The sequence below is a fragment of the Oncorhynchus mykiss genome, chromosome 15 (genome assembly GCF_013265735.2).
Source record: "Oncorhynchus mykiss isolate Arlee chromosome 15, USDA_OmykA_1.1, whole genome shotgun sequence".
Taxonomy (NCBI): domain Eukaryota; kingdom Metazoa; phylum Chordata; class Actinopteri; order Salmoniformes; family Salmonidae; genus Oncorhynchus; species Oncorhynchus mykiss.
The window spans coordinates 59,851,997-59,922,477 of record NC_048579.1 but is presented as its reverse complement, the minus strand read 5'-3'; the positions used below and the strand labels follow the sequence as shown (position 1 = coordinate 59,922,477).

The 70,481-nt window shown below is 44.3% G+C and overlaps 4 protein-coding genes across 6 annotated transcripts; 2 read left to right on the top strand and 2 right to left on the bottom strand.

The window, feature by feature from the left end:
• Nucleotides 1–199: 199 nt before the first annotated feature.
• Nucleotides 200–5,156, bottom strand: LOC110490476 (guanylyl cyclase-activating protein 1). The gene is made up of 4 exons (XM_021563881.2): nucleotides 4,750–5,156; nucleotides 1,590–1,739; nucleotides 1,403–1,496; nucleotides 200–1,293 (listed from the first exon to the last, which is right to left on the bottom strand). Exons 1-4 carry the CDS (start codon nucleotides 4,945–4,947, stop codon nucleotides 1,166–1,168), a joined length of 570 nt encoding a protein of 189 aa, XP_021419556.1. The 5' UTR covers nucleotides 4,948–5,156; the 3' UTR covers nucleotides 200–1,165.
• Nucleotides 5,157–10,801: 5,645 nt separating this feature from the next.
• golgb1 (golgin B1) lies at nucleotides 10,802–38,867 on the top strand. Of its 3 annotated transcripts, none has more exons than XM_021563876.2 (21): nucleotides 10,802–10,942; nucleotides 17,657–17,747; nucleotides 18,336–18,515; nucleotides 18,813–18,926; nucleotides 19,101–19,268; nucleotides 19,368–19,490; nucleotides 19,603–19,716; nucleotides 20,264–20,837; nucleotides 20,928–21,004; nucleotides 24,911–24,980; nucleotides 26,152–31,369; nucleotides 31,488–31,911; nucleotides 32,012–32,245; nucleotides 32,450–33,277; nucleotides 34,855–35,027; nucleotides 35,141–35,300; nucleotides 35,756–35,890; nucleotides 36,097–36,197; nucleotides 37,009–37,080; nucleotides 37,390–37,486; nucleotides 37,873–38,867. In XM_021563876.2, the coding sequence occupies exons 2-21, from the start codon at nucleotides 17,667–17,669 to the stop codon at nucleotides 38,011–38,013; spliced, it is 9,084 nt and encodes a 3,027-aa protein (XP_021419551.2). In that variant the 5' UTR covers nucleotides 10,802–10,942; nucleotides 17,657–17,666; the 3' UTR covers nucleotides 38,014–38,867. The 3 variants fall into 3 exon arrangements, with proteins under 3 accessions (XP_021419551.2, XP_021419550.2, XP_036800746.1); XM_021563875.2 differs by having other exon boundaries at nucleotides 19,368–19,499; XM_036944851.1 differs by lacking the exons at nucleotides 10,802–10,942; nucleotides 17,657–17,747; nucleotides 18,336–18,515; nucleotides 18,813–18,926; nucleotides 19,101–19,268 and having other exon boundaries at nucleotides 19,371–19,504; nucleotides 19,598–19,716.
• A 907-nt stretch (nucleotides 38,868–39,774) lies between these two features.
• LOC110490471 (hematopoietic lineage cell-specific protein) lies at nucleotides 39,775–45,751 on the top strand. The gene is made up of 15 exons (XM_021563877.2): nucleotides 39,775–39,917; nucleotides 40,845–40,925; nucleotides 41,128–41,201; nucleotides 41,537–41,666; nucleotides 42,823–42,933; nucleotides 43,033–43,087; nucleotides 43,204–43,314; nucleotides 43,433–43,543; nucleotides 43,633–43,688; nucleotides 43,827–43,896; nucleotides 43,987–44,135; nucleotides 44,287–44,490; nucleotides 44,615–44,780; nucleotides 44,873–44,941; nucleotides 45,137–45,751. The coding sequence occupies exons 2-15, from the start codon at nucleotides 40,845–40,847 to the stop codon at nucleotides 45,268–45,270; spliced, it is 1,521 nt and encodes a 506-aa protein (XP_021419552.1). The 5' UTR covers nucleotides 39,775–39,917; the 3' UTR covers nucleotides 45,271–45,751.
• Nucleotides 45,736–47,638, bottom strand: LOC110490472 (protein LLP homolog). The gene is made up of 3 exons (XM_021563879.2): nucleotides 47,486–47,638; nucleotides 46,460–46,688; nucleotides 45,736–46,377 (listed from the first exon to the last, which is right to left on the bottom strand). The coding sequence occupies exons 2-3, from the start codon at nucleotides 46,677–46,679 to the stop codon at nucleotides 46,208–46,210; spliced, it is 390 nt and encodes a 129-aa protein (XP_021419554.1). The 5' UTR covers nucleotides 46,680–46,688; nucleotides 47,486–47,638; the 3' UTR covers nucleotides 45,736–46,207.
• Nucleotides 47,639–70,481: the final 22,843 nt, after the last annotated feature.

Below are 70,481 nucleotides of genomic sequence, written 5' to 3'. Positions count from 1 at the left end.
GGCATTTTGATTTCTAAAACAATAGTGAGCAATTAAAGCTGTGGAGTGTGATGAAAATACAAGAGATTTCAATCTTTATTTGACTATTATAAACTAGAGCAATTTTTGGGTAAAACAAGGTTAGTGGGCTATGGATCTATATAAAGGTAATTCTAATGCCATCTAGGTGAGCGCATTGGTCATTCATGTATGTCTCACAGAAACACAAACAAATGTGCACAATTTATTTTTTACACTTTACTGTCTGGTAGGGAAAACATTAGAATGTAGTTGTGTTAAGATATTCCTTCAAATTAATGTCCTGAAAATGCTGACTTTAATTTCTTAACAACTGGGGCCAGTGCAATGTAAAAACATGCTGGTCTTATTTATTTTTTTACAAAGTGCATTTTGTGACAAGTATCTAAGTTATTTAGATCCCTAACTTGTGGAAGAACCTGTTTACTGAGGAACTGGAACGTTTAGTCATGGCACAGAATGAACTTGGGTTCTAGTCATATTTGAGCTGACAACTGACTGTACTGGGAGGAAAGTGAGTGAATTATAACTTCCTCCAATAGAACCCGGACGCACAGTCAGCGAGAGGAACCACTCAACTGAATAACTGAGTTTGGTCCAAAAGATCATTAGAGACATCATTATCAATGTGGTTTGGAAATGATAATTTCCCTACAGGAATCTGCCTCTGAGGTGGGTGAGGGATTTAAAAATATATATTTATTTTTTGTCAGGAATGCATGGGTTATAATGGGTAATCACCACCTTGGGTAGTCACCACTCCACTCCCTCCACCCTCTTTATCCTCCACCCTCCTTATGTTTTATGACCTAGTTGGGTCTCCGGTTCAGCTGACGGTGTGAGAAATCTCTCATCATGTAGACCTCTCTCAGATTTAGATCATGCACAAGGGCACTAACCAGCCAGCGATGGTTGACTGAGTTATTTGTATGCAGGCAAAGGGAATTTTTCATCGTCATTCAACCTCTTGTGAATTCCGACAACAAAGAATGCATTCAAAGCATGGCTCTTCAGCATTGCTAAGATAAAGATTGTCTTTATACAAATCTGGGCTAGATCTTTTGAGGGCTCATGGCTCAGTTCCTATGTGGCCCTTCGGCAGTCTATTACAATGGAGAGTGGAGATGGAGGCGTCTGAGGGCAGACTCTAAACACTGTGCCTCCGATTGTGGATCATGGCGACTATGTGGGTGAGATCCAAGGTCTTCATCATTACTTCCATGAAGTCTTCGTCAGTGTGAGCCCCTGCCACAAACTCCTCCAAAGACAGCTCCCCTGATGGGTAGAAGGTAGAAGACAAGGTCAAGAGATTGTTAGCCTGAAATGGAAAGGGACAGAACTCACAACCCTACAAGTCTGACAAAAAAAGGAAGTGGACACTCGCCATCTCCGTTGACATCTATCTTATCAAACACCCGGTTGGTGAACTCCTCCGCATCAACTTCCTGGTTTTCGTTCCCATTGATTGCACGGATAGCCTGAAGAAGAGAAAAGGAGCGAGTTAGCCTGCATGCCTTTGTGTGATACAGATTCCATTGCACAGCACTGCCTATCTGGACTGGTCTCTATACCTTTATGATGTTTAGCAGCTCACTTCGATCAATGCACCCGTTGCCGTCCACATCATACAGCTTAAAGTACCAGCGGAGCTTATGTTCCATTTTACCCCGCATCACCAGGCTCAGAGCAGCCACATACTCCAAGAAGTCTATGTAGCCATCCTGTAAAAAGGAAAGTGTGTTAGTTGAAACGTCTCTTTTTACCATCTCAGATTATCTCAGTCATCTCCTCAAGATGTAGGTGATCATGTTCTGCTTAGATGATGCAGGGATGATAACCATGTATAATCGCTGGGGGATTATCTCCACACTGATCTGTGCCAAGGCCGTGGCAAGACATACAGATGTAGGATCTTAATTTGATCACCATGTTGCAGGTTAACTTTCCTGCAATGTAAGACATTTTAAAACCTGTAGTGTATTTGAGGTTTAAACATTTCTGACTTGATTTTCTCTTTTGTAAAAAATGTATCAACCCCTTCAAAAAATGTCCATTAATTATAATCCACATAATAATTCACTTTTCCTGTTGCTATAGGATTATTTTCCTGCTGTAGAAAACTGGATCACATTAAGATCCTACAAAATTACTTGGCAGCATTAGTGCCCTCTGGGTCAACCCAAATTAGTCGCACTTCGCTCAGCTTTACACTGACACCATCACTTCACTATGCCTGCGTTTACACAGGCAGCCCAATTCTGATCCTTTTTTCACTAATTGGTCTCTGACCAATCAGATCAGTTCTGAAAAAGAGCTGATGTGATTGGTCTCCGACCAAATCAACAAAAAAAAATGGTCACATACACATGGTTAGAAGATGTTAATGCGAGTGTAGTGAAATGCTTGTGCTTCTAGCTCCGACCATGCAGTAATATCTAACAAGTAATCTAACCTAACAATTTCACAACAACTACGTTATACACACAAGTGTAAAGGAATGATTAAGAATATGTACAGATAAATATATGGATGAGCGATGGCCGAACTGCATAGGTAAGATGAAGTAGATGGTATAGAGTACAGTATATACATATGAGATGAGTAATGTAGGTATGTAAACATTATATATTATATAAAGTGGCATTGTTTAAAGTGACTAGTGATACATTTTTTACATCCCATTTTGAATTATTAAAGTGGCTAGAGATTTGAGTCAGTATATTGGCAGCAGCCACTCAATGTTAGTGATGGCTGTTTAACAGTCTGATGGCCTTGAGATAGAAGCTGTTTTTCAGTCTCTCGGTCCCTGCTTTGATGCACCTGTACTGACCTCGCCTTCTGGATGATAGTGGGGTGAACAGGCAGTGGCTCGGGTGGTTGTTGTCCTTGATGATCTTTTTGGCCTTCCTGTGACATCGGGTGGTGTAGGTGTCCTGGAGGGCAGGTACTTTGCCCCCGGTGATGTGTGTGCAGACCTCACTATCCTCTGGAGAGCTTTACGGATGTGGGCGGAGCAGTTGCCATTCCAGGCGGTGATACAGCCCGACAGGATGCTCTCGATTGTAAAAGTTTGAGTGTTTTCTTCACGCTGTCTGTGTGGGTGGACCATTTCAGTTTGTCCGTGATGTGTACGCCGAGGAACTTAAAACTTACTACCCTCTCCACTACTGTTCCATTGATGTGGATAGGGGGGTGTTCCCTCTGCTTTTTCCTGAAGTCCACGATCATCTCCTTTGTTTTGTTGACGTTGAGTGTGAGGTTATTTTCCTGACACCACACTCCTAGGACCCTCGTCTCGTTGTTGTTGGTAATCAGGCCTATCACTGTAGTGTCGTTTGCAAACTTGATGATTGAGTTGGTGTGCATGGTTACGCAGTCATGGGGGAACAGGGAGTACAGGAGAGGGCTGAGAACGCACCCTTGTGGGGCCCCAGTGTTGAGGATCAGCGGGGTGGAGATGTTTCTTACCCTCACCACCTGGGGGCGTCCCGTTAAAGTCCAGGACCTAGTTGTACAGGGCGGGGTCGAGACCCAGGGTCTTGAGCTTAATGACGAGTTTGGAGGGTACTATGGTGTTAAATGCTGAGCTGTAGTCGATGAACAGCATTCTCACATAGGTATTCCTGTTGTCCAGATGGGTATGGGCAGTGTGATTGCGATTGCGTCGTCTGTGGACCTATTGTGGTGGTAAGCAAATTGGAGTGGGTCTAGGGTGTCAGGTAGGGTGGAGGTGATATGATCCTTGACTAGTCTCTCGAAGCACTTCATGATGACGGAAATGAGTGCTACGGGGTGATGGTCATTTAGCTCAGTTACCTTCGCTTTCTTGGGAACAGAAACAATGGTGGCCCTCTTGAAGCATGTGGGAACAGCAGACTGATAAGGATTGCTACACCCATAAAACTACTAGCTACTGACAGAAATGGGAAACTCAAAACACATAAAGGTCTAATCTGGCACACAGCTCTTGAGATCTGGACATTCCTTAGGGTTCAATGTGATAAAATGGAGATTCAAGTCATTTCTTTGAAGTGAACATTCAATATTCTGATCAGTGTAACCAACTGTTCACATGCATCATGTTCTGTCATTAAACTTTCACATAAGCTATCACTAATTCAAATCAGCTGTCTCTGATGCTGAAATAATTTAAAAGAGAAAAATAGTAGATAAACTCAGACCGCACTCCTACCGCAGAGATATTGACAACTTGTCTCTCAAAATAATCCTCGTACTAAATCGCATATGAATCCAATCCCAGCCTATTATAATATTATAATCAAAGGTGACAGGGTTACTAAATATAGTTGTGTAAATTGAGCCTTAGTACTTGTGAGATGATTAGCTTCTTCAAACTCATCTGGAAGACTAGTCTAAACAAAACCCTTGGATTCAAGAGATTCCCTATGTTTAACTGTGGATTTTTGCTGGTTTAAGATGCACACTTTTTAAAATGTTCTTTAGCTTTTGGAAAATGGAGAACTAGGGGTCTTATTTGAGTAGAGGCATTATGGCATTACTATATATTTAGGTGCACTTGTAATTAGTGCATAGATTTTACAATGCAGCCAATCATATCCTTATACATACCTCTGTTGGTAAGGTGTCCCCTTCACCATTTTGAGTGTGCCTGAGGCGTTCCTACTTTGACATATAAATGTAAAGCCCATTTTAGCCTATAGCATCCCCTTTGCAAGCAGCTTCGGTTCAATGAATGCCACATCGTCTTACCTTGTTCATATCGAACGTGCGGAACATCTGCTCGATGTAGGCGTTGGCTTCAGCATCCAGTCCCCGGAGCCCAAAGAACTGCTTGAACTCATGCAGGGTGAGCTGACCCGAAGGACACTCTGTCATGAACTTCTTATACCAGAGGTGCTTCTCCACAGCCTGGAGATCTTCCACGGTGGATCCTGTAGCGTTACCCATGTCTGTACAGTCGCTGACTTTTGTGATGGCTGGAGCCTATAGAAGTGTCGAAAGACGGGGTTAGCGGTCGCCTTAAGAGCCCTATTGGTCTACTGTGAAGCGGAGGGTATCGCTCTTCACAGTCACACAACGATGGGACCTGGGGAGGAGGTGGGCACCGGCCAGGGCTTTTGAATCAGGTCGGACTGGCCACACCCTATTGTGTTTTCCCTGTCTCTAGTTGGCTGTAACCCAGGAGCAGCAGCTGATAAAGGGCTTAAGGCCCCATTGGAGGAAAGGAGGACTGTACACTGTCCACCAACCATGGGGACAGGGACGCTGACTTACACCTTGGTATTCTCTTTCTCAAACTGATAAGTACCATTTAAAGGCCCTGTGCAGTCAAAATGTGATATATACATATATATTTCCACACTGAAGTTGGAATAACACTGTGAAAATGATAATGCCTTTTTAGTGTAAGAGCTGTTTGAAAAGGCTGCCTGAAATTTCAGCCTGTTTTGGCGGGATGGAGTTTTGGCCTGCCTGGTGACATCACCAAGCTGTAAATGATTTAATAGACCAATAAGAAAAAGTTCCAAATCTTATTTTCAGTTTTCCCCTCCCCACTCAGGCCACTCCCAGACAGTCCTAACAAAATTATTGCTTGAGAAATTGCTCTTTGCTAAAAAGCGATTTTTGTTTATTTTTGACCATTTTAATTGAAAACAGTCACAAAGGTACTTAATTGTTACTTTAGAAATTATTTGATATTGAGATACAAATTGCGGATTGGACCTTCCATTTTTTGGGGGATGTCTGTACTAAACTACTTATATTTCGAATGCTAAGGCAGGACAGCAATATGGTCCAATTTACGTACCTGTCACTATAAAGCGTTGTCATCCCTGCTGCCTCTGATCAGGCAGACTCACTAAGCAAATACTGTTTCTAAATGATGTCTGAGTGTTGGCATGTGCCATCCGCTTTTCTTAACCGATGGAATTTGATGTATAGCCTTTACTTTCACTCAAGTATGACACTTTAGTACTTTTTCCACCACTGTAAATGCACTGCAGCATCATTAGTCATACATATGAACATATGCATTGCTTCTCTGGATCAGCAATTGTAAAGTAAATGCTACTGCTTCTGGAAACTGTTTTCATTGAAGACTGAGCTCTTCTTAGGGCTGCAATCCCGTTACCGGGATCGATATAACAACAGCCAGTGAAAGTGCCGAGCGCCAAATTCAAACAACAGAAATCTCATAATTAAAATTCATCAAAAGTTATCTTGTTGTTAATCCCACCAAAGTGTCCGATTTTGAAATAGGCTTTACAGCGAAAGCACCACAAACGATTATGTTAGGTCACCACCAAGTCACAAAGAAATTCAGCCATTTTTCCAGCCAAAGAGAGGAGTCACAAAAAGCACAAATAGAGATAAAATGAATCACTAACCTTTTGATGATCTTCATCAGATGACACTCATAGGACTTTATGTTACACAATACATATGTTTTGTTCGATAAAGTGCATATTTATATAAAAAAAATCTCAGTATACATTCACATACGTTCACTAGTTCCAAAAACATCCAGTGATATTGCAGAGAGCCACATCATTTTACAGAAATACTCATTATAAATGTCGATGAAAAACAATTGTTAGACATGGAAATATAGATACACTTCTCCTTAATGCCACCGCGGTGTCAGAGTTCTAAAATACTTTGCGGAAAGCAAACCATGCAATAATCTGAGTATAGCTTTCAGACAACAAAGCAGCCAAAAAGATATCTGCCATATTGGGTAGTCAACATTATTCATAAATAGCATTATAAATATTCCTTTACCTTTGATCTTCATCAGAATGCACTCCCAGGAATCCCAGTTCCACATTAAATGTTTGATTTAGTTCTATAATGTCCATTTATTTCCAAAGAGCTACTTTTGTTAGCATGTTTGGTAAACAAATCCAAAGTCATGAAGCGCGTTCCCTAGTTGCAGACGAAATGTCAAAAAGTTCCGTTCCTGTCTGTAGAAACATGTCAAACAATGTATGGAATCAATCTTTAGGATGTTTTTAACATAAAACGTTAATAATGTTCCAACCGGAGAATTCCATTGTCTTCAGAAGTGCGATGGAACAGAACTCCCTCTCATGTGAACGTACATGGTCAGAGCATGGTCAGCTCATGGCAGACCCGACTCATTCCTCTCTCATTCAGTCCCCCTTCACAGTAGAATCCTCAAAAAGTTTCTAAAGACGGTTGACATCTAGTGGAAGCCTTAGGAAGTGCAACAACCAATATCCCACTGTATTCAATAGGGGCTGGGTTATAAATCGACCAGCCTCAGATTTCCCACTTCCTGTTAGGATTTCTTCTCAGGTTTTTGCCTGCCATATGAGTTCTGTTTATACTCACAGACATCATTCAAACAGTTTTAGAATCTTCAGAGTGTTTTCTATCCAATACTACTAATAATATGCATATATTAGCAACTGGGACTGAGGAGCAGGCCGTTTACTCTGGGCACCTTTCATTCAAGCTACTCAATACTGCCCCTGCAGCCATAAGAAGATTTATTAAAACAGCAACGACAGACTGTAGCTCTTACGGGGACAAAGTTCTCTAACAATCTGGAATCATTTCATGTTATCTCACCTATTTGCAAGCCTACATCAATCATGATCATGTGTCTGTGTGGCATTTGACTGGAAAGGGAAGAAAATAGTGAAGAATGTCACAGTTCTGTTTTAAGTTTGGTTTATTGAGATTCCTTCACATTCATAGACCAAGTAGGACCAGGTCATTAATCAGTTCATTGTGACCACAAGACGACGCTTTCTGCAAGCATAAACTATCTGTATTACAGTGCCAGACTTTGATTCTCCATACAGTGCAACAGTAACATTGATGCCAGACAAGCAGTGGATTTAGCATAATGCACAATAAAGTACTTCAACTGTGGCGCTTAGGCCCACATAGAACATTGTGGCACATCCTACAGTCAGAAGTGTCTTACTTAGACTACAGTACAGAGTACTGGCAGTACATCCAACAAGCCTCGTAACCACGCCAGCCCAGGACTTCCACATCCGGCTTCAACTGTGAGATCGTCTGAGACCGGACAGCTGATGAAACTGAGGAGTAATTCTGTCTGTAATAAAGCCTTTTTGTGAGGAAAAACTCATTCTGATTGGCTGGGCCTGGCTCCGCCCCTGCCCACTCATAGATTAATTTATTTAAATTGCCTGATTTCCTTATATGAACTGTAACTCATTAAAATTGTTAATTTTTGTTCAGTATACAACAAAAGTTACTGCAAATACTTGTTTTCCCCTCACACATCATTGCACAGAACAGCAGAATGTGTACTGCAATTGTTTTTTTTATCACGCTGCTCACCTCTGTAACACAGGAACTGTGGTGCCGTTTCCCCTAATGCGGATTCCATCTTTAAAGGCTGTATCTAGACCAGGGGTGTCAAACTCATTCCATGGATGGCCGAGTGTCTGCAGGTTTCTTCCTTTCTTTTTTTTTTGAATTTTTACCCCTTTTTCTCCCCAATTTCGTGGTATCCAATTGTTGTATCTTGTCTCATCGCTACAACTCCCGTACGGGCTCGGGAGAGACGAAGGTTGAAAGTCATGCGTCCTCCGATACACAACCCAACCAACCGCACTGCTTCTTAACACAGTGCGCATCCAACCCGCACCAATGTGTCTGAGGCTACACCGTGCACCTGGCAACCTTGGTTAGCGCGCACTGCGCCCGGCCCGCCACAGGAGTCGCTGGTGCGCGATGAGACAAGGACATCCCTACCGACCAAGCCCTCCCTAAGGCCAATTGTGCGTCGCCCCACAGACCTCCCGGTCGCGGCCGGTTACAACAGAGCCTGGGCGCGAACCCAGGGACTCTGACGGCACAGCTGGCGCTGCAGTACAGCGCCCTTAACCACTGCGCCACCCGGGAGGCCCTGTTTTTTCCTTTCAATAGAGCCTTAACCAGGTGAGGGGAGTTTGTTACTCGCTGGTGACCTTAATTCCTCTATTGAGTACAAGGGAGGAGCAAAAACCTGCAGACACTCATTCATCCATGGAATGAGTTTGACACCTGTGGTATACACTGAGTATACAAAACATTAAGGACACCTGCTCTTTCCATGACATAGACTGACAAGGTGAATCCTGGTGAAAGCTATGATCCCTAATTGATGTCACTTGTTAAATCCCCTTCAATCAATGTAGATGAAGGGGAGGAGACCAGTTAAATAAGTATTTTTAAACCTTGAGACGGATTGAGTATGTGTGCCATTCAGAGGGCGAATGGGCAAGAAAATATTTGTAGGTGCCAGGCACACCAGTTTGTGTCAAGAACTGCAATGCTGCTGGGTTTTTCACACTACAGTTTCCTGTGTGTAACTCAATATTGGGAAGGTGTTCCTAATGTTTGGTATACTCGGTGTATATGAGTGATTAAAATAGTGATTTAAGTACAGACAACCAACACATTTCCAACTGTAGGGATTATTGTTGGCATGATTTTGAACACAATGCTGCCATTCATATAGTATTTTCACAGTTTTTACAATTAAAATAAGTTTAAAAAAAGAATACAATAATAAAAGGAAACACAAGCATAGATAAAGACAATTCTGTATTTGTTCAACTCAATAGTGGTTAGAATTACTGATAGACAGTATAATGCAGGAATGGGAATAGTCTTGAAACCGACTGAACATAAATGTAATCGATTAGATTTGGTTCTGGGTGCCGAGATTAGAATGTGAAAGACCCATTCCCTGTCCGGTGGCCCTGGAAGCATACTTCTCAGTTATGTACAGTCACATGAATAGCTGGCTGTGGGACAAAATAGCTGCTTAGTTAGACCCCTATACTGTACATCCTATACATGTTACAAATGACAGTTCATAGGTGGGTAGTGTAGTTGAATTGATCCCCTTTAGAAAAGTGTTATAATACCAGAGATGTCTTTAATGAGTGAGTGTGTTTAATGCACGATTCTTCCCCTCCTGTTAGTGGTTTTGGAGAAGCTTTCCTTGAACATTATTCTAGCAGTTTATGATATGAAAATTCAAACATGTAACTTTCATATTGGCATTACAGCACAAGGAATACACATGCAACAGATACATGCATATACTGTAAAACACTAGACTGTTAGTAAGGAATTAAACAATGAAATGAATGACTTCAGTAAGGTGCTATTTCCATTCTATTTCAACTCTCTCACCACTGTTGCACTTCATTTTCCCAAAAGAGCAGTGAGATCTTCCGATTTGTCTTGAGCAGGCTGTCCGGTTAGTGCTAAGGTTAAAACTCTCAATTAAATCATTAAGACTTCTTCAAGTTTAAAGAGACTTGACATGTTTACTCTGGTCACCCTGATTTTGTGTCAGGGCTGGGGCAGATCTGCTTGGCAACCCCTCCACCGCCCCTTCTACGCCACCAATGCAGGTGTCTGTAGATGGAGTCAAAGACGGACACGGTGTACCGTGCAAACAGTGTGGTCCACTTTAGCATCTGCACGAACCAGTTCACAGAGCGACTCACAAAGGTCACAAACACTGTGGTGTAGTGTGCAAGTAGGAGAAGGCTTCGTCCAAGTTGTCTTCCATTGTTGATAATCAGATTGACTCGTGGGTCATGACCCGGCCCCATCCTATTAAATTCAGTTGTGTGGTTACAAATGAAAATGGTTAAGAAGGTTAATCATGGTATAAAAAGACCAAAACATTATCTTGTAAAAAAAACAGAGCGTTTTGGCGCATGTTGCACATTTTTCCTTAATAAGACAGTCTCTTGAAAAATGGTAAACGGTCGGAATTTACAGACATCCCCTTACTGTTGTGCAATCCTCCACTGGCCAATCGATGCTCTGCAAGTTGTTTCCGGGATGTTTGGTGATGTGGCTATGCACAGAAATACAGCAGAGGATATTCTTCAAATAAAAAGCAGAAACCGGTATCTGAGAAGCACTCATACAGGTTAGTCCCTCGTTCTTTCAACTATCAGCACACCATTCCCAGAGTTGCAGTTTAGAACAGCTGCCACACGCTCCAAAAAAACAAGGCACAGCGATATATTTAGCCAATTACTGTTATCCTTGTTAGCCAGCTAGCTAGCTGCTTGTCTACGTGCACTGAAAAGCTAACTCGTTCGCTGTTTTTATACAAGCGCAACCAATACAGCATCATAATTCCGAATTATGTATACACATCAAATACTCTTACTATGGTTGGAGACAGCACTGTCAAACTGTTCAGAAAGTAAGCCATCCATTTCTCCCTATAATATTTGCTGTTCAGGAGTAGTGGGCAAAACGAAATGACGCAGCCGCAGTCGAATGGCCCTATTGTTCGGCAGTGTTCGGCTCTTCCGGTGACACTCGAACCTCGAGGCCCTCTGCACGAACTATCTGGGTCACAAAACAATAACAATAATGTCCGTTAATGTATGTTGCCACAGGTATATTATTGGCACAAAGGACGATTGAATGCAGTGGCGGTCGGTGCCGTTTAAGATGAGGGAGGATTTTTTTTATGAGCATGGCCTTATTTCTATTATAGCATATTGGATGACTGTCATTCACATTCCGTTCACCCAGCTCAAATCAAATTTTATTTGTCACATACACATGGTTAGCAGATGTTAATGCGAGTGTAACGTAATGCTTGTGCTTTTAGTTCCGACCATGCAGTAATATCTAATAAGTAATCTAACCTAACAATTTCACAACAACTACGTTATACACACAAGTGTAAAGGAATGAATAAGAATATGTACATATACATTTATGAATGAGTGATGGCCGAACGGCATAGGCAAGATGCAGTAGATGGTATAGAGTACAGTATATACATATGAGATGAGTAATGTAGGGTATGTAAACATATAAAGTGGCTAGTGATACATTTATTACATACATTTTTCCATTATTAAAGTGGCTAGAGTTGAGTCAGTAAGTTGGCAGCAGCCACTCACTGTTAGTGATGGCTGTTTAACAGTCAGATGGCCTTGAGATAAAAGCTGTTTTTCAGTCTCTCTGTCCCCGCTTTGATGCACCTGTACTGAGGTTGCCTTCTGGATGATAGCGGGGTGAACAGGCAGTGGCTCGGGTGGTTGTTGACCTTGATGATCTTTTTGGCCTTCCTGTGACATCGGGTGGTGTAGGTGTCCTGGAGGGCAGGTAGTTTTCCCCCGGTGATGCGTTGTGCAGACCTCACTACCCTCTGGAGCCTTACGGTTATGGGCGGAGCAGTTGCCATACCAGGCGGTGATACAGCCCGACAGGATGCTCTCGATTGTGCATCTGTAAAAGTTTGTGAGGGCTTTTGGTGACAAGCCAAATTTCTTCAGCCTCCTGAGGTTGAAGAGACGCTGCTGCGCCTTCTTCGCCACGCTGTCTGTGTGGGTGGACCAATTCAGTTTGTCCGTGATGTGTACTCCGGGGAACTTAACTTACTACCCTCTCCACTACTGTCCCGTCGATGTGGATAGGGGGGTGCTCCCCCTGCTGTTTCCTGAAGTCCACGATCATCTCCTTTGTTTTGTTGACATCGAGTGTGAGGTTATTGTCAACAAAACAAAGGAGGCTGAAGAAATTCGGCTTGTCACCAAAAACACTCACAAACTTTTACAGATGCACCATCTACAGCATCCTTTCGGGCTGTATTTTTTTTATTTATTTTTTTTTATTTCACCTTTATTTAACCAGGTAGGCTAGTTGAGAACAAGTTCTCATTTGCAACTGCGACCTGGCCAAGATAAGGCATAGCAGTGTGAACAGACAACACAGAGTTACACATGGAGTAAACAATTAACAAGTCAATAACACAGTAGAAAAAAAGGGGAGTCTATATATACATTGTGTGCAAAAGGCATGAGGTAGGCAAATAATTACAATTATGCAGATTAACACTGGAGTGATAAGTGATCAGATGGTTATGTACAGGTAGAGATATTGGTGTGCAAAAGAGCAGAAAAATAAAAATAAATAAATAAAAACAGTATGGGGGTGAGGTAGGTGAAAATGGGTGGGCTATTTACCAATAGACTATGTACAGCTGCAGCGATCGGTTAGCTGCTCAGATAGCAGATGTTTGAAGTTGGTGAGGGAGATAAAAGTCTCCAACTTCAGCGATTTTTGCAATTCGTTCCAGTCACAGGCAGCAGAGAACTGGAACGAAAGGCGGCCAAATGAGGTGTTGGCTTTAGGGATGATCAGTGAGATACACCTGCTGGAGCGCGTGCTACGGATGGGTGTTGCCATCGTAACCAGTGAACTGAGATAAGGCGGAGCTTTACCTAGCATGGACTTGTAGATGACCTGGAGCCAGTGGGTCTGGCGACGAATATGTAGCGAGGGCCAGCCGACTAGAGCATACAAGTCGCAGTGGTGGGTGGTATAAGGTGCTTTAGTGACAAAACGGATGGCACTGTGATAAACTGCATCCAGTTTGCTGAGTAGAGTGTTGGAAGCAATTTTGTAGATGACGTCGCCGAAGTCGAGGATCGGTAGGATAGTCAGTTTTACTAGGGTAAGTTTGGCGGCGTGAGTGAAGGAGGCTTTGTTGCGGAATAGAAAGCCGACTCTTGATTTGATTTTCGATTGGAGATGTTTGATATGGGTCTGGAAGGAGAGTTTACAGTCTAGCCAGACACCTAGGTACTTATAGATGTCCACATATTCAAGGTCGGAACCATCCAGGGTGGTGATGCTGGTCAGGCGTGCGGGTGCAGGCAGCGAACGGTTGAAAAGCATGCATTTGGTTTTACTAGCGTTTAAGAGCAGTTGGAGGCCACGGAAGGAGTGCTGTATGGCATTGAAGCTCGTTTGGAGGTTAGATAGCACAGTGTCCAAGGACGGGCCGGAAGTATATAGAATGGTGTCGTCTGCGTAGAGGTGGATCAGGGAATCGCCCGCAGCATGAGAAACATCATTGATATATACAGAGAAAAGAGTCGGCCCGAGAATTGAACCCTGTGGCACCCCCATAGAGACTGCCAGAGGACCGGACAGCATGCCCTCCGATTTGACACACTGAACTCTGTCTGCAAAGTAATTGGTGAACCAGGCAAGGCAGTCATCCGAAAAACCGAGGCTACTGAGTCTGCCGATAAGAATACGGTGATTGACAGAGTCGAAAGCCTTGGCAAGGTCTATGAAGACGGCTGCACAGTACTGTCTTTTATCGATGGCGGTTATGATATCGTTTAGTACCTTGAGCGTGGCTGAGGTACACCCGTGACCGGCTCGGAAACCAGATTGCACAGCGGAGAAGGTACGGTGGGATTCAAGATGGTCAGTGACCTGTTTGTTGACTAGGCTTTCGAAAACCTTAGATAGGCAGGGCAGGATGGATATAGGTCTGTAACAGTTTGGGTCCAGGGTGTCGCCCCCTTTGAAGAGGGGGATGACTGCGGCAGCTTTCCAATCCTTGGGGATCTCAGACGATATGAAAGAGAGGTTGAACAGGCTGGTAATAGGGGTTGCGACAATGGCGGCGGATAGTTTCAGGAATAGAGGGTCCAGATTGTCCAGCCCAGCTGATTTGTACGGGTCCAGGTTTTGCAGCTCTTTCAGGACATCTGCTATCTGGATTTGGGTAAAGGAGAACCTGGAGAGGCTTGGGCGAGTAGCTGCGGGGGGGGGGGGAGCTGTTGTCCGAGGTTGGAGTAGCCAGGCGGAAGGCATGGCCAGCCGTTGAGAAATGCTTGTTGAAGTTTTCGATAATCATGGATTTATCGGTGGTGACCGTGTTACCTAGTCTCAGTGCAGTGGGCAGCTGGGAGGAGGTGCTCTTGTTCTCCATGGACTTCACAGTGTCCCAGAACTTTTTGGAGTTGGAGCTACAGGATGCAAACTTCTGCCTGAAGAAGTTGGCTTTAGCTTTCCTGACTGACTGTGTGTATTGGTTCCTGACTTCCCTGAACAGTTGCATATCGCGGGGACTATTCGATGTTAGCGCAGTCCGCCACAGGATGTTTTTGTGCTGGTCGAGGGCAGTCAGGTCTGGAGTGAACCAGGGGCTATATCTGTTCTTAGTTCTGCATTTTTTGAACGGAGCATGCTTATCTAAAATGGTGAGGAAGTTACTTTTAAAGAAAGACCAGGCATCCTCAACTGACGGGATGAGGTCAATGTCCTTCCAGGATACCCGGGCCAGGTCGATTAGAAAGGCCTGCTCACAGAAGTGTTTTAGGGAGCGTTTGACAGTGATGAGGGGTGGTCGTTTGACTGCGGCTCCGTAGCGGATACAGGCAATGAGGCAGTGATCGCTGAGATCCTGGTTGTAGACAGCGGAGGTGTATTTGGAGGGCCAGTTGGTCAGGATGACGTCAATGAGGGTGCCCTTGTTTACAGAGTTAGGGTTGTACCTGGTGGGTTCCTTGATGATTTGAGTGAGATTGAGGGCATCTAGCTTAGATTGTAGGACTGCCGGGGTGTTAAGCATATCCCAGTTTAGGTCACCTAACAGAACAAACTCTGAAGCTAGATGGGGGGCGATCAATTCACAAATGGTGTCCAGGGCACAGCTGGAAGCTGAGGGGGGTCGGTAGCAGGCGGCAACAGTGAGAGACTTATTTCTGGAGAGAGTAATTTTCAAAATTAGTAGTTCGAACTGTTTGGGTATGGACCTGGAGAGTATGACATTACTTTGCAGGCTATCTCTGCAGTAGACTGCAACTCCTCCCCCTTTGGCAGTTCTATCTTGACGGAAGATGTTATAGTTGGGTATGGAAATCTCAGAATTTTTGGTGGCCTTCCTGAGCCAGGATTCAGACACGGCAAGGACATCAGGGTTAGCAGAGTGTGCTAGAGCAGTGAGTAAGACACACTTAGGGAGGAGGCTTCTGATGTTGACATGCATGAAACCAAGGCTTTTTCGATCACAGAAGTCAACAAATGAGGGTGCCTGGGGACATGCAGGGCCTGGGTTTACCTCCACATCACCCGCGGAACAGAGAAGGAGTAGTATGAGGGTGCGGCTGAAGGCTATCAAAACTGGTCGCCTAGGGCGTTGGGGACAGAGAATAAGAGGAGCAGGTTTCTGGGCATGGTAGAATATATTCAGGGCATAATGCGCAGACAGGGGTATGGTGGGGTGCGGGTACAGCGGAGGTAAGCCCAGGCACTGGGTGATGATGAGAGAGGTTGTATCTCTGGACATGCTGGTTGTAATGGGTGAGGTCACCGCATGTGTGGGGGGTGGGACAAAGGAGGTATCAGGGGTATAAAGAGTGGAACTAGGGGCTCCATTGTAAACTAAAACAATGATAACTAACCTGCACAACAGTATACAAGGCATATTGACATTTGAGAGAGACATACAGCAAGGCATACAGTAATCACAGGTGTTGAATTGGGAGAGCTAGCTAAAACAGTAGGTGTCACCGCAATGCAACATCTATAGGTTTAGGCTACTACATGATACTCTAATTTTCCCTATACCCATTGTGAGGTTGCTACAACCTAGCCTATGAATGAAAGTTTACAAGGTAGAGAATCAAGGTGACAGACAGTGACACATTCAATACCGCCTTCCATACTTTTGCCTGCCTCTAGCTAATCTAGGGAGTAATCATTAGTCCAACAGTTAAAAATGTGAATTTTATTGGACAAATTCAGGTATTCCTATCCAAGTTTTGCTCCATTTAAGAACCGGTGGGCCTGGTGGCAATTAATAATTATATAAAAAATATTTTAAAAAGCTTACCTTCACTTGGAAGAAATCCAGTGTTGGTTAGCCATAGCCAGCTAGCTAACATAGCATCCCTCTTTGTTTGAGCTAGGTGTTTGAGTACATTAAACTAGCTAGCTGCATGCGCTAGCTAAGGAAGTGAAAGTAACAAAGTAAAATACAACAAAATATCTCTCGCTTTTCCTTAATTTTTGAATAAATTATTTTGTTCAACTATTGTCGTTCTCTCTTTGAGTCAACTACTCACTACATTTTATGCACTGCAGTGCTAGCTAGCGGTAGCTTATGCTTTTAGTACTAGATTCATTTTCTGATCCTTTGATTGCATGGACAACATGTCAGTAAATGCTGTGATAGGTTTCTAGGATGTCCTCTGAACGTTGTCATTATTACTGTGTAAGTCTATGGAAGGGGGTGAGAACAATGAGCCTCCTAGGTTTTGTATTGAAGTCAATGTACCCAGAGGAGGACAGAAGCTAGCTGTCCTCCAGCTACACCATGGTGCTAACATACAGAGTGCTGTGAGGCTACTGTCGACCTTCATTGCAAATGGTGTGTTTTCGTCAATTATTTGGTGACGTGAATATATTTAGTATAGTTTGATCTAAAAGGGATAACTTTTTTAATATTTCACTACTTTTTATGAAATTCACTGAGGATGGTCCTCCGAGGAGCCTTCACTGATTGACTGTCCAGGAACCCTCATTCTATGATTTCACTGGTCTCAATTGTTCTCTTCTACTGCACTTATTGCCATTGATTATTTGAGTCAATCTATGTTTTTGTCTTAAAATAAATTCTATACACAGAAATGTGAATCATAACATAAAAGAGGCGCTAACGTTGTAAATGCATCATAATGCAAACTCCATGGAGATTTTTTTGATCCGGTTTCTGTATAATCACTTTGACAACTGCTGATGTAAAAATGTCTTTATAAATAATGATTGATTGAGATAGAACCCTCAATGTCAAAACTCTGTCTTGTACCACCAGTTTCGGCTACATGCTCAGCCGGCTGTCCCAGGGCTTTACCAACGTCCTGCAGGAGCTGTCTGGGGACGAGCCCCCCGATGGAGCCCCTCAGGTAAGAGAGACTCCCTCAATCCCTCACAAGCTTACATAACATGGCACATGTTTTCTGTCCTGGGCCCATATTTATCAATTGTGTGAGTTGTAGTGCTTAACTAGGATCAGCTCCTCTCGGTCCATAATAATCAATCCATTGTGATCTAAAAGGCAAAACTGATCAGCACTCTAACACATGGTCCCCCAAACTCAGTTCTGGGGTCCCCCTGGGTGCACATTTAGGTTTTTGCTCTAGCACTACACAGCTGATTCAAATAACCAATCACCATCATCACCAGTTTACAATTGCCCCACCTTTCCCCTTTAACTATTCCCCAGGTTGTTGCTGTAAATGAGAACGTGTTCTCAGTCAACTTACCTGGTAAAATAACGGATACATTTATAAAAATAAATAAATCATCAAGCTTTGATTATTTGAATCAGCTGTGTTGTGCTAGGGTAAAAACCTAAATGTGCACCCAGGGGGAGGGGGACCCCAGGACCCAGTTTGATAAAACCCTGCTCTAACGGATCACCGTTGCAGGCCTTAATGTTCTCCAAGTCTCCATATTTGTATCCACTCTTCTTCTCTGTGGCCCTTTTGCAGGATATGTTGGTCCCCCAACTCCCCCCTGGAGATGCCCCCGGAGCCCCTGAGGAGTCTGGGCCTGGGGTGGAGGATGAGCCCCTGGAAAGGCTGGCCCATCTGGAGCAGCTGACAGTGCATCTCAAGGAGGTGGTCAGAGATAAGGACAGCCAGCTGGCCACCTTCGAAAAGCAGCTCAAGGTGAGGCCTGGGTACAGGTGTGTGTGTGTGTGTGTGTGTGTGTGTGCGCCTATGTGTATTACTATGACTTTTGTATGCGTGTGTGTGTGTGTGAGACATGAATGCAGTGGTTTTATATGGATGTGCCCTCAATGTATAGCTTAGATTTTCTTTCTGTCCTGTGTGGGTTGGGATCATGAAATATTCATATTTGATGCACTTCTTGTCAAATAAAGATTGTCGTCAGAAATCTACTGAGATTATGCTGTTGTTGCTGGACCACAAGTTTCGATGTTGTCTTTGTTGGTGTGTTTACAGAGCGAAAGGGAGACAGCGGAGGCACGCTTCACTAAACTAAAGCTGCAGGCCAAAACCAAGATGGCTGCTCTGAACAAACAAATTACTGACCTCAAAGGGCAGGACGGAGCAGCAGTAAGTCCTTTAGCCGAGTTCAAATAACTCCATGTTCAATAAGCATAGTTCTGATGTGTATTTTAGCTGTAATGTATAGAGTTAAAATGTTGTAGATTCTTTACAGCCAGTTTGGTCTACACTAGACTATTTTGTCATCAATAACATTTTGAATTCCTTGTCTATTTCCTGAAGAGCTCTCCAGACAGCTCCTTCACCAGCTCAGCTCCTGCTGTGGAGGAGGAACTCCAGGAGCTGAGGAAGCAGCTCAGTGAGGTCTCGACCTCGGCGAAGAACCTCGAGGAGCGTCTCCAGATGTCCGAACAGGCCCTGTGTGAAAAGGAAGCCATACACACGGAGCAGGTGCCAGTTTTGTTGTCACTCAAACCATTTGAATGAAAATGTTCCAGATTGTTTAAAAGGGGCCCGTCAGCTGACTGCAGAGATGTGTCATGCGTTTAGGTTCGTGTGCTTCAGGCAGTTGTCTGTGAAAAGGACGTGCGTTTCCAGGAGCAGATCCAGAAGCATGAGGACGAGCTGCTGAGGGTCACAGTGCAGAGCCAGAACGACGCTGAGCTGCAGCAGGTACAGCAGGTACAAACTCCATTCTCTGACTCATTCTACACTCCCTCACACAGGCCAGGTCCTATACACTGTTTTTAGCCTGTACCCAAGCCTTTAGTGTGTGTGTTGCTAGGCTCTACGTGCAGCCCAGCGACATTGTGAGGAGCAGGAGGAAGCCATGCGGTCGCGCTGCCAGGTGCTGGAGATGCTGCAGGGGGAGCTGAACAATGCCGACCAGCAGAAACAGGTACAGACATGCTCTACTGTCCTGGTCAGTGTAGAGCCATAGTGGGAATGGTGTTTTCTCAATGAAGGCCCCACAATAGAATAACAATGCAACTGACTGACCCTTTGTGCAAAATGAGCCCATCTGAAGAGACTGACACAGAGTACTGTATTACATTATTCACCAAGGTACTAGTGTGACAGCAGAGTGACACTGACTGACTAAGTACATTTGTTGATTGACAAATTGCATGTTACATAAGGGCTGAGGAGTAGACGCATTTCTCATCTAAATGCAAAATCACTGCTTTACTGGCACAGCCGAGCAGTTCTCATTGTAGACCCTACCGTCCCCGCCTTCATCTGTCTTTATTCTCTCTCTTTCTCTCTCTTTCTCTCTCTGTCTCTCTCTCTTTCTGCCTCTGCCTCTCTCTCTCTGCCTCTCTTTCTCTCTTCTTCGCTTTCTCTCGCTTCCACTCTATCTCGCTCCCTCTCACTCTGCCTCCTCTCTCTCTCTCTCTCTCTCTCTCTCTCTCTCTCTCTCTCTCTCTGCCTCCTTCTCTCTGCAGATCCTCACGGCTCAGTTCCGCCAGATGGAGCAGGAGCTGGCTGAGGCTGGCAGGCAGAGGGAGGAGGAGAGACAGCAGTGGGCTGGGTGGTCCAGCCAGGCCGAGGCAGAGCTGGTGGCCCTCCGAGCCAACCTGGAGGCCTCCGAGCGGGACAGAGCAGCCCAGCTAGCCAGTCTGGAGGCCTCCGAGCGGGACAGAGCAGCCCAGCTAGCCAGTCTGGAGGCTTCAGAGAGAGACAGATCAACCCAGATGGAGGACCTGACAGTGAAACTGGAGTGGGCCACTAGAGAGCGGGAGGAAGTGACCAACAGAGAAGTAGCCAGGTTGGAGAAGGAGCTTGCTGCCTTAAGAGAGGAGTATGGAGAGGGGCAAAGGGCAGGAGAGGCCCTGGCTGAGTTGTTGACAGGCCTGCGCTCTCTGGCTGGAGAGGGGGCCGAGGAGGACATCCCTGTACCCACCGACCCGGCCCTGTGCCTGGGTACACTGGAGGCCCAGCTGGAGAGGCTGAGGGTGGAGCAGAGGGAGAGCGAGGAACGCTGCGCCCAGGTCACCCACACCATGGAGACATTGCAAGGTAAGGGAACCGAATACACTATCAAGCATTCATGATACCCTAACAAGCGGCTTGCTTGCAGCATATTTAATCATTTTGTTTTTCTTTCAGAACAACTGGATAAGCGCACCGCAGAAGGCGAAGAGGCAGTTGCTAGGATACAACAGCTGGAGCAGCAAATTGGAATGGTGAGCAGTCAGACGCACTCAATTAATTTAGGAGATTGTTACGACTACTAAATGAATGAAGGTAACACATGTTGTAAGCTTGTTTTGAATCCTGTAATAACAAGAAGATAAACCTGAAAATGTACTTTGGGAGAATTAGCTTATATGGTTTATTATCTGTGAACCCCAAATTACCAGACTCTTCAGTCTGTTGTATCCATTGCTAGATTCTCTAATGTTCTTTGTCTATTTGGTCTAACAGAAATCTCATAATTACATTTTCTCAAACATACAAGTATTAGGCACCATTTTAAAGATAAAATTCCCGTTAATCCAACCACAGTGTCCGATTTCAAAAAAGCTTTTCGGCGAAAGCAGAACATATAATTTTGTTAGGTCAGCAACTAGTCACAGAAAGCATACAGCGATTTTCCAAGCAAAGAGAGGAGTCACAAAAAGCAGAAATATTGATCAAATTAATCAGTGACCTTTGATATTCTTCATCAGATGACACTCCCGGGACAACATGTTAAATAATACATGTATGTTTTGTTCGATCAAGTTCATATTTATATCCAAAAAGCTCAGTTTACATTTGGCTTTGCCTCCAAAACATCCCGTGAATTTGCACAGAGCCACATCAAATCACAGAAATACTCATAATAAACATTAATAAAAGACACAAGTGTTAGTCACAGATTTAAAGATGTACTTCTCCTTAATGCAACCGCTGTGTCAGATTTTTAAAAAACTTTACGGAAAAAGCAAACCATGCAATAATCTGAGTACGGTGCTCAGACGACATACACAACCCAAGAATATATCCGCCATGTTGGAGTCAACATAAGTCAGAAATAGGATTATAAATATTCACTTACCTTTGATCTTCGTCAGAATGCACTCACAGGAATCCCAGTTCCCCAATAAATGTTTGATTTTTTCCTTAAAGTCCATAATTTATGTCCAAATTCCTCCTTTTGTTAGGGCGTTTAGTAAACAAATCGAAACTCACGCGGCGCGGGCAAGTCCAGCGGAAATGTCGGATGAAAATTCCAAAAAGTTATATTACTGGTCGTAGAAACAAATCAAACGATGTATAGAATAAATCTTTAGGATGTTTTATCATAAATGTTTAATAATGTCCCAAACAGAGAATTCATTTGTCTATAGAAAAGCAATGGAACGAGAGGTAATTTTCTCATGGCCGCACGTCACGAGACCGAGGCTGCTGGCAGACCTCTGACTCATTCCCCTCTCAGTCCCCCTTCACAGTTGATGCCTGAAACAATGTTCTAAAGACTGTTGACATCTAGTGGAAGCCTTAGGAAGTGCAAGATGGCCCATATCCCAAACCTACAAACCTCAGATTTCCCACTTCCTGGTTGGATTTGTCTCAGGTTTTTGCCTGCCATATGAGTTCTGTTATACTCAGACATCATTCAAACAGTTTTAGAATCTTCAGAGTGTTTTCTATCCAATACTACTAATAATATGCATATATTAGCATCTGGGACTGAGTAGGAGGCAGTTTACTCTGGGCATGCTTTTCATCCCCCATAAGAAGTTAAGTTGGCGGGATGTCCTTTTGGTGATGGACCATTCTTAGCGCACATGTTAAACTGTTGAGTGTGAAAAACCCAGCAGCGTTGCAGTTTTTGACACAAACCGCTGTTCCTGACAGCTACAACCATATCCTGTTCAAAGGCACTTAAATATTTAGTCTTGCCCATTCACCCTCTGAATGGTACACATACACAATCCATGTCTCAATTGCCTAAAGGCTTAAAAATCCTTCTTGAACCTGTTTCCTCCTTGTCTTCTACACTGATTGAAGTGGATTTAACAAGAGACATCAATAAGGGATCTTGCACCTGGAATCACCTTGTCAGTCTATGTCATGGAAAGAGCATGTTCTTAATGTTTTGTACACTCAGTGTATATTTAAGCAATAAGGCAAGCGGAGGTGTGGTATTTGGCCAATATATCACGACTAAGGGCTGTTCTTATGCACGACTAAACGCGGAGTGCCTAGACACTGCCCTTAGCCGTGGTATATTGACCATATATCACCAACCCCCGAGGTGCCTTATTGCTATTAAAACCTGGTTACCAGTGTAATTAGAGCAGTAAAAATAAATGTTTTGTCATACCCATGGTATAAGGTCTGATATACCACGGCTGTCATCCAATCAGCATTCAGGGCTCGACCCACCCAGTTTATAATTGGCATTGTATTTTAGGTTATTGTCCTGCTGAAAGGTGAATCTGTCTCTGTTGGAAAGAAGACTGAACCAGTTTTTCTTCTTGGATTTTACCAGTGCTTAGCTCTCTTCCATTTTTATCCTAAAAAACTCCCTAGTCCTTGTTCATGACAAGCATACACATAAGATGATGCAGTCACCACCATGTTTGAAAATATGAAGAGAGGTACTCAGTGATGTGTTGTGTTCGATTTGCCCCAAACGCAATCATTTGTATTCAGGACAAAAAGTTCATTACTTTGCCACATTTTTTGCAGTTTTACTTTAGTGCCTTGTTGCAAACAGATATGTTTTGGAATATTTGTATTGTGTACAGGCTTCCTTCTTTTCACTCTGTTATATAGGTTACTATTGTGGAGTAACTACAATGTTGTTGATCCATCCTCAGTTTTCTCCTATCACAGCCATTAAACTCTGTAACTGTTTTAAAGTCACCATTGGCCTCATGGTGAAATCCCTGAGTGGTTTCCTTCCTCTGCGGCAACTAAGTTAGGAAGGATGCCTAAATCTTTGTAGTGACTGGTGTATTGATTCACCATCCAAAGTGTAATTAATAACTTCACCATGCTCAAAGGGATATTCAATGACTGCTTTTACAATGTTTATCCATCTACCAATAGGTTCCCTTCTTTGCAAGGCATTGTAAAGCTCTCTGGTCTTTGTAATTTAATCTGTGTTTGAAATTCAATGCTTGGCTGAGGGGTAATTGTATGTGTGGGTTACAGCGATGAGGTAATCATTCAAAGATCATGTTAACCACAATTGTTGCACACAGAGTGAGTCCATGATAACTTATTATGTGACTTGTTAATTAAATTTTTACTCCTGAACTTAGTTAGGCTTGCCATAACAAAGGGGTTGAATACTTATTGACTCAAGACTTTCCAGCTCTTAATTTTTAAATAAATAGACAAATGTCTAAAAACATAATTCCACTTTGACATTATGGGGTATTGTGTGTCATCCTGTGACACAACATTTCCATTTGAATAAATGTTTAATTCAGGCTGTATCACAACAAAATGTGGAATAAATCAAGGGGTGTGAATACTTTTCTGAAGGCACTGTATGTTCAATCTAATTGTTAGACAATCCCCTTTCCAAACAGAATTGCTGACAGTTCGTAGTCACAATAGAAATCGACAAACCCCCCCAATAGACATTTGTGCTGTATGTGTGTACAGTCTGATACAAAATGATCAATTGGTGTGCTGTTATTTCACTGTGCTGTGAGGACTTCCCAGTCAGCACATTGAGTGTCACACACTTATTCATGTGGGGAAGTCTCTCTGGTCTCTGCCCTGACTACTGGGGCAGGTCAGTCGGCCACGATCTATCTCAGAGGGGACATCCTGAGGGACAGAGACAGCGGTTGGGTTTAATAATGCTGAGGCAGAATGTCCTCCTGTCATTTGGATCAAGGCAATGCTAATCGCTTCTCCACTGATCCTCTGTTATGACTGCAGCCATGGGCTGACCTTCACACCCAGGCTCATCATAACTACAGTGTAACTATTGTGTAACTACAATACAGCTGTGTGAAACTGTTAACTCACTTCATTTTGAATGTAGTCCCACTTCAATGTGATTTATCTATTATTAAGTCATAAGGTTTACACCCTCTGTGTGTTCAGAAATAACTCAGGCGTTTGTTTTTCACTCCTAGGCTGCTCGTGAGTCATTGGCCCAGTGTGTGACTGACCCGGCTGTGGAAGACGTGACTGATGCTGAAAAGGGTAAGGAGACCTATTTTAAGATGTGTGTTTTAAACCAACCACCAGGACCAGTCATACATCTGAAAACCAACCACCAGGACCAGTCATACATCTGAAAACCAACCACCAGGACCAGTCATACATCTGAAAGCCAACCACCAGGACCAGTCATACATCTGAAAGCCAACCACCAGGACCAGTCATACATCTGAAAGCCAACCACCAGGACCAGTCATACATCTGAAAGCCAACCACCAGGACCAGTCATACATCTGAAAGCCAACCGCCAGGACCAGTCATACATCTGAAAGCCAACCGCCAGGACCAGTCATACATCTGAAAGCCAACCACCAGGACCAGTCATACATCTGAAAGCCAACTGCCAGGACCAGTCATACATCTGAAAGCCAACCACCAGGACCAGTCATACATCTGAAAGCCAACCACCAGGACCAGTCATACATCTGAAAGCCAACCACCAGGACCAGTCATACATCTGAAAGCCAACCACCAGGACCAGTCATACATCTGAAAGCCAACCGCCAGGACCAGTCATACATCTGAAAGCCAACCGCCAGGACCAGTCATACATCTGAAAACCAACCACCAGGACCAGTCATACATCTGAAAGCCAACCGCCAGGACCAGTCATACATCTGAAAGCCAACCACCAGGACCAATCATACATCTGAAAACCAACCACCAGGACCAATCATACATCTGAAAGCCAACCACCAGGACCAGTCATACATCTGAAAGCCAACCACCAGGACCAGTCATACATCCTGCCAGCAGCACACACACCCTCTATTGATGTGTTTGCATAGGATTGGACTGTGCTGTCACAGGCTTCGCTGACAACAGAGTTTGGTATAGTGACGCAGATGCGGTTACAGGATTACCCATTTCACTGTCTGTGACTAAACCTGAAAGACTGGTGGTTTAGTAGACATGTTAACAGTATTGACAGTATGTTGACAGTATGTCAATAATCATCTCAATTGTTAACATTTAGAAGCAAAAATCTGAATGAATCCATAATATATAGGTCTAGTCATGAACTACTGGGAGGTGCCAGTGGTAGGATTGAATTTTAGTTCCTGCACGGGGTACATGAAAAATATCTGTTTTAATTGTGCATTTTGTGATTATTAGGCTGGCTATTAATTGTCCTCTTTATTGATTTCCCCAGCCCAAATATTGGCTCTGGAGCAGCAGCTATTGGAGAAAGACCATGAGTTGGCTGCCCTGCGAGAGAGTCTTGTGCTGGCTGAAGAGCGGGGCTCAAATGATGCATTCAAGGTAATCTCTGATCAGATTCTAGACCAGCGTGTGGACACTGCCATGGCCCCCTGCGACAGTCCTACAGTGCTGCCAGACCTCTTAGAAGACACACGAGAGGAGGACACCACCCTGGTGGCAGAGGATAGGTCAAGCCTGTCAGTCTCCGCTGATAACGAGAGCAGTCCAGAGCTCATTGAATCCCAGTCTGACTCTCCCGGAGAATCTAAGGGGGCCTCCTCTGATGAGATGGTCACGAGCAGTGACTCCGAGGTGGCCCACAGCAGCTGGACCCTCCTAGAGGCTGTGAACCAAGATGAAGGTCAGCAGTCGCCTCCCATACTGCAGGGCTTTGGCCAGCTCCAGATGCAATCCTGGGAAGAGAACAGCTCGGAGCAGGAAACATCCACAGTCCAGGTGGAGTCCTCATCAGTCATCATCCGTGAGACTGTGCAGGTGCACCTCAAACAGCAGGGGGTGACCCTCTCTGACTCTGCCCCTGGACAGGTGTTTGCCCAGGCCCTGGCAGATGAGATGCAGAACAGGTACAGTGAGCTCATGGCTGAGCTCCAGAGATTGAGAGAGGCTGCCTCAGAGTCACAGGAGAGAACCCAAGGCCTTGAGGAAGAGATTCGGTCCCTGGCAGCTGCCAAGGATGAGGCAGAGTCCCAGGCCCAGAGATATGAGGAAGAGCTCCAGTCAGCCAGGTCAGAGATGGACACGGTGGCCCAGCACAGTGGCTCTGAGTTGGAGAGGCAGAGCATGGTGATGCATCTCCTGGAGGAGCAGCTGGACAGCCTGCAGACAGAAGGCAGCTCCAAAGAGCAGAAGATCCAGGCCCTGCAGGCAGACCTGGACGAGGCTCAGCGCTCTCTCTCTGAGCAGGAGGGCCAGGCCAGGATGCTGAGCACCCAGCTGGAAGAAGGGGAGATCACTTCCTCTGAGCTGGAGCAGAAGCTCCAAGACATGGAGGCCAGCTTGCTGGAGTTCTCTCAGGCTAGGGACATGGCCAAAGCTGTACTGTCTGAGAGGGACACTGAGATTAACGAGCTGCAACTGCGTATTACCCAGAAAGAGCAGGAGATGATGGAGCTGAGCAACGGCTTGTCTGCCAAACTGCTCCAGACCGGTGAGGAGATGTTCCTGATGAGCACAGAGGTCAAGAAACTGAATAAGCAGATATTTGAGCTTGAGAAAGCTGGAGAAAATGAGAAAGCGACAGGGGAGAGTCATGTAGAGGATAGTGATGAGCTCACTAGTTTGCGAAAGGACAAAGAGGATCTGACAACCCAAGTGGCCACCATTAAAAAGAGGTTGCAGGCAGCCCTGGTGCAGCGCAAAGAGCTGATGAAAAAAGTTGCAGAGTTTGAGAAAGAGGCAGATCAAAGGAAAGGACAAGTAGGGAAAGCAACGGAGGAAGCCCCTGCAAGTGTACCAGCTTTAGAAAAATACAGAAAACAAGAGGATATGGCAATTGAAACTACTCTCGAAGAGTTCAGACAAGACTTGAGGTCCAAAGAAGAGGTCTTGGAAGTTTTGGAACAGAAAATCAGCCAGCAGGATCAGGTTCTGGAAGAAACACTTGAAATGACCAGAAGGCTGAGTGAGGGAGCTCAGCAGACTCCAGAGGCTGACACCTCATCTGAAATCACTGGGTTGCAGTCCCAGGTGGCCTCACCGGAGTCAGATTGCGAAACACTGCAAAAGAAACTCCAGGAGGCCCAGGACTCTCACAAAGAAACCATCCGCATGGCCAAAGAAAAGGACAGGCACCACCGCGAACAGCTTAAACAACAAAAGGAAGAGTACAATGGGCTGTTGGAGCGTTTGGAGGAGCAGGTTGGTGAACGAGATGAGCTGTTGACTAGACTGAGCGAGCTCGAGGAACTGCAGGCACAGAAAGAGGTGAGCACAGAGAAGGAAGTACATGCCGAGCTGGAGACCAACGCTGCAGTGGAGAAGATTGAGAAGCCAGCTGCAGGAGATTGGGTCCAGGAAGACTGGGTGGAATTTTCAGCTCCTGAGAATGAAGCACAACAACAACAAGGTGATAAACCCATTACCAATGCCGAGGAACCCTCTCAGCTACTTTCAGCTGACATTGAGGCCTCATTACAAGCTCTGAAAGAAGAGGTCCAGGCTGAGAAGGCATCTTGTACAGAGTTGGAGGGCCAACTGCAGGAGAGTCAGGCTAGCCTGTCACTCAGGGAAAGTGAGCTTCTAGTGCTGGGCAAAGAGCTGCAGGCCCTGAGAGAGAAGGAGAGCCAGATTGAACATGTCTATGAGGAGTTGGAGGCTCTGAGGGAGAAGTGTCTCCAGGCTCAGACCTATGCAGAAGCTGTGAAAGCAGAGTTGGAGGCTGCAGCCAAGGGAGCCGCATCAGACTCCGCTGAGTCCACCATTGCCGTCCTGCAGACAGAGGTGGAGGACTTCAAGCAGTTCCTGAGCAACAAGAACAATGAGATCATGGAGCTTAGCCAGCAGCTGGGTGAGCAAAGCTCCCTCCTCCAGTCTATGCAAGAGACAGTGTATGAGAAGGACCAGTCGATCGCCTCCCTGCAAGAAGGCCTGAGAGCAGAGAAGGAAAGGAGCCAGAGACTGGAGGCCGAGGTCCCCCAGAAGCAGGAGGAAGAGAAAGGCAGCGAGGCCAAGATCCTGCAGCTTCAGCAGAAGCTCAAAGCTGCCCTTATCTCCCGCAAAGAGGCCCTCAAAGAGAACAAAAGCCAGAAAGAAGAGTTGGCCTCCACTGAGAAAGTCATCACTGAACTGCAGCAGAGGATGGAGGCTAGAGAAGTCGAGCTGGAGAAGCTGAGAGCAGAAAGAGAGAGGCTGATAGAGGAGGTCGATCGGACCTTGGTGGAGAACCAGAGCCTTGGGGGATCCTGCGAGAGCCTCAAGCTGGCCATGGAGGGTATGCTGACAGAGAAAGACTTCTGTAAAAGAGAGGCAGAGTCTGCCAGAGAGGAGGCTGCCCGGGCATGCAGAGAATGGGAGGACAAGGTGCATGGGATGAAGGATGAGTATGAGACTCTGCTAAAGTCCTATGAGAATGTGAGTGATGAGGCAGAGCGTGTGAGACGTGTGCTGGAAGCTGCTAGGCAGGAGAGGAAGGAGCTTGTTGCTAGAGCCAGGACCCACGAGGCAGCCAAGCAGGAGGCTGAACGGCAGAAAGAAGAGGCCCAGAAAGAGGTGGACACTGTCAAAGACAAGATGAGGAAGTTTGCCAAGACCAAGCAGCAAAAAATCATGGATTTAGAGGAGGAGAATGAGAGACTCCGAGAGATGGATGAAAAGAAAGGAATAAGAAGAGAGGACAAGGCACTCAAAGGAGAACTTGAAAGACTCAAAGAAGAGTTTGAGGCTCTGAAAGCTGATTTGAATGCCACTACGGCACAGAGGGACTCCTTAGAACAGCAGGGTGTTGAGTTAAGGGAGCAACTAGCCCAAGAGCTAGAGAAAGGGGATATATTAGCCCCAGATAAAACCCCCAGCTCTGATGATGTAGTGGAGGAGACTATTGTTGCCCAGCAGCCTAGTACAGTCATGACTAAAACTACCCAAGAGCCAGTTAAGAGCCAGCCTCAGGACATAGAGCCACATAGTCAGGCCATAGAGTCTGAGGTAGCTCCACCTGAAACGCCCTCTGTTGAGGAGATGGTGAAGACCGAAATAACTGAAAATACACAGGCCCTAATTGATGAGAAATTGAGCAAAATGGAGGAAGCCCTACAGTCAGAGAGGGAACTGAGGCAACAGCGCGAGGCTGAACTCACTGCCGAGCTGGCCTCTCTGGAGCAGCGCCTTCAGGAGACTAAAGAAAAGGAACAGACCCAGAGAGAGGAGCCAGTGAAGACGGACATGTCTGAAAGTGAACTGGCCACAATTGAGGGAAAACGGAGGGAAATGGAGGCAGCCCTACATTCAGAGAGGGAACCGTGGCAAGAGAGTGAGGCTGAACTCAAGGCTGGACTAGCCTCTCTGGAGCAGCTCCTTCAGGAGAGTAAAGTTAAGGAACAGAGCCTGATGGAGGAGAGCTCTAAAAGGGAAGCCCAACTCCAGGAGCTCCACAGCAGCCTGGAGGTAGAAAAGGACGACCTAGAGGAGTGTCTGATGAACCAGCTGGCCCAGCTGAATGGCAGCATCGCCGGCTACCAGCAGGACGCGGCAGATAGCCGGGAGCGCCTTGCGGAGCTGCAGCGGGAGGTGGAGAGACTGGAGAGGGAGCGGGCCGAACTGGAAGCCCTGGCCGAGAGCGAGAGGGACCGGGCAGCCAGGCTGGAGGAGGACAAGAGGCAGGCCCAGAGAGAGAGGGCTGAGGCAGAGGCCGAGTCAGGGAAACAGAAGGAGCTGGAGCAGCAGCTGAAGTCCGCCCAGAGGGTGAAAGAGGGCAGCCAGAGTCGGGCAAAGCAGCTGGAGGAGCTGCTGAGAGAGAAGCAGCTGGAGGTGCGCCAGATGCAGAAGGACTGCATCCAGTACCAGGAAAGGATCAGCGAGATGGCCAGGGAGGGCAAGGCTTTGCAACTGGGCAGCAACGAGGTCCACAAAGAGCTTGGGCAAGCCTATCTGGAGAGGACCAAAGTCACAGACGCTTTGAAGAAGGCTGAGGCTGAGCTATCTAGCTGCAAAGCCCAGCTGGTTGAGACCCAGACAGAGGCCAGCCAGGCCAAAGCTGAGAGGAGAGCCTGTGAGCAGACCGCTCTACAGAGAGAGGCTGAGTTAAAAGCAGAAGCAGAGCAGAGCCTGGACTCTGTGAGGTTCAGGCTGGGAGCTGAGCTGAAGCAGATTGAGCTGAGGTTGGAGGAGTCTTACCGGGAGAAGGAGAGAGAGGAGGATGCCACCCGGGAGGCAAAAGAGCTGACTGACACCGCTGAGAGACAGGCCCAGCAGATGCAGGCCCGCCTGGATGAGTCTCTGGCCCGACTGGCTGCCTTCTCGCGCTGTATGTCCTCCCTGCAGGACGACAGGGACCGCGTGCTGGATGAGACCCGGCAGTGGGAGAGTCGCTTCAACAGCACCCTCCAGGGGAAGGAGGCCGAGGTGCGGGAGGGAGAGACCCGATCCAGAGATCTGGCTGAAAAGCTGCAGAAAGAGACCGCACAGAGAGAAGAGCTACAGCTTACAGTGGACAGGTAAAAATGGCTACTGTTCCTGAAAAAGTCAATTAATTAAATTGCCCCAATTTCCTGCCAGGTTTGTGATACACTATGCTGTGTTATGTAATGTGTTTATTTCTTATTCTTTGTCCAGACTGCAGAAAGCAGACGAGCAGTGGCAGCTGAAATGGGAGCAGGAAGAGAAGAAGCTCCGTGAGAACCAAGCTGCCCTGGAGCAGGAGAGGGGAGAGCTTCAGAAGTCCCTAGCCCAGACCGTGACCTCCCTGGCTGACACTCGCGCCCAGCTGGCTTCCCTGGAGAGCGAGGCGGAGGGGCTCCGCCACAGAACCCAGGCCCTGGAAGAGGCAGTTGGGAAGCTGCAGGGAGAGACCAATGAGGTCAGGTCCCAGCTGAAGGAGAGGGAAGCAGAGGGAAGGAGGCTGGGCCTGAGCGTGGAACAACTGGAGACAGACCTGCGCTCTTCCAAGACCCTGACAGAGAGCCTGCAGACCACGCTGTGTGAGAAGGAGAGGAGAGAGGTAGAGCTGCTGGGGGAGAAGGAGCAGGCCGTGACAGAGGTACGCATCACTTTTATTTCATCTCTGCTTTATGACAATGGAAATGTTTAAACCCATTCCCCTGCATCTTCTTGACTGTTTACATGCTTGCTCCACCCAGGCTGCAGAGGAGGCCAGGAGGGAAGCTGACGCCAGGGCCCAGGAGGCTGAGAAGGAGCTGGAGGAGAGGAGAGAGGAGGTGCGGGGTCTGGAGGACCGGCTGCGGAAGGCAGAGGAGGAGAGCAGCCACAGCAAAGCCAGGCTGGACGCCTTCACCAAGGCCATGGGCTCTTTACAGGACGACAGAGACCGAGTACTTGGCATGTACAAACAGCTGGAGGAGAAACATCTGCAGGTAAAAAAAAACAATGTTAACACTCATGTGTACAGAGGCATAAATGACAGGTCAAGAAGAGATTCTGTAGACCGGTAGTAAATGTTTATGTACACGCATGTCATCGACATGCTGAAACTGTATGTAGTGATAGTACTGTAGAATGTCTTCCTCGTGCCCCAGTTGTATAACCCATCCTTCTACGTAATGGGTCTGTTGTCCCAGGTGATGATGGAAAAAGACGCTCTGATCCAGGAGGCTGCTGCGGAGAATAACAGTCTGAAGGAGGAGCTGCGCTCCCTATTGGTCCAGAGGGACGACCTCCACGCAGAGAAGGCCAAGCTATCTGCCCAGCTTCACGGCTACAGGGACGACCTTACCCAGGTCCTCACCATGAAGGAGTCCCAGCACAAGCAGCTCTTGTCCGGCCAGCTGGAGCGCATCACTACCCTGGAGAAGGAGAGAGCTGAGCTAGAGGCTAAGATCAAGAGCCTGGAGGGAGGGGAGGCTTTTGTTCAGGCGGTGGAGAGGGAGACACTCAGCCAGGCTGGTGATAGTGGAAACAGGCAGGTGAGAGACGCTCCCGGGGCGGAGGTAGAGAAGCTGAGGGAGCAGCTGCAGGCTGCCAGGGCCCAGGTGGAGAGCCTGGAGGAGAGCCTTGCCAAGGAAAGAGAGGTGCAGGAGGCTCGGCAGAAGGAGCTGAAAGAACTGCGTTGGGAGGGAGGGGTGACGCGCACGGAATCGGAGACAGCGGCCGAGAGGGTGGCTGAGCTGGCCCGAGACCTGCTGAGCATGGAGCAGAGGCTGCTGGAGGAGAGGGAGGTGGCCGGCCAGCTCCGGGCCCAGAACCAGGCGTTCGGCCAGGCCATGGCATCACTGCAGGGCAGCAGGGACCAGGCACTCAGCCAGGCCCAGGAGCTCAGCCTCAGACTGGAGGAGATGAGCCTGGTAGGGGGCCAGCAGACACCCACCACAGGCCATGGAGGATCCACTGCGGAGGTGTGGGGACTGAAGAACGCTCTGTCAGCCCTGCAGAACGACAGGGAGAGACTGGTAATCAACCAGAGTTATTTCCATTTAACACAAAGTATTCCATAAAAGCATTATGTCGTGTCTTTGGCTATGCCAGATTAAGTGATATGACATGCTATTCTATAAAATAATTTCTCTGTAATTAATATTACCTGATTTAAGCTAATCATGTAAGTGTAATTAACTAGAAAGTCGGGGCACCACGAAATAATGTTTATAGAGCTGTTATCTTCTGAATAAACTCTTAAAGACCTGGTAATCTTTTACATCAATAGCAGTCAATATTTAATCGTCACCTTGTTAAGTCTCATTTGAAAGTTGTAAATTCTTGGTTCACTTCACAAACCCTGGCTAACAAGTTGAATCAGCAATACATCATTTGGTTTAATTATTTATTTACAAAATACCTAAATAATCACACAGAATTACATCTACACAGAATGGATCATACATTGATTACAAATGATGTCATAAAGGAAAACGTCCCTAGCGGATGGAACACATATGATTGCTGGTTACACAGAGAAAGGGGGTTGGGTTTTGAATGAAAGCGCGGGAAGACTGAGTAACAAAGGGAGAAGCTAATCTATTATAAATACAGAATCTTATGCATTCTAAATAACTGCCCATTTGGAAAAAGAAAATGCAAGGAATATTTACTCTGAGCTGCGCTTCAGTAGGTTGGTCGTAGATGGAAGATCGGGTTGCCCCGCAGGGATCTCTTGTTCTCTGAAGAATGTCTCTGGTGGTAAACTGGATACGTTGTAGTATCGTTCTGGGTGTTAGACTGGATACGTCGTCCGTCCTTTCCTAGCCCACGTTTACAGCGGCTGCTGCTAACTCAACGGCTAGGAGTGAATAAGAGTTCAAAGTTCATACCAAGTTGCCATACTTTTAAGCTCGTGCTATATTCTGGCTGGTATGGTCGAAATTCATCCTTTCGGTGTGTCGATCGTCACCTTCACCTTGAACACGATGCTAATTTCGTTAGGTTATTATCTGAGCCCTTTTAATGTAGGACCGTCGTCCTCACGTCCTCGGAACAGAAAGTTGGATTTTCGTCAACGGGCTTATATCGGGGTGACGAGAAGGGCGTGTTTCATAGTTTACAACCAATGTCTGTTCACTAGTGCGGGGCCTCTATGTGAGCAGAGTTTCTCTATGACAAGCCGTTCTCTCATTTAAGAAGCTAAAATTACATTGAACCTTTTCACAAATAGTTTCAATTCCATGTGAATCTGATACAGTTTGTCATCCTGTCATTAGTAGTAATGTCTCAGACAACAACTGATCTGAGATCATATTCATCAAACACATATTTCCAACTGGTTGGATTACCGAAATATGGTTCCGTTTCCCACCTTTTGATGTTACCAGACTCTCTATGTTACAAAGGCTTTACAAGAGTCAACTCTATAAAGTAGAGAGAGAAAAGGGGAAAGGTATTTATGGGGGTCATAAACCTCCCCCAACAGGCCAATGTCATGACAACTACTAACACAACCACAATGGTAGTGATGTCATAACTTATCTGTATATAGTGTTTTCATATACCAGTATCCACAGTAACACAAGCTTTGTTTCTCCCTGTCCTGTAGTTGGAACAGCTCCAGCGGCAGCACTCAGAGCTCACTCGACTGGGAGGAGGAGAGCTGTCTAGACTCAGCCAGGAGCTAGAGGAGGAGAAGAGGAGGGCTGATGAGATGGCGGACAGGATGAGGGAGCTAGACAACCTGAGGCAGAGGGAGAACCAGGAACTAGAAATTCTCAGGTGAGACATACTTCATAAAAAGCTGCTTATGTTATTTAAAATCCAAACATTCTTAATCAGAGGTATATGAGTGTCTATGCCTTGGCTACATAGGTATATCTGTCTCTCTCTAGGCTGGAGCAGGTTGACTGGCAGGTCCAGGCAGAGCTCCTGAAGCAGCAGACCCTGGCCACCCTCTCAGACCGTGACCAGCAGGTGCGCCAGCTCGGTGCCATGTTGGAGGAGGCCCGCGCCACCAGGCCCAAACCACCGGAGGAACACCACCAGAGACAGGTGAGGAGGAGGACACCTCTAAACCTGAAACTGATAACGACTGTACTTGGACAAGGCATTAGTGAGATGGCAGACTGCTGTTCATGTCCAAATCAAATTGTATTTGTCACGTACACAGTTTACAGCGGGTATAAAAGGTGCAGTGAAATCACCTTTTTCTGGACCAACTACCTCTGATCACCCTCTGACTTACAATACTAAATGACATGGTTGGATGAAAGTTACTTCATTACATGAATCTGGATTATTGATGATTACATATTCCATCTATGTGTCTCCCTCTGGCTCTTTCCTCTTCATTTCTCTTGCATGCCCCTTGTCCATTTTCTTTCATCGTTTCCTCTTTGCTTCTTCTTCGTTCTTCTGTCTTTTGGGTGTGGGTGTGGGGGTCTGGTCGGGTCTGGTCTGGTCTGGTCTGGTCTGGTGATCCCGTTGCTGTCCCTCCCTCTCCTCAGCTCTCACATGTGTTTGAGGAGAACCGCCATCTCTCCTCCCAGTTCCAAGGCAGTTCCCAGAGGCTAGACGAGGCAGAGAGCCGCTGCACTGCCCTCCAGAGGCAGCTCCAGGAACTGCACGAAGACAACCGCAAGGTCAGCACGCCCTTGGATATCACTCTGCTCTGATTCATTCACTGTCCCTAGTTGATACATACTGAACATATGTTTTTAAAGATAATGTGTCCACTATGGCACAGAGGAACTAGATTTACACATTGACATCTCTGGAGCGATTTAAGACTCTACTATAGGGATTTCTACAATGTTTAGTGATTTTTACTATTTTTTGTGGCCCCCAGGGGACAGGGGAAGTGGACAGTGCCCCCGGAGCTCCTCAGCAGCACAGTGGCCTTTCAGAGAGCGAGAGCCTCAGGGTGGATTTTAAAGATCTCCAGCGCAGGTACCAGTTCTCAACCCCACGACACCCCCCTTTAAAAACGCATACAGTACACACACACACACACGTTCTCTCTATCAATGACCAAAACACACACGCATACAGTACACACACACGTTCTCTCTACCAATGACCAAAACACACACACATACAGTACACACACACGGTCTCTCTACCAATGACCAAAACACACACGCATAGAGTACACACATACGTTCTCTCTACCAATGACCAAAACACACACACGTATACAGTACACACACACGTTCTCTCTACCAATGACCAAAACACACACGCATACAGTACACACACACGTTCTCTCTACCAATGACCAAAACACACACGCATACAGTACACACACACGTTCTCTCTACCAATGACCAAAACACACACACATACAGTACACACACACGTTCTCTCTACCAATGACCAAAACACACACACGTATACAGTACACACGCACGTTCTCTCTACCAATGACCAAAACACACACACGTATACAGTACACACATACGTTCTCTCTACCAATGACCAAAACACACACGCATACAGTACACACATACGTTCTCTCTACCAATGACCAAAACACACACGCATACAGTACACACACACGTTCTCTCTACCAATGACCAAAACACACACGCATACAGTACACACACACGTTCTCTCTATCATTGACCAAAACACGCACGCAAAAAATAAACAATAACAAACAGAACAGACACAACAAACCCATTCAACACCACACAGCCCCAGCCCATGATGACGCAAGCATGTCTGACATGCTAATGTGTCCTTTCTTTGTGCCTGTCAGACTGGATGAGGAGCAGCAGTATAGGGTGGCTGTGGAGGAGCAGCTAATGGCCGCCCAGGACCGCCTCAAACGGTAAGAGAGTTATCACAGCTTAGTGTCTCCTGTCACATGACAGGGGTCATCCTCTGCCTTCCCCTACAGCTCTACACTCACTGACACAGTATGATTCTAATGAGGAATGAGCATGTCAGCTCACTGCTGTGACTGTCAGGCTCTATAGAGATGCTCTGCTCTGAGATTTGTAGAGGTACTGTGTTGATAATGGGATTATTGGCCTCAAGTCATCGTTTGGCATATTTGTGTTGGAACTTATCGGAGTGCTTTCCTGTGTGTGTCAGACAGTATTTACTCAGTATCTCTCTCCTCGCTCACCTGCCGTAGGATCAACCAGGGTGAATGGCAGTCGGCCCATGAAGGGCAGTTCTCTGCTTCTGAGACAGCTGTCCTCATTGAGCCACCAGGAGGCTCTGTCACCCGAGTAAGTACCAACCAACACCCTGGATTATTTACACAGCATACATATCTGAAAATGAAATGTCCATTCACCATTGTCATGTAAGAATGGTCTGTTCCTCCTCCTACTACTACTACTACTACTACTACTACTACTACTACTACTACTACTACTGCCTCCTGTAACTGTCTATACTTCTCTCTCTCCCCCTCCCTCTCTCCCCCTCTCCCTCTTTCCCTCTCTCTCTCCCTCTCTCTTTCCCTCTCTCTCTCCCTCTCTCTCTCCCTCTCTCTTCCCCTCTCCCTCTCTCTTCCCCTCTCCCTCTCTCTCTTCCCCTCTCTCCCTCTCTCTCTTCCCCTCTCTCTCTCCCTCTCTCTCTCTCTCCCCCTCTCTCTCTCCCCCTCCATCAGATTCGGGGGAGCAACAGGCCAGGCCTGATGAGAATGCTGCGCGTGTCCTTCTGCTCTCGCCAGCGCACACCCCTGCTGGTGTCCCTCTACCTGCTCACCGTGCACGTGCTGCTACTGCTCTGCCTGGGGGGTTACGTTTAGGGCCCCCTCCACCCCTTAGAGACTGGGAGAGGAGAGAGATAACAGACATGTGACACAGACCCTCCCTCCCCCTCTCCAAGACCAATATCATATTACTGTTACATTCAATACTGTAGAATAGGAGAGGACTCGTCACACACACACACACACGGACCATGCACTTTTGATACAACAGAAAAATAACTGAAGTGTGTCTTAGCCTATTAACCAAAGTGAAGTTTTTTTATATACTGGGAGTCAAAAACATCCTCTGCCATCATTGATTTTATTCAATATTTAATATGTTACCATTAGCGTACATGATCAGTCAAATGTTATTGTAGAGGAAATGAGAAGCAGTATTGCACTACCTCAGAACTGTTGTTTGTTAGACTTCTATAAAGGGACGTGGATATTATGCATCTTTAAATGTACCTGGGGGAACTAACATGAAATGACACTATACAGTGGATTTACACAGTGTTTAGTTTTTCAGACAGTTTTATATTAGTGGTGGTTTAGGTGCCTTTAAATGAGGAGAATAAAGGATCACTTCATGTCTGGATGGAGTGAGGGTTAGGATCTGTGGATCTGTTCAGATCTCTCTCTCTCTCTCCTATGTTCTCAAGTACAATGGACACCAACTGAAACGTGTACAACCTGCTATGAATACATTCCCACAAACATCTATTTATTTTATTTTATTTTTCCTCTCGTTTTCTCTTTAATTAAAGAGAGAGCACCGTCATTGGCATATTTGACTCCTGTAGTATTTGTATGTCGTATGTACAGTATGTATGTACTGGATGTATGTACAGTATGTATGTACAATATGTATGTACTGGATGTATGTACAGTATGTATGTACTGGATGTATGTACAGTATGTATGTACTGGATGTATGTACAGTATGTATGTACAGTATGTATGTACAGTATGTATGTACAGTATGTATGTACAGTATGTATGTACAGTATGTATGTACAGTATGTATGTACAGTATGTATGTACAGTATGTATGTACAGTATGTATGTACAGTATGTATGTACTGGATATGGGTTATCCAATCAATTCCCCAATTTCTGCCATTGTTGCACAGATGAGGGTTTTATTCTATTGATTTTATGGCAGATTCATTTGCCATTCTGGTGTAATGTTGTCCATTCCAAATGAAAACGTGTTGGTGTTTTTTCTGTGACACTACAAATAATGTCCATCCAATCTATGATTCCTATAATTTAGCATTATTTATTGCTTACGCATTCAAACCGCATAATCTACTACAATGTATGGTGAACACAATACTGCTGGGGAAAATAACTAGTCAAAAACGTATTCTTGGTGTCTGTTGTCCCACTACACATCTTGTGACTCTCTTGTCCTCTGTTAACTTCTATTGTAAATGACCTTGTACTGTGCTGTACAGATTGAAATGTGATGATGATACGTGTTTTTCAGCACAGCACACTGAGAAGTATAGGGCTAGATGTGTACCAGTTATTTTCAAATGGGACCCGTTAGAATATAACGGGTGGAAAGATGAGACAAAAAATGTGAATTACACATGATTTATGACTTTATGAAAACAACTGGTGCAAAGTCAATCTGGTGTCAAATCTCTGTATGATAAGTGTTGGTTACTCTTGGGCTATTTTTTTAAATTAAATATATTGGGAAAACAAATGGATGTTTATTACGGAATGAGAGTGTTTTTTAAAAACTAATTAACAAACAGCATTGTTTTGACTACAATTGTGTCCAACTTTGATACAGTAGCAAGCCCGTAGTTACTTGTATGGTATCGGCCACGCGCATTATTTCCTATATCAACAGTTTGCGTGACTATCCTCGTTCTGGTTGAGACTTGTGAAAATATACATTTGTGATATTATTGCAGCAAAGACGTTTGTCCGGTAACGCAAAGGTACGTATAATTACCATGAAATAATGTTTTTGTTTGAGTTAAGCATGTATCACGGTGATATTAGAAGTTCTTAACGTGTCTATCTTTCAGGAAGTTGCAGATAAGTTCTGTACTGATCTCATAGGCTAACGTTATATTGTTTCAAAGTTGGAGGAAGGAAAGGAAAGGAAGGTCTAGCCTACTTGGAAGATATAAATAGTTACTGTGTAAATATTAGCCAACTTATGTTTAGTTTTACTACTATTTTGGGTAAATGCAGACAAAAAGCACGCATCAAACAGGTGACTTTATATAAGCCAGATCCTTTTATAACCGTTATATTTTTTTATTAAATATTTTGTATGACCTTGTTCCTAAACCAAAATACCAAACGCATGTCCTCAAATTTACAACCTTTAGATATATGCACAAATACCAGACTTTGATAGTATGTGTAGCTGACGGTAACTGACTGCAGTTTGTGTGGTACAAGGAGAACGCATTAGGTAGCCGCACTACATTACATTGACATCAGGCTGGACAGCTGTGCCCAGCTGTAAGATACCCACCACTTCCATCAGGTTACTTTGTGTTTTGTTAAACTATTCATGAATAATGATAGTGTGTTATTTTATGATGAGAGCACTGCAGCTCAGTGCTGTATAAATAACTCAACTTCCTATTTTGTGATCAGCAGAATGAGACCATATACTTATGGTTAGCTGTCAGTATTTCCACTGACAAAGAGGAAGTGTTAAATGCCTTGGAGCTTATTTGTATTTGCAGGAACAGGTGATTATCCACAAGGTACATACAGTGTTTACTAAAGCAGTGTTTCTCAACTTGTTTTTTACACCAGGGACCAACAAGCTGTGGTCCCTCTTGTGTTTACACAGACACTATGCTTAGACTGACAGTACAAATCTTCTGTTTTGTTTCTCTTCCGAGATGTGGAAGTCAGTGGTGGGACACAACGTGAGCATAAAGGTTGCAGAGGGGGACGACTGGGAGACCGACCCTGACTTTGAGGTTAGCTACTGGGATGGAGGGAGCGAGGGTCCTTACAGAGCTAGTGTATTTACTAAAGCACTCTCTAATCAATATTTTCTCCCAGTGGAATTAACGTTTTGTTTACGTTTGGTCCGTAACCGCCTCAGTCCTGTTTTTCCATGACACCTTGGTCTTCAGACTACAGTTAGGTGATGAGAAGGACTTGGGTTCTGTGTTTCAGAATGATGTGTCAGAACAGGAACAGAGATGGGGGGCCAAGACCATTGAGGGGTCTGGTCGAAAAGAACACATCAGGTAACCATTGAAGACAGATCACAGTATGATTGGTGTTATGCTGTTGAAGAGCTATGGGGGATGGTTAGCTCAGCTGTGTATTGCAGCTTTACCTCTGTAGAAACAGGAAAAGGAAGTGAAAAACAGTGTGTAGGCTGTCAAGCATTTAGTCTTACCTAATATGGGTTGGTGACTGAGTAAATCTAAGGGTTAGCCACAGACTAGTGTAACTATGTAGTCCCGGGGTCAGCAGATAATGTAAAATGGGAATAAAGTTATGCAAAAAAGTTCTGATGTGTGTGTGTGTGTGTGTGTGTGTATATATGCATGTGTGTATGATCCCTCCATCTCCCCAGTGTATCAGAGCTGAGACAGAAGGTGTCCCAGGAGCATGAGGTGGGGAAGCAGAAGGAGCGAGCGGAGGCTCCCAAGGCCTCTTACGGTTACGGAGGGAAGTTTGGAGTGGAGAAAGACCGCATGGACAAGGTTAGGTTATAACAAGGCATCATGTGATGTTCATACACTACATAACCAAACGTATGTGGACACCTGCTCGTCGAACACCTCATTCCAGAATCATGGGCATTAAAATGGGGTTAGTCCCCTCTTTGCTGCTGTAACAGTCTCCACTCTTCTTGGAATTGCTTTCCAATAGATCTTGGAACAATCATGGGGCGGCAGGGTAGCCTAGTGGTTAGAGTGTTGGACTAGGAACCGAAAGGTTGCCAGATCGAATCCCGGAGCTGACAAGATCTGTCGTTCTGCCCCTGAACGAGGCAGTTAACCCACTGTTCCTAGACCAGTTAACCCACTGTTCCTAGACCAGTTAACCCACTGTTCCTAGACCGTCATTGAAAATAAGAATTTGTTCTTAACTGACTTGCCTAGTTAAATAAAGGTAAAATAAATAAAAAGAGAGAACGTGTTTCCTCTGCTCCAGAGTCCAATGGCGGCGAGCTTTACAGCCACTCTAGCCAACGCTTGGCATGGTGATCTTAGCTTGTGTGCGGTTGCTCGGCCATGGAAACCCATTTCATGAAGCTCCGGATGAACAGTTCTTGTACTGATGTTGCTTCCAGAAGCAGTTTGGAACTCTGCGGTCCCATTCTGTGAGCTTTTGTGGCTTACCACTTTGCGGCAGAGATGTTGCTCCTAGAAGTTTCCACATTCACTTTAACATTCACTTTAACAGCACTTACCGGGGCAGCTCTAGCAGGGCAGAAATTTAACGGACAAACTTGTTGGAAAGGTGGCATCCTATGACGGTGCCACATTGAAAGTCACTGAGCTCTTCAGTAAGGCCATTCTACTGCCAGTGTTTGTCTATGGAGATTGCATGGTTGTGTGCTTGATTTTATACACCTTGCGGCAACAGTTGTGGCTGAAATAGCTGAATCCACAAATCTGAAGGGGTGTCCTCATACTTTTGTATATATAGTGTATTTCGCTCATAAGGTCTTCAGTCAAGTCCAAATAACGCATGAAGCACAAGGCTTCCTCTAATGCAGTGCTGCTCACCCCAAAACATATGTTGTCAGACAGTACAGTTGTGTGTTCTGACTTATTGCAACTTTTATGGACTTCAACAGTTTATCTAAGATCGTTTCCAGTGTTGATGTATTATATGTGTGTAATTACCCAGGGGGCAGTGGGGCATGGCTACGTGGCGCAGGTGGAGCAGCACTCATCCCAGACCGATGCAAAGAGAGGATTCGGGGGGAAATTTGGAGTGCAGAAAGACCGTGTGGATAAGGTGAGGAAACTATACTCTTACTGACAAAGATATCACAGGATTTGATGAACAGGATGAGGGATCGTCCTGGTAATGAACATTCCTTCTCTCTCCCTGTAGTCTGCCATGGGTTTTGAATACAAGGGTGAGGTGGAGCAGCATACATCTCAGAAAGGTACAGCCTTCAGGACGTCTAATACACATACGTTCTGATTTCCAATAAGTTGACTGCATGTTGTTATCCTACCCAGCTACTCCTGGCATACCTCTCACCCTGCTTTTATCTTTCAGACTATTCAAAGGGTTTTGGAGGGAAGTTTGGGGTGGAGAAGGAGAAAGTGGACAAGGCTGCCTTGGGATACGACTACAAGGGAGAGACCGAGAAGCACCAGTCTCAGAAAGGTTAGAGGGGAACTGTAATGTGGGCTGTTTGTAGGTAGAAACGTTTCATGGTCAATTATTCATATTAGATTTCTAGTTCATATTTGAAACAACCTCATCCCTCACTCTCCCTCACCAGACTATTCCAAGGGTTTTGGGGGGAAGTTTGGGGTGGAGAAGGAGAAAGTGGACAAGGCTGCTTTAGGTTATGACTACAAGGGAGAGACAGAGAAGCATGAGTCACAGAAAGGTCAGTTACTCACAGTTGTAACCACAGTTGTGTTTGTAAAAGTCAAGGACCATGTCCACATTAAACTGACCTTTGATCTCCACGTTCAGACTATGCCAAGGGCTTTGGGGGACGCTATGGAGTCCAGACAGACCGCATGGATAAAGTGAGTCTTTCTTGACCCTGAAGGCTCATTATGACAGTAATTCTTGAACCATTTTACATTGACCTGTACAAACACTCAGGCTATGACGCTTACCCATTGATTGGAATTATGGTTCCGCAATCTCCATTCGCTCTATAGAGTGCAGTGGCCTTCACAGACATGGAATCCCCTACCTCTGCCTATGAGAAGACACTACCAATGGAGGCATGTAAGTATGCACTTTATAGTTCCTCATAAACATTTAGTTCACAAGTTGAAAGAGGAAAATATGTTTTTTGCTTTTCCGGTCTGTCTGCAGCAAGTGCAGGGGCAGGCAACCTGAAGGCTCGCTTTGAGAACCTGGCTCGGTCTTCAGACGAGGAGAACAGAAAGCGAGCGGAGGAGGAGAGAGCCAGGAGACAGGCTAGAGAGAAGAGAGAGCAGGAGGAGGCACGACGCAGACAACAAGTACTGCAATAAACATGTTACTCCAATAAACATGTTACTCCAATAAACATGTTACTCCAATAAACATGTTACTCCAATAAACATGTTACTCCAATAAACATGTTACTCCAATAAACATGCACACTGACACAGCGGTATGTATCTCTTGTAGGAACAGAACAGCAGGGAGGAGGAAGCAGAGCAGCATCAGCCTCCACCTGTTGAAGGGCATCAGCCTCCAGCTGTTGAAGAGCAGAGACCTCCACCTGTTGAAGAGCAGAGACCTCCACCTGTTCCAGAGACCAACAGGAAGCCCCAACCACCACAGCTGCCCACTGCCAGGGCAGTGCCTCAGATACCAAGAGATGAGCCAGTGGTAGATATCTCTGATTTAATTCAATACAACTCACTGATGACCTAACAACTGTAATTTCTTCTTCACCATGTTATTAAATGAATTGCTGAAATTCACACCTAGTCATTTTCTGTGGTCTCGGGAGGAAGAGGAGGAGCCAGTCTATGACCAGCCCCCGTGCCTGCCCCCACGGTCAAGTGACCTGCTGGAGGCGGAGCCATCTCAGGAGCAGACACCATCAGAACCAGAGCAGGAGGATGAGGGAGAGTATGAGGATATCTCACCAATACCTTTCCCAGAACCTGATCCAGGTCAGTGTGCCACACCCAGTGGGGTAGAGGGGATGGGTAACCCATTACTGTGTCATATCAAAGACTGACCCTTCCATCTGTTCCCTCTACAGCTGTGGATAATGACTATGAGGACCTGACATGCGGTCAGACCGCAGTGGCCATTTATGACTACCAAGGAGGTAGGTAGCCTACTGTATCAATGACTGCGTTGTGATATCATGTCACAATTCTCATCTATTTCTTAGTCATACTGTGATGTTGTTACTTCCATTGTGGATGAATACAGAAATCAATGCTAAACATTGCTCAACACAGAAGTCTATAAACCCTTTCGGAGACAAAATCCTAAAATAATGTTACTCTCACACATGAAGAGGCAGATGATGAGATCTCCTTCAACCCGGATGATGTCATCACCAACATAGAGATGGTGGACGAAGGCTGGTGGAAGGGACACTGTCACGGACGCATTGGACTTTTCCCTGCAACATTCGTGAAAATGATGTAGTGAGCATGCCTATACAGTCTCCAACACAGACATATACCTGAGCCCATAGGACCTGTGGGTCTTTTCACAGGGGGGACATCAGCATATTGATCCTATCGGACAGGTATAGGTAGATTGTACCGTGGTAGAATCTCAATTCCATACGCCTCTATCCTCACTTTCTCAATACCCATTGGAGAAGGAACCTCTGGCTTTCTCATCCAATGGGCTTTGAGGTGAGGAGGACGCAAGGAGTATACAATTGAGATTCTCCCCATGTTTTCTAATCAATTAATTTATATCTGGTCAGTAGTCATGACATATAATGGATAGTCATTGTGCTTCATATTGCTCAGGGTGGGGATGCATAAAAGCTGATTGCTAAATGTTCCAGTAAAATTCTCATACACTTGCATTTCAAATGATTATGGAAGTCATTTAGCTATGGAATGTTTTGTTTAAAAACCGCATGTAATCAATAAAATGTCTTAATGTACAGAAACACATTTATTTACTCCAACGTGACAGCCAGATGATATGGACAGTTTGTTACATGTATAATGAATGTCTTTGTAATGATGGGCTAGGCTACAGGAAGAGCAAATCAAACAGGAATGGAGCTACCAACAACAGCATTATTGGGGTAAAATGTAAAGAATATACCATCTTTTCTTCTGTATACCACAGCAATAAGAAAACATGGCTTTCATTCAAGTGAAGTATGTCAATGCAGTACTATACCATTGTGCCCAAAAATACAACTCTGTTGATTCCTTTCATACATGGGCTTACAGACAATGTGTTGCACAATATAGATAATTTGCCTCATATCACCATTTAATTTGAACATAAGGCAACTCAAGTTCACAAAGATCATGTATTCAATCTCCGATACATGACATTCAAGGATCATGTCTGTCACAGGTTTTAAGTCAGAAGTCCTTTGGTTTTCTCCAGGCTACCAGGCAATGCCCTTCTTTTTTTTGTTGGCCTTTCCTCCCGATTTCTTTGTCATGCGTTTGCCTTTCAGTTTCTTGGCCTGTCGTTGGCTCATCCATGTTGGGTACTGTCCGTGCTCGTCCAATTGGGTCGTTTTACTGCGCTTGCTGTCCATGTCCATCTTTCCATCTGAAAAGCAAAAAACAAAAGGTGTCAAAACTCAAGACATTGGAAACGATACAAAATGCTTGATCTACGTGTGTGTTCTCACCATCAACTTCCTCTCCCTCCATGTCTACATCCACTTTCTTCTCCTTTATCTTCCCAGCTGGCACCACTGTAGCTATGTCCTGAATGTCATTCATGGAGATCTCTCCTGTGCCACCGTGGGACAAGGCTAGCTTCAGCCGAGCCAGTTCCTTAGGGGCGTTCTTCGCTCTCTTCACAGCACGCATCTTCCGCTTCCATTTGCTTCGCAGACTTTTGGCCATTGTAAGGTTCTGAAAGACAGGGTTACATAATGGAAACACAGATCCACTTGCATAAGACATCTCGACTGGCTTTAACTCTAGTTCAGTGACAGCCTCTGCAGAGCCTAGCCATACATTGCACATGTACACAGCCCATCTGTAAATAGCCCACCCAACTACCTCATCCCCATATTTTTGTATTTATTATTATTTCGTCACTATGGCCTATTTATTGCCTTACCTCCCTAATCTGACTTCCTTTGCACACACTGTATATAGACTTTTCTATTGTGTTCTTGGCTGTACGTTTGTTTATCCCATGTGTAATTCTATTGTTTGTGTCGCACTGCTTTGCTTTATCTTGGCCATGTCATAGTTGTAAATGAGAACTTGTTCTCAACTAGCCTACCTGGTTAAATAAAATAAAACATACGATTGAGTTCTTGGCTCATGTAAACAACACTCATGCCATCAACTCCCATCATGCTACGTCAGCAAGCCAGCAAAGACATTCGTCTAGCCCAAATACCTCTCAATCATAAATCGAGGTTCTTGTATAATTAATCATGATGAATTGCCGTTAAACTGTCCATAATTTTACTGTCCTTGCAAGCCTCCACATAAACAGTCAAGTTAGCTAGCTGGAGTACTTAGCTAGCGTTTAACTAACGTGGCTAATAGCTACCTTGCTAAAGAAAACGAATTGTTTTTAAAACAATCGATCGGCCAATACCATTCGATGTTTTTGTACTTCAATAACTAGTATTCGGTGTATTCAATTTACTCGTATGTATGGTATTGTAAAAAATAAAAGCACGTTAACATACATAGACGTAGATGTATTCTCCGTACAGTTGATGCGCAGGCAGTACACACGTGTTTGTATTTTCGACAACCGTAAAGCACGTCAGACGGTCGTTATGTTGGACACATTTGCGACAACTTACGTCCTCTTAATTTACTATCACACTGTGAACTCGTATTTATTTAATCGAAAACCTATAACCTACATATTTCGTGTGATACATTATCAGTGGTGGATAACCGACGAACTTCCTGATGCACTTTATTCTCAATTTATCGATACGTATTATCAGCTATTCTGGTGCAGTTCACAGTTCTTTCAGGAGATGGTGAGCTCATTCTATACTGCAAGCCAAAGCCACCCGAGTCTCATTAATGATCATCCAATTATCCACAAATTCACATCTGCTCCAGAACAAATGTGTTGAACCACTTTGACCTCTGTCTGCAAAAAGCAAAGTATGTGAGTACAGTAAATTAGAAATTATATGTTATACCATCACAACAATTGAATGATCTACAACCATTCAAGAAAAATACATTATTGTTGGCATGGTTGAATATTCTTTATACTATTTCAATAGAATAATTTTCAAGTCTGCAGTTTCTTCTGGGACTACAGGTCATCTAGCTAAAGACCGACTGGGGTGTAAAATCCAAGGGCATGGCCCTACATACATTAGGCCTCCACTCTTCCCTAGGAGATGTGAGTTGAGCCCTGCGCCTTTCCAGCTGACCTCCTCGGCTCCCTGCTCACGCAAGTGGAGGCCAACTAGCCCCAAACTGCCCCCTCTTTCCTCTTCACATCCCAGAGGAACATTTTATTCGGTGCAGCCCCTCCTCAGCTCCAGCCCCTCAGCTTCTGTGAACTAAATAGCTGCTCGGCGCAGCAGGAACCATGCCCGGCGAGAAGGTCCTGTCATGTCCCTAAAAAAAATCCAGGATGGACAAAAAACCTATTTGGAGCCTTGGGCCAAATTGGGGTTCCGGGTTCACACTCAAAGTAAACAGTTGGTGGGGAGAAAACAAACTGAGGTGCTGACCATGGCCTATACCCACAGCGGGGGTTGTCAGAACCCCTTATTTTGTGAGATGGAAAAAAAGAGGGAACGAAAAGGGAAAACAGAAATCCCACATACTGACCTGTGCCAGATTCACAAACCACTGATTACGCAAAAAAAAAAAAAAAACGTTTTAGTTTTTGTAATTTTACCACCTTTTTCTCCCAAAGTTTGTGATATCCAATTACGATCTTGTCTCATTGCTGCAACTCCCCAACGAGGCCAAGGTCGAGTCAAGCGTCCCCCGAAACATGACCCGCTAACCACGCTTCTTAACACCTGCCCACTTAACCCGGAAGCCAGCTGCACCAATTTGTCAGAGGAAACACCTTTCAACTGATGACCGAAGTCAGCCTGCTGGTGCCCGCCCCACCACAAAGAGTCGCTATAGTGCAATGAGCCAAGTAAAGCCCCCCTGGCCAAACCCTTCCCTAACCCGGACAACGCTGGGCCAATTGTGTGCCTTCCTATGAGATTCCTGGTTGTGACACAGCCTGGGATCAAACCCCAGGCTGTAGTGATGCCGCAACACTGCGATGCTTTTCTTACTAACTTCTCAAATATCTTCTTACAAGTCTCCTTAAGATGTTTGTAGCTAGGCAACTGATTTAGCTAGCTATCTAGCTAGCAATGGCAATCATGTTAGCATATTTCGTACAGAGATTACTGTTCTAAAACATATTCTTGGGTTTAAAATAATCAATACTTAAACTTTTAGATGAAGTTTGAGTGAATTAAACATGCTCAATTGCTTTCATGAGCTTATTCTCTCACAGCCCTGAGTTTAAGACAAGCTATCTTGGAATTAAGAACATTTACAAAAGCCTTATTTTCAAGAATCTCTTAACTTTTTGCTTTATGAGAAACAGAGCAAGAACATTTCCAATAACCTTTTTGAGAAACGGCTACTAATGTTTAACTTTCTTCTTTAGTCTATAGTTAAGGAAAACAGCTCAGTTAAGAAGACATTTCTTCTTAAGAAGGTTTTGTGAATCTGGGCCCAGGTGACATCACCCTTGACAAACAGCTGAGGACCCTGTACCCATGGTGGTATTAGTGTTTTGACTCCCTCAATTAGGACCCTATTACTGTGGAGAATGGGTCTGTGTGCGTATAGAGTAATTAAGTCCCAGGGCATCATGTTCAGAAAGAGGCAGGGTCTACACACACACACACACACAGGAGCGCAGGTGGCACCGTCTTAAGAGGGCAGAGTAAACAAGAGGGCTGTCCTTTCAAGGAAGACAAAAAGGAAAGCCTCGTCTGTGACTGAATGTAAAAGGCTAATAGACTCTCTTCTGCCAAGTTAATATAAATATTCTTCATTTGATACCCAAAAGCAGAGTTGTATTCCTTACAAGTTTAGATGAAATAGCCTACGGTGTACGTACTAATATAACAGTAGTTGTATTTGTGCTCAGATCTAGGTGTGTTCAGATGAACAGTAGGAAGTTATCCTATTGGCTACAACAACATAGTTCTAAAGCCCTAAACATAGTTCTAAAGCCCTAAACATAGTTCTAAAGCCCTAAACATAGTTCTAAAGCCCTTTGCCTCTTTAGAAAGCAGATCAAATCTTACTTGGCAAATTTTGGTGAGCATGAGCGGTAGGTAGTCCAGGACATTTGACAGACTATGGCCTCTTCTTCCAAATATTCTTGTTGATCCAATACGCAGTAGTTACTCATCCAAAAAAACACATTGATTGAGCGATTCCCAAATCCATAGTGAGAGATATGAGTTGACAATCAGTGGCAAGGCACTGGGGGCTGCCTTTAGCATTCAGGTCAGGACTGACAGGCCATCTGTTTCTGTTTTCTGAGAACAGTGCTGTTGCTGTGCAGCACACCTCAAAGCCTCACTCTGCTGGATTCAGGTGTTGTTGAATAGGCTACTTTGCATTTGGTTTCTTATAACCTTTTTATATGGATCATCACTTGCAAAGACAGATGTATTACTGACAAGGTTGTATTACTGACAAGGTTATACGACGTAAAACGACTCAACAATATTATAAATAAAATTATGTTGTTTATACAGGGCTTTGAGATTTCAAAGTATTCCATATTTTCACATTAAGGGATATTGCAATGGTAAGACACGTTTGTATTAAAGTATTCAATAAAAAATAATGATTGTAGTGCATCTAATTTGAATATAACCAAAATGACCTAAGGGAGAATTTGGTGTATTCATTATTGTGATGTTTTGTTTTAGCAGATGCTCTTATCCAGAGCGTCTTACAGGAGCAATTAGGGTTAACTGTCTTGCTCAAAGGCACAGATAGATTTTTCACCTAGTCGGCTCAGGGATTGGAACCAGCAACCTTTCGGTTACTTGCCCAACGCGCTTAACGGCTAGGCTACCTGGCGCTCATGATGTGTAACTTGAACCAGGCACTATGGAATTGGAGGGAGGGAGGTGAGCGTTTACCTAGACTACCTCGTCTCCCAGGACGACAGATGGTGCAGGATGAGAGAGACAAAGAGCAAAGGACCAAGCCCACGTGAGCAGACAGGTATTTGACCTCTGCAGGGAAGAAATACCTCCTTGTTTTCTGTTTAGCTATATGTGTTATATCCTTCCAGTGGTGGAAATGGTACCCAACTGTCATACTTGAGTAAAAGAAAAGATACCTTAATAGAAAATGACTCAAGTAAAATTCAACCAGTAAAATTCTAAAAGTATTTGGTTTAAAATGTACTTAAGTATCAAAAGTAAAAGTATACATAATTTCAATTCCTTATATTAAGCAAGCCAGATGGCACCATTTTCTTGTTTAAAAAAATGTATTTACGGAAAGCCAGGGGCACACTCCAACACTCAGACATAGTTTACAAATGAAGCATGTGTGTTTCGTGAGTCCACCAGATCAGAGGCAGGGGATGACCAGGGATGTTTGGTTGATAAATGTGTGAATTTGGCTGTTTTCCTGTCCTGCTAAGTATTCAAAATGTAACAAGTACTTTTGGGTGTCAAGGAAAATGTATAGAGTAAAAAGTACAATATTTTCTTAAGGAAAGTAGTCAAAAATATAAATAGTAAAGTACAGATATCCCCCAAAAAACAACTGAAGCAGTACTTTAAAGAATTTTTACTTAAGTTCTTTACTCTGCTGTATCCTTCCATTGTTGAGGCTCTTTTCACAGTCAGTTCTCAGTTTTCATTGAACATTTATGTGAAATTGCTTTATATTTCCATAAGGGATTAAGTAAATTGTCTTTGATTTACAAAATGAAATTACTCACATTCGAAACGATTTAAAAACATTTTTTGAAGTTTGTGTATTCCAACAATTTGCAGTTAACATCATTACTAATCTGATTTTATGGGTCCCTTCCGATAAGTAGCCTATATACTTTGCACTAAATAATGACATTTAAAGTCCTGTGTGTGACTAAGTCCCCTCCAGCAGCTGAGCCCTATCTACATCACTAGCTCTGTACTGTAGCATAATGATATCGATTCCCTTAGTCCATAAGATACAGCTCAATGAAACTACTCCCACTGAGAAACAAGAAAAAAACTCAAATAAGAGCCACGGTTTGACTCAGAGACCCCCAAGGGGCGGGCACACACACACACACCTGACACACGTACACACACAGCCACACTCCTGACACACACAAACACATCACCAGGTCTGCAGGCAGGGTGTCTGGGGAGACAGCGTAGCGGAGCAGCAGTCTTGGGGCCTGTCCTTTCCCCCTGCCAGGGTAGTGTATATCCACTGGACTGTGTTGACGGTGTGTTCCTGTGCCTGCGGCTGCTACAGGGCCAGCTGAGCTGCAGCTCCCAGAGAGCCTTGCTGTGGCGCTGACCACATATTTCCCAGCCACACTTGGAAGGAGATTGGCTGTGAGTCGCTGTCTTGTTCTCCTGCGCCCCTAGAGCTTTTGCACTGTGGTTTTGTCCTTGCTGTTCTTGTAGGTCTCACTTCACATATAACAGGCTAACTGGCTGTTACTCTACTTGTTTCGTTGACACTGTTAGGTAGCGCTTGGGTTGTTCAGTGCCACATCTAGTACATGTAAACCAGCATTATAATGAATGACTAATGGAGCAAATCTTGAATGTCTGGAATCACACACCCCTTTCATCCTATGATTCTTGGACCTTTTGCATAATAAATGGGTCACTCTGGTCATGTCTTAGTTACATATGATTCTATCTTAAAGGAATCCAATCCATTGGACGTTAGTTGAGAGTCACTCAAATGTATCTATTCCCTCAAATTAGTAGGAGCAGATAACGGGCCACACAGCCAAACTATAATTGAATCAGTTCAGCTCACAGAGAAATGGGCCAAGCCAACCGTGGCTGGTACAGCTGAACATTCCAAGCCCGCAACAATACAATTGGTTTACTGCATCTCACCAAACAATAAATAGACTCATTAATAAATCAATCAAATTCTGGACAAGAAACAATAGAAAAATGCTCATCCCAAGGAAAATGGACTTCATTGGAGTGCCTTGCATGCATATTATGAGTAATGAGCACATCAATAATTCATCATTTTCATTATGCTTCTGATTGCGTTGCCCGCAATCATTTGTTTTAAATATACATTGCTGTCATAAGTGTCATGAAAGAAATCATGAAGATTTAGACTCAATGCATTATGAATGTATACTGAACAACAAAAAACACAACATGTAAAGTGTTAGTCCAGTGTTTTGTGAGCTGAAATAAAAGATCCCTGAAATGTTCCATACGCACAAAAGCTTTTCTTTCAAATTGTGTCCACACATTTGTTAGTGAGCATTTCTCCTTTGCAAAGATAATCCATCCACCTGACAGGTGTGACATATCAAGAAGCTGATTAAACAACATGATCATGTACCTTATGATAAAAGGCCATTCTAAAATGTGCAGTTTTACGACACAACACAATGCCACAAATGTCTCAAGTTTTGAGGGAGTGTTGAATTGGCATGCTTGACTGCAGGAATGTTCTCCAAAGCTGTTTCCAGATAATTTAATGTTAATTTCTCTAAAATAAGCTGCCTCCAACGTCGTTTTAGAGAATTTGGCAATACTTCCAACTGGCATCACAACCACAGACGATGTGTAACCACACCAGCCCAGGACTTCCACATCAGGCTTCTTCACATGAGGGATCGTCTGAGACTAGCCACCCGGACAGCTGATGAAACTGTGGGTTTGCACAACCAAAGAATTTCTGCAGAAGCTGTCAGAAACTGTCTAAGAGAAGCTCATCTGCGTGCTAGTTGTCCTCACCAGGGTCCTGACCTGACTGCTGTTTGGAGTCGTAACCGACCTCAGTGGGAAACTGCTCACCTTCAATGGCCACTGGCACGCTGGAGAAGTGTGCTCTTCACAGATGGCAAACAGCGTGTATGGCGTGAACAGAGTGCCCCATAGTGTTGGTGGGGTTATGGTATGGGCAGGCAAAACCAACGGACAACTAACACAATTGCATTTTATCAATGGCAATTTGAATGTACATGACGAGATCCTGAGGCCCATTGTCATTCCGTTCATCTGATGCCATCACCTCATGTTTCAACATGATAATGCACATACCCATGTCGCAATGATCTATACACAATTACTGGAAGCTGAAAATGTCCTAGTTCTTCCATGTCCTGCATACTCACCAGACATGTCACCCATTGAACATGTTTGGGATGCTCTGGATGGTTGTGTACGACAGTGTGTAGCAATTCCCGCCAATATCCAGCAACTTCACACAGCCATTGAAGAGGAGTGGGACAACATTCCACAAGCCACAATCAACGGCCTGATCAACTCTACTTTAAGGAGATATGTTGCTGCATGAGGCAAATGGTGGTCACACCAGAAACTGACTAGTTTTCTGATGCACGCCCATATCTTTATTTTAAGGTATCTGTGACCAACAGATACATATCTGTATTCCCAATCTTGTGAAATCCATAATCAGGACCTAATTTATTTATTTAAATTGATATATTTCCTTTATATGAACTGTAACTCAGTCAAATCTTTCATATTTTTGTTCAGTGTAATTGTCTGTCTTCTCATTGACGTCACAGTTTGCGCAGTAGGATCTTAATTTGATCACTCTTATTGCTGAGAATTTTCCCGCGGATGTGCTTTGTGATTTACAATAATTCACTGAAAACCCACACTAACACTCTGGTTATATTAACAGTATTGCACTTTTCATGCAGCCTACTTTTGGCCAGCTAATAGCCTAACCACCGATCAAGCAACATTATGGACTAAGCATGAAAATATTTTTGTTTCAGGAATATTTTGCTAGGTCAAATTAAGATCCTACATCGGTATGTCGGTTCCATTAGTCATTCTAACAGTGTCCCAACTGCAGCAGTTCCAGATATGCTAAGCATGTTAATGTCTAATCTACATACAGTATTTCCCAAGAGTCCAACAGACTGAGTTCATTCAAATAACATCCATTTGAATTGTTAGCTTGTTTTCATTTCTTATAATGGTTGTTCATGTTCAGCTTGTCCGTGAGTTGCCTCGCATCAATTTGGTCTCCACAGAACAGTAGCGGTGCTTGGGTAAAATTCCTGGGGAAGACAAGACCCCAGTGCATATCCCATGTAACAGACATGACCTACAGCATGGTTAAGCAAGTTTATATTTCTGACATTTCCAGACTACTAAACAACTATTGATTTAGAACCACAAAGAGTTACCGCAAGTCGCAAAGAAAACAGGAGCTGCCTCCACTATTCACTTCTGCTTAGTCTAATACAGTGACAACTAAAAGATACCAAAAACTATTTAGTCCAATCAACATTAGATAAATATGATGTGGCTGTCCATGGTTCAGATTTCTGTCTGCGCGTTCATGCAAGTAGAAAAACATGTTGACTCACCCAACTTGTAGAGAAACGCCAATGCCATCCTTCTCACTTTCATGTTGACTCACCCAACTTGTAGAGAAATGCCAATGCCATCCTCTTCTCTTTCATGTTGACTCACCCAACTTGTAGAGAAATGCCAATGCCATCCTCTTCTCTTTCATGTTGACTCACCCAACTTGTAGAGAAATGCCAATGCCATCCTCCTCACTTTCATGTTGACTCACCCAACTTGTAGAGAAACGCCAATGCCATCCTCTTCTCTTTCATGTTGACTCACCCAACTTGTAGAGAAATGCCAATGCCATCCTCCTCACTTTCATGTTGACTCACCCAACTTGTAGAGAAATGCCAATGCCATCCTCTTCTCTTTCATGTTGACTCACCCAACTTGTAGAGAAATGCCAATGCCATCCTCCTCACTTTCATGTTGACTCACCCAACTTGTAGAGAAATGCCAATGCCATCCTCTTCTCTTTCATGTTGACTCACCCAACTTGTAGAGAAATGCCAATGCCATCCTCCTCACTTTCATGTTGACTCACCCAACTTGTAGAGAAATGCCAATGCCATCCTCTTCTCTTTCATGTTGACTCACCCAACTTGTAGAGAAATGCCAATGCCATCCTCCTCACTTTCATGTTGACTCACCCAACTTGTAGAGAAACGCCAATGCCATCCTCCTCACTTTCATGTTGACGAAACGGTCTGTCACTCTGTCATAAAGTACCCACTTTTATTTTTTGTTGTCCCAGTCTACCTGGCTAAAATGCTTTCTCGCTAGCTTCACTTCCATTCATGGGCAACGTTAGCTAGTTACCATTAGCCTTCTACATCTCGCTTCTGTTTATATTGAACTTCCATCCTCTCAGGCCATGGGGCACAACAATGTATGAATTAATGGTTTGATAAGAATCGCCGTTATAGTCATTGGCCAGTACGGAGAATTAAGTAAAACCACAAGTCCAAATCTCTATCTCCATCCATGGCTAATTTAGGAAAGGGCTAGCTAGACACTGGAGAATAACACAACGAGATGCAATAATTCAAGTTGTTTCTGTTAATGATGTATGCTCTCAAAGCGATTTGATAGGAGAGACACCAAATCCAAGCTGGCTTCCCTTTACACTTCTTTTTTCCGCCAGGACCATTCACAGTTGAGCTCGCTCAGTTTAGCTCAATGCTGATTGGCAAATTTTGTATACTTTTTTTGACAAGGGAGGCCAAATGCCCTCTGGCATCCCTTGCATTCAATGCTAAGGGCAGAAACAATGTCATACTCATTTTGATGAGACAGTATCAGATAGATGGTCTACAAGAAAAGAGACATGCTTTCTCCTGTGAGATACATTCTCAGCCTCTTGCGAATTGAAGGAAAATTATGAAACACAGAGACGAAAGAGGAATTATTTTATGTTTTAAAATTAAATTTTTTGTCAAATGTTTGGGGAAGCTAGGCTTCCCTTGGCATCCATGAATACACGCCACTGCCACAGAATAAAAGCTTCCACTTAAGGAACAAAGTACAGATGTAGGATCTTATTTTGATCACTCCTTTGTTGATGAGAATCTTCCTACGCCGCAGGAAATGCAGATCAGCTTTGTGATTTACAAAAATTCACTAAAAACGCACACTAACGTCTGGTTATATTAACAGTATTGGACTTTTCATGTCGCCTACTTTTGTCCGGCTAATAGCCAAGGCAACGATCAAGCAACATTATGGACTAAACGTTCAAATCCTGTTGCTGCAGGATTATTTTGCCAAGACACTATTGGTCAAATGAAGATCCTACATCTGAAGCTCAAACTGTGCACAGCTGTCCCTGAGCCTTACAATAGGCTACCACTCAACAGAACTCTTTACAATGGAGTTTTTTGTCACTATTTTTCTCCTGACAAATTGAAATTATCTTGAAGGTCTGTTGTTCTGTTTGCTTGCCATTAGTTTGACCTTGGTGAATCCTCCTTGAGAGTTTTTATTCCTAATTCCCCTTTGGGAGTCCTCCATATGTCTACAGGATGTATTACTCTTAGCCCAGGCCTTAGCCCAGGGTCAGAAACCGCTTCAGGAAAATGATCTTATCTTTTATTATTCGTGCTGTGTCATGTTCCTCAATGGGCTCTTTCTATGAATTTATGCGTACATTAAACACTTGGCAACACTCTTTATCTCAACACATTAAGTTGCTCATAAAAAAAATACATTTTCATTCAACGCTAATTGAGGAAGTAAAACTGTAATTAAAAAAATTATGTTTTTTTTAAACGATGGCTTGACAACTTGTATCCCTAGTTCCCAGCTGCTAAGATTTCATCAAATCCCCAAAATATATACCAAATGCCACTGAGTCATGTCATAGTATTTGAGGAAAAGTATTTTTGTAAGACCTTAACGGTGAATTAGACAATGTTTGTTCTGTACTAAGATCTCTCTCTTTCCCGTTGGCATTTTCCATTTTGGTATGTTAGTGTCTCAGTGTGCTGGTGGTGTGGTGGGTTCAGTGCAGCGTTAAGTGTTGTTTTTGTTCGTCTAATTGATTTCAGGTGCTCAGAGAGAGGCAACGACGGAGGGGGAATGCTAAAATAGGAGCCAATTTACCAGGAGAGAAATGGGCCCACTGCTAAGTAGGCTTCATGCTTGATACTTCAAACCCAGTGCACCTCAGTATAGCCCAGTCATTTAACATTGGCTGTTTCCACTCTGTCCATTATAATCTCTCTCAGCACATGACAAGCCATGCTATCCCCTTGAGGTGTCTCCTGTTCTGTACCTTACTGATGATACGCTGGTTACACACAGACACTTATATAAGAGCAAGACGGAGAGGTCTGGGTGCATGGTGTGATCAGCCTGTCCCCCAGAGCGACTGCACACCACCACCACCACCACACACACACAGGTCTGTCTTTGCCAGGCATGGTGAGCAATCATCCCATGCCCTCAATGGAGAGGCGCGAGGTGCAGTTGCCAAGTCAACTGCTGGATAGCCATCCTGAGTGAGGTTCTCTGTGGAGGGGTATGGGGAGGGGCTGAGGGCAAAGGGGGCAGAGAGGGAAAGCCAGGGGCCTTTTTCTTGCCCACACCCACCCAGCTGGGGCCAATGGCAGCCAACATGGGAGAAGATCTCCTCACAGCATGTTTCACAGGCACAATGAAAGATGGTTTAGGATTTTCATTGTGCTGTATGAGTTTTTATTTCATTCGTTTTAGACATGTTGGTGTGGTTTTTGTTTTATAGCTTTTCTTACGATAGTGGGAATCCCTTATTGAGGGAGGGGTTTTCCCTGCACCCCAAAGTCTACATGATGAATACCTGTTCTACTGTTAGTATATCAGCGGTGCAGTGTGGATATCAGATATCCTATATGACTGAAGCTATTATAGCTTGGAGCGGAAACATACACCCCCTCTGGTAATGTTATTGATCCTTCACTATGGTATATAGCTGGGTGTTCAGATCCTTCACTATGGTATAAAGCTGGGTGTTCAGATCCTTCACTATGGTTATAAAGCTGGGTGTTCAGATCCTTCACTATGGTATAAAGCTGGGTGTTCAGATCCTTCACTATGGTATAAAGCTGGGTGTTCAGATCCTTCACTATGGTATAAAGCTGGGTGTTCAGATCCTTCACTATGGTATAAAGCTGGGTGTTCAGATCCTTCACTATGGTATAAAGCTGGGTGTTCAGATCCTTCACTATGGTATAAAGCTGGGTGTTCAGATCCTTCACTATGGTATAAAGCTGGGTGTTCAGATCCTTCACTATGGTTATAAAGCTGGGTGTTCAGATCCTTCACTATGGTATAAAGCTGGGTGTTCAGATCCTTCACTATGGTATAAAGCTGGGTGTTCAGATCCTTCACTATGGTATAAAGCTGGGTGTTCAGATCCTTCACTATGGTATGAAGCTGGGTGTTCAGATCCTTCACTATGGTATAAAGCTGGGTGTTCAGATCCTTCACTATGGTATAAAGCTGGGTGTTCAGATCCTTCACTATGGTATAAAGCTGGGTGTTCAGATCCTTCACTATGGTATAAAGCTGGGTGTTCAGATCCTTCACTATGGTATAAAGCTGGGGGTTCAGATCTCTCTAATGCCATAATAAAATGCCTTGTCACTGCAGTAGCGGTGCGTGGGTAAAATCACTGGGGCAGCCAGAAAGAAAATCTTATTACAACCAATGTGTTGCGATATTTGCGTTGTTTGCTTTATAACCTGTTAGTTCATATGCTTTGACACCGGGATATTTAGGCCTAGACCGAGACAGTAAGAATACACAGTGGCAGAATAAATTCAACCACACATTTGTTTCATCACAAAACCAGAGAGCAACCTCTGTCCAGTGAAGTCCACAAAGCATTTTGAATGTAACCAACAGTTACATGACCTACAGCATGGTCAAGCAAGTTAATATTTCTGACATTTCCGGACCACTAAACAACTATTGATTTAGAACCATGGAGAGTTACCTCAAGTCCCAAAGAAAACAGGAGCTGCCTCCACTATTCCAGCACCATTTACACTTGAACATTTCAACATCATCAAATCACCTCTGCTTAGTCTAATACAGTGACAACTAAAAGATACCAAAAACAATTTAGTCCAACATAAGCTAAATATGATGTTGCTGTCCATGGTTCTGATTTGTGTGTGTGTGTGTGTGTGTGTGCGTGTGCGTGCAAGTAGAAAAACATGTTGACTCACCCTACACCAATACCACCCTCTTCTCTCTGTTATGCAGTACATGCTTTTATTTTTTGTTGTCCCAGGCTACCTAGTTAAAATGCTTGCTCGCTAGCCTAACTTCCATTCATGGGCAACGTTACCTAGTTACCTTCTACATCTAGCTACATATATTGAACTTCCATCCTCTCAGGCCAGGGGCACAATGTATGAAAATAAATGGTTGGATCAGAGTCGCCATTATAATCATTGGCCAGTTTGGAGAATTAAGTAAAAGTCCAAATCCCGATCTCATTCCATGGCTATTTTAGGAAATGGCCACTTTTAGCTAGCTAGCTAGCCACCAGAGGACAACAACAAAACGAGATGCAACAGTTGTTTCTGTCAATAACGTATGCTCTCGATGCGATTTGATAGGAACCAAATCCAAACGGGCTTCCCTTGACACTTTTTTTGGATGTGCCAGGACCATTCACTGTTTGGCTCAATGCTGATTGGCTATTATTATTTAATATTTTTTCATCAAGGGAGGCCAAGAGCTCACTGTAATTCACTACATGGTATTGATCCTTCACTATGCTATAAAGCTGGGGGTTCAGATCTCTCTAATGCCATAATAAAATGCCTTGTCACTGGATAGTCTGTGGGGATTCATTGCTGTATAGAATACATCCAGACTGGAAAGCCCAGGATTATAAACAGGCAACATCTTTGCACTGAAAGTAATTTAGTCAAATCTGACAGAAGGCCTTTCTCCTCAAAACTGAAGGACACCTACTTGAGACTTCTCTCTGTGAAGAACATCCTTATAATGTTTGCCTCAGAGATGATTGTCAGTTGTAATTTGGGCATCTTCAATACTCTTTACCCTGTATTTCCCATCAAGACTCTCTTTTGGGGCATTTGTGGCCCTCTTGACAGGTCATTTGTGGTCCAGTCTCCCTGATATTTTGGGGCAGGACTGCTGTGGAGGACGGATTGTTTTGAGGACTTTCTGAGAGTCAGATCTTTCACACAACTGGAAACACAGTAGATACTGTAGAATGTTTAATCTACCGTCTTTATTGAAGTGTATTTGAGCAGACGGATACATGAGTGCAATTACTCTCTTCATTTGTACTGCTGCTGACCCAGCAGGATACCTGTGATGGATGGCAATCGCTGCTAGTCTCCCCCTCCCTCGCCTCCCTTCACCCCCTTCAGAGCTCTCAGCCGACTGGGCTGACGTCCAGCGCTGGAGAAGTGAATCTCCGACCGTGGCTGAAGCTGCCTGCCTCTCTCCTGTTGAGGCCCGGGATCTTCACAGGTAAATCACAGTCCAAACCACTCCTGAGAAGGAGAGTCTATTTTTCCTGTCGTTAATGGGCCTATGGAGGACAGGGCCTGTTATTTCAGACCTGGATCACACCCAAAATACCCCAGCTAATGCCGCACTATACTCTGCCCAGAATCCACAATGACCCGCCGGGGCGGTCCCCGATCCTATCCTCTCTCTAATATACCTTTCTCTAAGAAACCAACCGCCTCTAGGGAATCCATCCTGTCATTTGGCATTTTAGGCGCCTTCACATCTCATTCTACCCATTTGTTTGTCTTTTCTCCATACAGACTCCTCTTGAGCAACATTGATAACCACGAGCTGTAGTTGTATAGCATCATCCCTCACATTGGATGGACATGGTGACGGTCCCGAGAGGCACAGATAGAAGCTGAGTTGAGGAGAGTTAAACAGACAGATTCCGGAAGCCTTGACCCATTTCACCATGTCTCTGACACGCTGGGGTTCACCAAGGATGCGTGCTCTGCCTCTTCCAGTCTTCCTGTGTGTGAGAGAGAGCGAGAGAGAGACAGAGAGAGAGATTATGGCAGCTTCCCCAGGGCCACAGGTAGAGTAGGTTGACCCAGCTGTGTCCCCCTAGGGGTGGCTAGTACACTTCCCCACATATACCTGTACACACCTTGTACAGTTAGTCTGGGTGATGAATGACACTTTATTGCTTAAAAGGGCATATTTATCCTATCTCAATGTGCTCAATGTCAGTGTAAATGTGTCAAGCCCAGGAATTTGTGTCTTGGAGATTTAGAGTGCACTTTGCAGTGGTGCTTCGTGTTTATTGTGATGTAGTACAATGTGATATAAAGACTGAACTTAAAATCATCATCTCAAAACCCAATGTACATTAAGCACTTATTGATATTGATGAATATGCCTTTCAATCATAGTGCTATCTGCGATCTTTATTCTGCATAACCTGTGTCTCTGTAGTACACAGAGCTAGTTTCACAGTGTCCTTGTTGACCTCTGGTTTCTTCTACACATCCCTTTATACATGTCCATTTATCAGACCCACCACAGTGTTATGCCAGTGTTCTCTTCTTCCCTGTCAAACAGCTGACTGATACAGCTGAGCAGTTGCTAGGAAACGCCTTCTCCCTGCCCAGTCATTCTTTAGGGAGCCTCTATGGAAGGAGGTGAGGTGTGTGTGTGTGTGTGTGTTTCACTTTAGTTGTTGAATGACATGTGGCCCAACAATTGAAGTCGGAAGTTTACATACACTTAGGTTGGAGTCATTAAAACTCGTTTTTCAACCACTCCACACATTTCTTGTTAACAAACTATAGTTTTGGCAAGTCGGTTAGGACATCTACTTTGTGCATGACACAAGTCATTTTTCCAACAATTGTTTACAGACATATTATTTCACTTATAATTCATTGTATCATAATTCTAGTGGGTCAGAAGTTTACATACACTAAGTTGACTGTGCCTTTAAACAGCTTGGAAAATTCCAGAAAATTATGTCATGGCTTTAGAATCTTCTGATAGGCTAATTGACATCATTTGAGTCAGTTGGAGGTGTACCTGTGGATGTATTTCAAGGCCTACCTTCAAACTCAGTGCCTCTTCGCTTGACATCATGGGAAAATCAAAAGAAATCCGTCAAGAACTCAGAAAAGAAATCGTAGACCTCCACAATTCTGGTTCATCCTCGGGAGCAATTTCCAAACGCCTGAAGGTAACACGTTCATCTGTACAAACAATAGTACGCAAGTATAAACACCATGGGACCACGCAGCCATCATACCGCTCAGGAAGGAGACGCATTTTGTCTCCTAGAGATGAACGTACTTTGGTGTGAAAAGTGCAAATCAATCCCAGAACAACAGCAAAGGACCTTGTGAAGATGCTGGAGGAAACAGGAATGAAAGCCTACCTATATCCACAGTAAAACGAGTCCTATATCGACATAACCTGAAAGGCCCCTCAGTAAGGAAGAAGCCACTGCTCCAAAACCACCATAAAAAAAGCCAGACTACGGTTTGCAACTACACATGGGGACAAATATTGTACTTTTTGGAGAAATGTCCTCTGGTCTGATATAGAACTGTTTGGCCATAATGACCATCATTATGTTTGGAGGAAAAAGGGGGAGGCTTGCAAGCCGAAGAACACCATCCCAACTGTGAAGCACGGGGGTCGCAGCATCATGTTGTGGGGGTGCTTTGCTGCAGGAGGGACTGGTGCACTTCACAAAATAGATGGCATAATGAGGCAGGAAAAGTATGTGGATATATTAAAGCAATATCTCAAGACATGAGTCAGGAAGTTAAAGCTTGGTCGCAAATCGGTCTTCCAAATGGACAATGACGCCAAGCATACTTCTGAAGTTGTGGCAAAATGGCTTAAGGACAACAAAGTCAAGCTATTGGAGTAGCCATCACAAAGCCCTTACCTCAATTCCATAAAACATTTGTGGGCAGAAAAAGTGTGTACAAGCAAGGAGGCCTACAAACCTGACTCAGTTACACAAGCTCTGTCAGGAGGAATGGGCCAAAATTCACCCAACTTATCGTGGGAAGCTTGTGGAAGGCTACTCAAAATGTTTGACCCAAGTTAAACAATTTAAAGGCAATGCTACCAAATACTAATTGAGTGTATGTAAACTTCTGACCCACTGGGAATGTGATGAAAGAAATAAAAGCTGAAATAGAATGATTTATCTACTATTATTCTGACATTTCACATTCTTAAAATAAAGTGGTGATCCAGCTGACCTAAGACAGCATTTTTTACTAGGATTAAATGTCAGGAATTGCGAAAAACTGAGTTTAAATGTATTTGGCTAAGGTGTATGTAAGCTTCTGACTTCAACTGTATGTATACATTTCAGTCTCGGAGGGTTATTGTCGGAGAAGTAAAACCACAGTCGTAGTTAGTGTACTGTAGCTGCCATTTCTCTAGAGATGTTCCTAATGTAGCTTACCATTTCTCTAGATATGTTCCTAATGTAGTTTACCATTTCTCTAGAGATGTTCCTAATGTAGCTTACCATTTCTTTAGAGATGTTCCTAATGTAGCTTACCATTTCTCTAGAGATGTTCCTAATGTAGCTTACCATTTCTCTAGAGATGTTCCTAATGTAGCTTACCATTTCTCTAGAGATGTTCCTAATGTAGCTTACCATTTCTCTAGAGATGTTCCTAATGTAGCTTACCATTTCTCTAGAGATGTTCCTAATGTAGCTTACCATTTCTCTAGAGATGTTCCTAATGTAGCTTACCATTTCTCTAGAGATGTTCCTAATGCAGCTTACCATTTCTCTAGAGATGTTCCTAATGTAGCTTACCATTTCTCTAGAGATGTTCCTAATGTAGCTTACCATTTCTCTAGAGATGTTCCTAATGTAGCTTACCATTTCTCTAGAGATGTTCCTAATGTTGCTTACCATTTCTCTAGAGATGTTCCTAATGTTGCTTACCATTTCTCTAGAGATGTTCCTAATGTTGCTTACCATTTCTCAACGTCAAAGAAATCGTGTCAATTTGACAGTTATTCTACTTTTAGAAGTGTCTGGAACAAGGAATTCTCCTTCACTTCTGATTCAGCGTTGGGGTGTTGGCCCATTATTTCTAAGTTTGCCGACTGGTGTTCTCTGCCATGTTGTGCACACCGTCCTCTCTCCCACGCCCACCTTCCATTCCATCCCTGTGAGTTTCCCCATTAGGTTGGGTCCTGTTCCTCCAACAGTTCCTCTGTGACGCACAGTGTGTGAGCGCACATGTGTCTGTTAATCTGAAATGCTAGAGTGATGCAGGAAAGCTACGCGTCTCATTCCCAGAGAAAAGTGAGTCCGTCAGTAAAGTTATTTCTCCATACCTGACTAGGATTGGTCATTGCATAGATGGTACCTTTTTACTAGGCTGACGAATAAGATTGGATTGTGATGAATAGTTCTTAGTTCTGATGACTGAATATAGACATTACTCTTCTTGCAGATGGACTGTGGGAGGAGAATGAGTGTTTATTCCCCAGCATATGGGATTTTCCTGGAAGGGTCCTCTGAACCACTCAGACCTATCATAGTGACCTTCACATCTGTTTCCTCCCGCCCCACGTCTCAACACAGTGTGTTTTAGGCACCTTTAGTTCTCTTGATAACGTCATGTTAAATGAATATACATCGGGGAAGTTAATTCATTTTGTTAGTGTACCTATTGTCCTAAAAACCACAGGATCCACGCTATCATTGGGAGCATTGACAACCCCCGTATCTTACTCTTATACCAATGTATTCAGCAGAAACACCCTCACTGTATGACGGACCGCACAACCCAAGCTGTAATCATGTCTCTGTAAAACACGTGGTATTGAACTACTGTATGCCTCCTCTATCACTTATACAAGGTTGCAACAAGCCCAGATGCATTTGTTCTGTTCTAGATTCTGTAAGGAGGCAGGATCATTCTTCATACCTAGCCTCCCAGATCCAACCCGCGTATCTTAATTCCGTCGACTCACGCTGGTCACGGGGGTGGTATCAGAGAGAGAGAGAGAGAGCGATGAGCGAAGTGTGTGCATAGTCTTTTAAACCGGACCCTAGGCAACAGGATTGGATACATTGTGGGAGGCAACCGTGTGTGTGTGTGTGTGTGTGTGTGTGTGTGTGTGCGTGTGCGTGTGCGTGTGCGCGTGTGTGCGTGCGTGCGTGCGTGCGTTCGTGCGTGCGTGAGTGAGTGAGTGAGAGAATCATATCAATACACACCGGCCAGACGAGTTTGGTTAGACATTTGATATACAAAGACCTATAGGCTGTGAAGTTAATGAATCTCCAGTTGTCCACAGATGCAGAATCATAATATGAACAGAATTGTGTGTGAGTGAAAGGTTATCATATCTGAAGCTCATTCTCATCTCTGGGAAGTTCAATGGTTGTGTGAAACATTTCAGTAGCGCTGTTTAAGGCGAAACCTTTTCATTTCACAGACATTATGAAATAATAAAACATCTGTTGAAATCGGTGAAGGTAATATTTTCAGATCTGTCTTGTAGGTTTAAGATTGACTAAATAGAGTGAAATTCTGGATTTTGTGGATGCCATCTTGTGTTGAAGTCTCTCTTGAAGGTCAATCAGGTAGTCAAGGATGTAGAAATGTATGTCATTTTCATCTGAAGCAGAGTGGATGCTTGTGTGGGAGTCTGAGTGGGAGTATAGATGTCTCAATGATAAAAGTGAGTGCATGCGTGCCTCTTGAGTCAGCCTACATCCTCTCCGCTATTCTCTATTCAATTATAGGATTTTCAATCACATACAGGTTATCTTACCATGACAGCAGAAGTGTGCGTTAAGTTGTAATGCCTCTAGGTTTTAATAGTGAAAATTGGTTTCCTCTCTATTTTTCATACTTACCCAGCACTGGAGTTGAAAACATTTTTAACATTGTTGAGGTCCTCTGAAATTCTGTAAAATTACTACTGATCTTAGCAAATGAAGCCCTCCAGTGAGAGTTCATTGTTAATTCCAGTTTTATGTGTTTTCCCATTCCTCTCCTTTTCGGCTGCCTGTCGGCCTGAACAGTGTAAACCTCACTTCCTCACTCCTGACCCGACGTGCCGTTTTCATTTTCTGAAGATCCTCTGAGGATTACAATTTCAAGTAGAGATTTTGCAGCACAAGCTGCACCCTTTACCGGATGGTAAATGGATTCTGTGAACATGTTGCTCAGAGAGACATAGTTGATAAAGTAACCTATTGTCTTTATCTGTGATGGAAACTCATTGTGTACACAGAATTTCCAATAAGCAATTTGTGTCTTTCACAATAATCTGTAATACTGGGGAGATATAATGGCTGAGTATATCAAGTTGGGGTGTTAAGTGAACAAAAATACTGTATTTAATGTACTCTATACTATCTACTGTATCTTAGTCTATGCCGCTCAGACATTGCTCATTCATATATTTATATATTCTTAATTCCATTCCTTTACTTAGGTTTGTGTGTATTAGGTATTTGTTGTGAAATTGTTCGATATTACTTGTTAGATATTAGTGCACTGTCGGAACTAGAAGCACAAGCATTTCGCTACACCTGCAATAACATCTACTAAACACGTGACCAATAAAATGTGATTTCATTTGAAAAAACGTAAATGATGAAGAGGACAAATGAGTCTATATATCTTTGATTATTAATACAAAACGACCTAAAGGGACCTAGCTATATGTACAGACTTGTCTCTGTGATGAATTTGTGTGTGTGTGTGTGTGTGTGTGTTGATCCTTGAGTCCTCTGAGTAGAATGACAGGGGTTGGGGGGTGAATAGCTCCACTGTGACAGCTTTATAGAGGGAGAACCAACCTATCATTGTCTCGTCCTCTTCTGAAAAAGCCATCATAGTCGTCTCTGACACTAACGCAGCCCCCTATATCAGAGTCATCACAGAGCTCATGTGGCCAGCAGGTCCTGGATCAATACTCCAGCTGTGTGACTCCTTCTCCATCCGTGTTTGACGAACGCTTCCTATCTCCACCTGTCCACCTCTGTAATGTAGAGGTGTGCACACAGGGTGGCTGTATCATAATCAATATTTAGCGTGAGAGACGGGGTTATGGCAGAGGTACAGTCAGTGCCTCACCCTCTTGTTCTCCAAGTGTAAGCTATTCATATTGGGTCCGATTCAGACTTGAGATACATGTAAATAGACTTAACATGAATTTAAGTCAATAAAACAAGGACTTAAATCAACCATTAAAAAAAAAAAAAATCCATGTAAAGTCTACTTATCTCAAGTCTGAATTAGACTCAAAGTGAATATGTAGAATGACCTTTAAAATGGTACAGATATCCCTGGAATAGCAGACATTATTCAGTCTCTCCTCTTTTCTTCCTGGTCACAAAGAAAGGGCTTTGTGTATGTTTGCTAGTGGAAGTAGGGAGCCAAGATATCAGTATGTTGGACTGGTGTCCCCATTGATATTCCTTCAGTCTGTTATACATTCAACGCTGCGCTATACTGGCTCTCCTCCAGGTTTCCTTGAAAGACCAGATTAAGCTTTAAGCCTCCAATCATTACTGTCAATACACATTGACAGTTATTCTACGCAGGGCCGTGTGTGCTGAATGCCAAAACACTGAGGGAACTGAACTTTCAGACAAATCCCGTTTGGGGATGTGAAAGAAATAACTCCTATTGTGTCGGACATGCAGCAGTGTTTATTCCCTGCAAGAACCCCCCCCCCCCCCCCCCCCCCCCCCCCAAAAAAAAATATGTTTACAAGAGCACACCACATTGCTGTGATTATCAAATTCAGAAATGATGACATCAGACATTTTAATCGTTCCTTCTACGGTGATCATTTGGTGCTGACCCTCTAGCCCCCCAGGATGTCTCGTATTACAGCTTGACCTCAGATGAACTACAGTCATTTCAGAACTCATAATCTCCTAATCCCCCTATTATAGCCCAGCCACCGACGGTTGTCTTCTAACGTTTGACACTTGATGCGCTTGACACGGAGGTTATCAGGCACTTGTCTCAATTGCTCATTTTCCCACCGTTATGTTAAATGGATGAGACTGGGGCTTTAGTCCTGATAGCCAGTGTAGTATAATAGTGATAGCATAAGTCATTCAGTCTAACAACAGAGGGGGGCCTTGAAGAGACAGGCTTTCGACTCCCCCTCTCACCACCTATATTGATTCTTCCAAGCCTCCCTGTGAGGATCCTCCACCCAGGCCAGGCAGGCTCTTACCTATAAATGATTCATGGAGCAGCAAAGCGTGGGGAAGAAATGGAAATGAGGAACTCTTTTTCAAAATAAAAGAGGAAACGTTTTAAGAAAACTGTCAGGGTGAGATTAGCTAGTGGGGCCAGGCAGTAGGGGAGCTTTCAGCTCTCTACTATTCAGAACAGGGTTCTTTAGCTCTCCCCATAGGAGAACCCTTTTGGGTTCTTAATGGAACCCAAAAGGGTTCTACCTGCAACCAAAAAGGGTTATTCAAAGGGTTCTCTTATGGGGACAGCCGAAGAACCCTTTAAGGTTCTAGATAGCATTTTTTCCCCCTAAGTGTGTACTGACAGTGGCTACATGACATTTCCTCAGTGTTCTCTTGATGCTGACGTATGGGTGCTGTTGTTGGTGGATAGCATGGGAGACACATGGTAGGATCTAATTGTTAAGCTTGTCGGTTGCGGTTAGTTGCTTTGACGTGTTCATTATGCCAGGTTGCCAGGTCAAATAAATGAACTCTCTCAACTCGACACTCCATTGGAGGAATGAGGACTTGAGATATAATTCCATCAGGTTTACTCTACTGTAGACCTACCAATTGCCTCAACAGGCTCTGTAGTGTTAGTTTACCATTATGTGAACTGCTGAGCTGAAGTATTGAACACTACAGCCTCTCCTCTTGAGTTAACATTGACATTTAGTTTGGCTATTGGAGCTGACCTTTGCCCTCACAAGCTGATATTCTACAACTGATAGGGAAAGAGTCATTCTCTCTTAGTCCCTAAGGCTTGGTATTTTCATAAAGTGAGCCCTTAGGCAAGGCAGGCTGCAAAACCTGGACTGGAGCCAAATGCCCTGTCTCCCTGTTCTGTGTTTGATCTGGATCAGTCAGGAAAATAGGAAATACAGGTGGTCAAAAACACAGCATAGCAACGCGTTGTGATTGTTGTGTATATCACTGACCAGCTGTCCCTTTCCCCTCCACACCGTTCGACTGTTCCCCTTTGGGCCCTGTAGCATTGTAACATCCCTGTTCATGTTCGTCTTAAAGTAAGTGACGGCATCCCACTGGGCACAGGCGTCAATTCAATGTCTATTCCATGTTGGTTCAATGTCCTTTCCTTGAAATGACGTGGAAACAACGTTGATTCAACCCGCGTGTGCCCAGTGGGATGGTTGATAATCAGGAAGGAAGGGAAGGCGGCCACGGCTCGTGAGTGTTATCTAAACACTGGCCACTGATGCTGAACACTAGTGGCAGAGCTAACGTACAGCGAGGGGGTATCTTGACAAACAGGACATGAAGGATATCAGTCTCTCTCTCGTCTTCCCCTGTCCTCTCTGATGTGATGTCAGTATGATAAATCCATGTGTTCTATCTGATACAATAGACAGATATTCCAGCGTAAAAATT

What these genes read in the sequence shown, in the direction of transcription:
- LOC110490476 (XM_021563881.2), bottom strand. Translation starts at nt 4,947, where the DNA reads ATGGGTAACGCTACAGGATCCACCGTGGAAGATCTCCAGGCTGTGGAG. An exon ending in AGCTGCTAAACATCATAAAG is followed by an intron (nt 1,497 to 1,589) that starts GTATAGAGACCA and finishes TCTCTTCTTCAG; the next exon opens with GCTATCCGTGCAATCAATGG. An exon ending in GATAGATGTCAACGGAGATG is followed by an intron (nt 1,294 to 1,402) that starts GCGAGTGTCCAC and finishes TCTACCCATCAG; the next exon opens with GGGAGCTGTCTTTGGAGGAG.
- LOC110490472 (XM_021563879.2), bottom strand. Translation starts at nt 46,679, where the DNA reads ATGGCCAAAAGTCTGCGAAGCAAATGGAAGCGGAAGATGCGTGCTGTG. An exon ending in GGAGGGAGAGGAAGTTGATG is followed by an intron (nt 46,378 to 46,459) that starts GTGAGAACACAC and finishes TTTGCTTTTCAG; the next exon opens with ATGGAAAGATGGACATGGAC.
- LOC110490471 (XM_021563877.2), top strand. Translation starts at nt 40,845, where the DNA reads ATGTGGAAGTCAGTGGTGGGACACAACGTGAGCATAAAGGTTGCAGAG. An exon ending in AGACCGACCCTGACTTTGAG is followed by an intron (nt 40,926 to 41,127) that starts GTTAGCTACTGG and finishes TCTGTGTTTCAG; the next exon opens with AATGATGTGTCAGAACAGGA. An exon ending in AGAAAGACCGCATGGACAAG is followed by an intron (nt 41,667 to 42,822) that starts GTTAGGTTATAA and finishes GTAATTACCCAG; the next exon opens with GGGGCAGTGGGGCATGGCTA.
- golgb1 (XM_021563875.2), top strand. Translation starts at nt 17,667, where the DNA reads ATGCTCAGCCGGCTGTCCCAGGGCTTTACCAACGTCCTGCAGGAGCTG. An exon ending in ATGCCGACCAGCAGAAACAG is followed by an intron (nt 19,717 to 20,263) that starts GTACAGACATGC and finishes TTCTCTCTGCAG; the next exon opens with ATCCTCACGGCTCAGTTCCG. An exon ending in TGCACGAAGACAACCGCAAG is followed by an intron (nt 35,891 to 36,096) that starts GTCAGCACGCCC and finishes TGTGGCCCCCAG; the next exon opens with GGGACAGGGGAAGTGGACAG.